Source organism: Vigna unguiculata, chromosome 2, assembly GCF_037176805.1.
Source record: "Vigna unguiculata cultivar grain cowpea cultivar isolate G323 ecotype 2 chromosome 2, ASM3717680v1, whole genome shotgun sequence".
Lineage (NCBI taxonomy): Eukaryota > Viridiplantae > Streptophyta > Magnoliopsida > Fabales > Fabaceae > Vigna > Vigna unguiculata.
This window is the reverse complement of record NC_140793.1, coordinates 35,852,407-35,911,029: the sequence shown is the minus strand read 5'-3', so window position 1 is coordinate 35,911,029 and position 58,623 is coordinate 35,852,407. Positions and strand designations below refer to the sequence as shown.

General features: G+C 32.3%; 6 protein-coding genes and 1 pseudogene across 6 annotated transcripts; 3 read left to right on the top strand and 4 right to left on the bottom strand.

The window, feature by feature from the left end:
- Positions 1–1,833: 1,833 nt before the first annotated feature.
- LOC114174232 (scarecrow-like protein 3 pseudogene) lies at positions 1,834–4,490 on the top strand (annotated as a pseudogene).
- Positions 4,491–7,432: 2,942 nt separating this feature from the next.
- On the top strand, positions 7,433–18,870 carry ALB1 (ALBINA 1). Its single transcript, XM_028058546.2, has 15 exons — positions 7,433–7,738; positions 8,277–8,455; positions 9,010–9,094; positions 9,218–9,534; positions 10,005–10,128; positions 11,980–12,072; positions 13,018–13,113; positions 14,376–14,513; positions 15,167–15,367; positions 15,631–15,786; positions 16,256–16,363; positions 16,820–16,954; positions 17,365–17,526; positions 18,418–18,538; positions 18,614–18,870. Exons 1-15 carry the CDS (start codon positions 7,490–7,492, stop codon positions 18,697–18,699), a joined length of 2,250 nt encoding a protein of 749 aa, XP_027914347.1. The 5' UTR covers positions 7,433–7,489; the 3' UTR covers positions 18,700–18,870.
- Positions 18,871–19,840: 970 nt separating this feature from the next.
- LOC114169000 (THUMP domain-containing protein) lies at positions 19,841–24,322 on the bottom strand. Its single transcript, XM_028054009.2, has 7 exons — positions 24,167–24,322; positions 23,955–24,071; positions 23,084–23,530; positions 22,275–22,414; positions 22,068–22,188; positions 20,647–20,787; positions 19,841–20,147 (listed from the first exon to the last, which is right to left on the bottom strand). The coding sequence occupies exons 1-7, from the start codon at positions 24,242–24,244 to the stop codon at positions 20,073–20,075; spliced, it is 1,119 nt and encodes a 372-aa protein (XP_027909810.1). The 5' UTR covers positions 24,245–24,322; the 3' UTR covers positions 19,841–20,072.
- A 1,879-nt stretch (positions 24,323–26,201) lies between these two features.
- Positions 26,202–30,391, bottom strand: LOC114174675 (hexokinase-3-like). Its single transcript, XM_028059502.2, has 9 exons — positions 29,870–30,391; positions 28,929–29,079; positions 28,657–28,836; positions 28,178–28,252; positions 27,664–27,819; positions 27,487–27,585; positions 27,288–27,415; positions 26,856–26,937; positions 26,202–26,781 (listed from the first exon to the last, which is right to left on the bottom strand). Exons 1-9 carry the CDS (start codon positions 30,139–30,141, stop codon positions 26,428–26,430), a joined length of 1,497 nt encoding a protein of 498 aa, XP_027915303.1. The 5' UTR covers positions 30,142–30,391; the 3' UTR covers positions 26,202–26,427.
- Positions 30,392–37,574: 7,183 nt separating this feature from the next.
- On the top strand, positions 37,575–45,029 carry LOC114173345 (beta-adaptin-like protein C). The gene is made up of 15 exons (XM_028057666.2): positions 37,575–37,876; positions 38,996–39,193; positions 39,506–39,619; positions 39,797–40,047; positions 40,233–40,368; positions 40,460–40,639; positions 40,763–40,855; positions 41,222–41,433; positions 41,553–41,616; positions 41,701–41,880; positions 42,647–42,739; positions 42,963–43,360; positions 43,618–43,807; positions 43,883–44,086; positions 44,293–45,029. The coding sequence occupies exons 1-15, from the start codon at positions 37,790–37,792 to the stop codon at positions 44,590–44,592; spliced, it is 2,700 nt and encodes an 899-aa protein (XP_027913467.1). The 5' UTR covers positions 37,575–37,789; the 3' UTR covers positions 44,593–45,029.
- A 414-nt stretch (positions 45,030–45,443) lies between these two features.
- LOC114168774 (dynamin-related protein 5A-like) lies at positions 45,444–51,250 on the bottom strand. Its single transcript, XM_028053715.2, has 16 exons — positions 51,008–51,250; positions 50,839–50,902; positions 50,630–50,737; positions 50,403–50,504; positions 50,252–50,302; positions 50,053–50,114; positions 49,464–49,554; positions 49,195–49,259; positions 48,756–48,950; positions 48,485–48,604; positions 48,262–48,332; positions 47,904–48,129; positions 47,281–47,331; positions 45,970–46,198; positions 45,764–45,903; positions 45,444–45,655 (listed from the first exon to the last, which is right to left on the bottom strand). Exons 1-16 carry the CDS (start codon positions 51,134–51,136, stop codon positions 45,527–45,529), a joined length of 1,833 nt encoding a protein of 610 aa, XP_027909516.1. The 5' UTR covers positions 51,137–51,250; the 3' UTR covers positions 45,444–45,526.
- Positions 51,251–53,073: 1,823 nt separating this feature from the next.
- LOC114173779 (UDP-glucose 4-epimerase GEPI48) lies at positions 53,074–57,153 on the bottom strand. The gene is made up of 9 exons (XM_028058372.2): positions 56,723–57,153; positions 56,142–56,191; positions 55,827–55,962; positions 55,139–55,240; positions 54,706–54,933; positions 54,297–54,375; positions 54,085–54,167; positions 53,537–53,628; positions 53,074–53,429 (listed from the first exon to the last, which is right to left on the bottom strand). Exons 1-9 carry the CDS (start codon positions 57,047–57,049, stop codon positions 53,333–53,335), a joined length of 1,194 nt encoding a protein of 397 aa, XP_027914173.1. The 5' UTR covers positions 57,050–57,153; the 3' UTR covers positions 53,074–53,332.
- Between the last annotated feature and the right edge of the window lie 1,470 nt (positions 57,154–58,623).

The window sequence follows — 58,623 nt, the reverse complement described above, 5'->3', positions numbered from 1 at the left end:
AGAAATAATATGTAAAATAATTTAATAACAATAAATACAACATAACTTCCTTAATTATTATTATTATTTATAAAGTAATATTCCTTGTCTAGAACAAATATGTAATATAATTTAATTACAATATATACAACATAACTTTATTAAATATTAATATTTATAAAGTAATATTCTTTATCTAGAACAAATATGTACATGTAATTATTTATTAAAAAAACTACAATTTAGTTATAAAATATTATATTTTTTGGTTAAATATATTTTTATCTTTTATCTTATACTGAAAATTGACTCATAATATAAATTGAAAATAATAAATATAATATAACATAAAACAATAAATGTAATTTATTTAATTTAATAATAATAATAAATACAACATAACTTCATTAATTATTACCATTTAAATAGTAATATTTTTCATCTAGAACAAATATGTACATATAACTATTTATAAAAAATATGAAATTAAGTTATAAAGTATTGTTATTTTTTGTTAAATATATTTATATCTCTTATTTTATTGTAAAAATTGATCATTTCACATCTAAAGAAAATATGTACATGTAACTATTTATATAAAAACTAAAATTAGGTTATATAGTATTATAATTTTTTTTAAATATGTTTTTGTTTCTTATGTAAAAATGACATCATTCAACACGATATAAATCGAGAATAATAAATATAATATAACATAAGACAAGAAACATAATTTATTTAATTTAATAACAATAAATGCAACATAACTTCATTATTTATTACTATTTATAAAGTAATATTAAGAACTGAATTTAAGGTATAAGTATTATATTGTTTGTTGCATACGTTTTTTTATCCCTTAGTTTCTAACAAGGAATCAGTCTTCATCAAAATTTTTGGTCTAATTTATTTTCACAACCTTAGAGATATGTAAATTTATTTTTTAAAATAATTTTTTATTAAGTTTATTTAACGTTTCAAACAAGTTTCACACTAATATATTTCACTGTTTGACACTTACACTTCAATGTTAGTTTATAAACACTTGAAACTTAAAGTAAACTTAATAAATTTTGGTTAAAATAATTAAATCGACACATTTTTATAGACAATAGACTAAATTAGTTAAAAAGTTTCGAAAAATAAGTAATTTTAATTTTCACTTAAAGTTAAGGGATTAAAATCATATTTAATCTTACTTTTGTTGTATAACAAATAATTGGTCCTCAAACTTTAAAAAATATTAATCTAACAATGTCATTTTCTTTATCTATTAAACAACTCAAATGGTCTAAACCGTTCAAATAATCTAAACAACTCATATATCGTTCTGAAACGATACTTGTCACATTTAACTAATTTAACACAATTAACTTAAAAAAATTTATATTCATTCATTTTAAAGTTTAAGAATCAAATTATATCAAAATTTAAAATAAAAATAAATTATAATTTTACTTAAAAATTAAAAATTAGAAAGTAAAAATATATTTAACTCGTTTATTTTCAAATAAACAATAATAAAATTATCTTTGGAAAAATTCCCCCACACCAGCAAAATATTAAAGAAGTTCCTTACAATAAACATTACTTGCATAAAGAAAAAAAAAAGTTTTGTAACTAGAAAAGAATAGAGTTATTATGCAGTAGTGATTTGATTAGACGGCACCTAAGGAGAAAGTAAGGTGGCGTTTGGTAATTTGCAAGAAAAAAAAAAAGGGTTTGGAAGTGCCACCTAAGAATCCACAAATAGAGATAAATGAACAATCTACTTTTGGAGTCTTCCTTAACATCCTTGTCTGTTTGTCTTCGATAGAATAAGATATTAGCCATTGTAATTCCATGGCAAAATAAAACAAAACCCATTTCTTGGAACCATTTTAACACTTTTCTTGCCCTTCTCACTCACCCCACTAGGAGACAAATCTGAGCCCAATGTTTGTCTTTGCTAAGGCATGTTTGGATTCTTGCAACCTTAGGGAATATTTTAAACCCTCGATTCCCCATCCACCCAACGTCAAGACAAACACACCACTCTAAACACAACACACAAACCTTAACCTTTGAACTCTGTTCTTGCGTTTGTTTACTTGAGTGATCAAACAAACACACACCTTCTAGAGTTTCCACACACACAAACGACAGTTTTCGGAACATAAAGACAGAAACAACCGAACCAAGACTCTCACCAATTCCTCACTCCATCCACTAACCACTCAACGACAACAAAACAATAAAGACAAGAGAACCCCTTCACGCATTCTCTTCTCTTCTTCTTCCCATGAACCACTCCTTCAATCTGCTTCTTCTGCTGCATCGCTCCAAACTTTCAATTTCACTCTCAAACAAACTCATTCGGAATGTTCACACCACCAAGCTTCGCCATTTTCAAGGGGCTTCTTTTCCTCTCTTCTTCAATTGCAAAACCCATCAGCGGTTTCGGTTTTCCTTCATCAATTCTCAAAATGCGGTTTTTGTAGGATTTTTCTATCGGTTTCGTTTCTCATCACCGCTTCCTTACTTTGCTCCGTAAATATTTCCTGAAATTCGTCGGAAAAGTCCCTTTAATGCATTCATGACATCGTGATTTTTTCGCTTGCATTGTTAGTTCTATAACTCAGGTTTTTGTTCATACCTTGGGGAGGTTTGGTTTCATCAAACCTGTGTGCCTCTTGATAATTATTACCATTCTACCATCTCTTCCTGGGCTATATAAGATTGTTGTGGTTGGGTTCATGGAATCCGTGTTCCAAGAAGAAGGTTCATCTTCTGTAACTTCTTCGCCCCTTCAGTTCTTTTCCATGATGTCTCTTTCACCTGGCATAGGATCCCCCTATCCCTGGCTTAGAGAACTGAAATCTGAGGAAAGGGGTTTGTGTTTGATCCATTTGTTGATCAGTTGTGCCAATCATGTGGCTAATGGTAGTCTCGAGAACGCAAACATGTTGCTTGACCAGATTTCCCAGCTTGCTTCCCCTGATGGGGATACTATTCAGCGTGTTGCTGCATATTTCACCCAAGCACTCGCTGATCGGATACTGAAATCATGGCCTGGCCTCCACAGGGCACTCAATTCCACCAGAATAGCCATGGTGTCTGATGAAATTCTTGTTCATAAGCTCTTTTTCGACCTTTTCCCGTTCCTGAAGATGTCCTATATTCTGACAAATCAGGCCATTGTTGAGGCCATGCTGGGGGAGAAAATGGTGCATGTGATTGATCTCAATGCTAATGGACCAGACCAGTGGATTGCGCTCCTCCGTGTTCTGAGTGCACGCCCTGGAGGCCCTCCTCATTTGAGAATCACCGGTGTGCATCACCAGAAAGAGATTCTGGATCAGATGGCTCATAAACTCACTCAAGAAGCAGAAAAATTGGATATTCCATTCCAGTTCAACCCTGTTGTCAGCAAGATAGAAAATCTTGATTTTGACAAACTTCGTGTGAAAACTGGGGAGGCACTGGCAATTAGTTGCATTCTGCAGTTGCATTCCCTCTTGGCCTTGGATGATGATGCCTCGAGGAGAAGATCTCCTCTTTTTTGGTCGAACAATTCAAATGCAAATGCAAATGCAATTCAACTGCAGAGAATCCTGCAGATGAACCAAAACACACATTTGGTTGAAAAGGATATGGTTCACGGCTATAGCCCAAGTCCAGATTCAGCCTCAGCCTCGGCCTCGGCCTCATCCTCGCCCGGTTCTTCATCTGCATCGATGAAATCTGAGAGCTTTCTGAATGCCTTGTGGGGGTTATCACCAAAGATCATGGTTGTGACGGAGCAAGACTTCAACCACAACAGTTCAAACCTGATGGAGAGGCTGCTAGAATCTCTGAATTCATATGCTGCATTGTTTGATTGTTTGGAATGCACTGTGTCCAGGGCATCCTTGGACAGAATGAAGATCGAGAAGATGCTTCTGGGTGAGGAAATCAAGAACATCGTAGCTTGTGAGGGAGCTGAAAGAAGGGAAAGGCATGAAAAGATGGATAAGTGGATCCAGAGGCTTGATTCATCTGGTTTTGCAAGCGTGCCTTTAAGCCGTCAAGGTTTGACTCTGGCAATGAGGTTCATGGAGAACTATGGTTGTAATGGGTACAGAATGAGAGAGGAAAATGGCTGTGTGATCATTTACTGGCAGGACCGTACCTTGTTTTCTGTGACAGCATGGAGATCAAGAAGGTGAGGTAAGAAGATTCTTGAAGCATCATAAAGAAGAACAAGAATAGTGATGTAGTGATGAATAAGTTTTTCTTTTCTTTGTTTCTAATTGTATGAAAGAGTTTTACCAATATATATGGTTTCGTCTAGTGATGAAGATCAATTCAGAGATACTAAACTCTCAGAAGAGGGAAATGGAAAAGTGTGAGAGAGAGAGAGTGAAACAATTATCTCTAGTTGTGTCCACCATTCCATTGTTTAGTTCTGTGTTCATTTTGTTCTTCACTAATCCCTATACTGTAACCTCTCTGTTGTGTAAGACCTAATATAAGTTTCTTTTTAGCTCAAATTTTGTGTTGAAATTTTTTTCCCTTCTCAATTTGCATGTTTAGCATAAGTTGGTTTTCTCAAAATTCAGACTTTGGTCGATTCTCATTCCCCCATTTAGCAAATCCCATAGCCCCAGACACACGCGTCTCTTTCGACAATTTCTGCATAATCTTATCAGATTGTAACGGTTCACTGGAACAGAAAAAAAGAACGAGATAGGGAAAAAACAGAAACATGGCCCTCGTGTTTGTCATTTTTTGAGGCATTGGGAGGTTTATTCTGAAAAATATTTTAAATCATCTGATAGCATCTTCTTAGAAATTCTCTTAATAGCTTAACTAAGAAAGGTTAAATAACTTTATGAACTACTTGCTGGGGTTTCAAAATAAAAGATCATGATTTAGGAAATTATAATTAAGTTAATGAACTTGTATGTCAGTTTTAACTCAAACTTGGACTACTTTTATGTTGGTATTTAAAAACTCTTAAATATATCAGTTTTAACTCGAATTGGATTATTTTTATGTTGATATTTAAAAAGTCTTAAATAAATTAGGAATTTACGGTTTATTTTAAACAAGAAAAAAAAATAGTAACCTGTGAATTTTTTAACATATTTAATTTACTTGTATAATTGGGAAAAAGTTGTTCAACATCATTTGACAATTTTGTAAGTGTAAAATAATTTTAGAAAAAATTAACTTTTATATTTTTAAAAGGAAAAAAAAGTAAATAATAGTGAGAGACAATATCAAATAATCAAAATATCGATGTTCTTTATAATTTTGAACTGTTTAAAATTGAATTGTCTTTATTTGTTATTTTACCATCACCAACACTAAATAAATAGACATCCTTTTAATCATTCAACTTTTTAAACAAGAGCATAAAACATCACCAAACATAACCTATATAATTCTTGAAAAATAATATTTAACGATCAAATTTTGATAATAACTTTTACAATTTGATGTCTTATTTTTCATATGATTACGGTAGTGGTTAAAATATTATTATTCTTGATTTCATATTTTTTAGGTTTTTGAACATCTCAAGTTTCAAGTTAGTTTCTTAAATTCCATAAATTTCATTAAAACACACGAAAAAAAAAAGAGTAAGGTTTCAATCGCACATCAACGACATCATGTTTCAATCATGCTAAAAAATGCATATTTCCATCCATTTTAAATTTTCTTTTCTTTAGTTTTTTTTTTTCAAGATTTAGAAATACATTTATTTTAACTTTCTTTCCCACCATGAGTATATAATATTCCATCATTGCTCCTAGATTTGCATGATTCATTGGATTTCATTACTCACACTTCAATGAATAGGAATTGCATGTAATAAAACATGTTAAATAAACTAATTGGTTAACTCTGAATCTTTGGTGACGAAATAAATAGATTGAAAATGGAAGTTTATTGGAGACAATTTCAATGTAAGGATCATGAACTTAGAGACAACATGGTTGCAAAAGTCATAGAAGAAACAAAATAGTTATCTCAAAAAACAAGTCTACACATTGAAAACATCAACATGGTTGATTATGAAACCAAACCAAAATACCAATCAATGAAGATTATGATTTGTCATTAGTGTTAGAGAAAGAAGGCTCCCCACAACATATGTTTTTACAACATATTTATATTTATAATAAATTGATTGAGTTTAGGTGGAGACATAATCATTATAGCACTTTAAATTGTGTCTCCTAGATATTATTCATAAAATATTTAGATAAAGATTTTTTTTATCATGGTGTATTTTTTTTATCAATAGTATCTAACTAGCATTGCACACATAATACTTGGTCAAAATTCTTTCCTCATAGTGAGTACGATTACAGTAAATTTGATTTTAATATATATATATATATATATATATATATATATATTTATTGCCTTTTTAGATAGCTATCAAGTTATAAAGATGATTTTATCTCTCCATACTCATTTGTGTTATATATTAAATGCCTTCTTTTTCACCTTTTAAACTTGTAGGTTGAAAACAAACATTGAAAGTCTATAAGTAATTTATCCAATATCTTACTCTGTTTTATTTATTATGGTCATACATCAAGTTTATGCTTTAACCTCGTCAATATTTGAAAACATTTATAGAAATTAACAAACATCTATTTTAAGAAAGTGAAGATATGAAAACTCAGTTGTCTACAAGCTAAAATCTTAAGCTAAATACAACTTCGGAAATTCAATCATCACAATTGATTAGTGAAATATAAATTAATTGATACACAAATATAAACTTTTTTATAAGCCATTCATTTGATATTCACGTGCTAAACAATTTTTAATTGTTATCTCCAAAGATATAGGAGTCCCATTTAGCAAGGAAGTGTGGCCTGTGACTCACTAATTAGAAATGTGGTTCATGCAAAAATACCATTCTCCATCAACCAAACTTTCACTTATAACAACATCTAACATTGTCAAACTGGGTCAAAATTCGTAAACCAATTCAATCCACTACAGATTTGGATAAGATCAGGTTGAAATTTGTTTATAAATGTCAGTATGAATTAATTTTTTATCCAATTCACCAAGAACTCAACTCATTTAGATTAAATCCGTGGTGAGCCGGATTAACCCACCAATCCGTATGATCAATAATAAACAACAATAATATTTACAAATATTAATAAAATAAAATTTATGTAATTTTTTGTTGTATGTAATAACTATGGCAACCTTTCTAACTAATTTCCGTGAATTAGTTTTTCAATTTTTTTATTTACAAGAGATTATTTATAGTAAGTATACTGTGATGGCGAAAGATCGAAGAGTCTTTGTTATACAATGGTAACCACGGACAAAAAATATTAATTTTCATAATATTTGCTTCCTATTTTATTTTTATAATTGATATTATAATTATTTTGTTGTCCTTTTTTAACATGATTATTTATTTTCTATTAAATTAAAATAACAGAAGAAGAGGAAGGGATAAGATTGAATAAGAACGTTGGAAGAGATGTGATGAGGGAGAGTCTCTGAAATGGGTTTCGCTTTGGCATACACAGCTTCAACCACCGCTAATCTTCCGAACCTTCAATCTCACTCTCTTTTTGCTGCATTCAGATCCAAAACCTCTCTCTCTCTCTGCAACACGTTTCCAACGAAACGCATTCGAAAACGTTTGCCACATGTTCGTGCTGAATCTGAAAATGGAGCTCTGGTTACTTCTGAGAAGCCACTTCAAAATTACGGAAGGCAATATTTCCCCCTCGCTGCTGTTGTAGGCCAAGTAATTTATGATCTCTGCTTCTTTCGTTCATATATTTTGCTTTCGATGTTCATTTCTCGTTGGAAATTGTAGTTAGATATTTCATTTCTTTGTTTGCTCTCGTGTGTTTACTTAAGTGTTTTCTTATCTTATTCAATGCGGCATTGCCTTCTAAGTATAGTGCGATTTATATATTTTCCTTCTGAATGTTATTTTGTTACGAAAGCATACGAGGATTAAACTTATTGTTAGTTCGTGGAAGGTGAAAAGGTATACTCTGATGTTTTACGTAGATAGGAAAATGTAGCGTACGTACGATGGATTATTCAAAAAGGATTACAGGTAGTTTGGCTAGATAGTTCATGGAATTTTGTTTTTTATTTCAAGAAATGATCGAAGCGGAGAGAAAATTGTCAGATAGGTAGCTCTAAATTGTGCCGTCTTTATCCTTAGAGTATTTTACTACTCAATTTAACAATTCATTGCTAAATATGCAAATGCAAATCAAATTTGCTCTTCTATTGAAGGATGAATCTTACAAGTTCCACTTGCTCTTCAGGATGCTATAAAAACTGCTCTTTTACTTGGGGCAACTGACCCTGGGATTGGAGGAATTGCCATATCTGGAAAGCGAGGAACTGCCAAAACTGTAATGGCACGTGGATTGCATGCAGTACTGCCTCCTATTGAAGTAGTAGTAGGCTCAATAGCCAATGCAGATCCATCGTGCCCAGAAGAGTAAGGTCACTTGTTTCTTCCATTTATAAGAAAAAGTTTACAAGTTTTGAGAAGATAAAAGATTTGACTATTCTAACGCACAAAGACAAAACCAATATGAAAAATGTGACATTGTTTTTTATGTCATACAAGTAGATATGATCTTAAAGGAGGAACGCATCAGCATTCTAATCTTATGGCGTGATTTTGTTTGTACTGTTTCAGTGGAGCATGATTTGGTCATTCGTAATTGATAATGTTGTATTGCTGTTATGGTTCTTATTGTATGTCGACTTGCTAAATTTTCACTTGTCATCTTTGAGATATGCCAATTAACCCTATTGATAGAACTAGCTATAGTAAATTCACAGGAAACGTTGCTTTGCACTCTTTTGTGGTGAAGAGTTATTAAATCGATCCTAGGTAATCCTGATTGACATAACATCTTTCTGATCAGGATGAGGCAATCCCTTTTTTTCTTTTATCCTTGAGTTTTTGACTTAATATATCTTGGATTCCTCTCTTTCCTTTCTTCCACTATTTTAAATTTAAATCAGGAGGCTTAATTTTTGTAGGTGGGAAGACGGTCTTGCCGAGCGCCTGGAATATGATTCTGCTGGAAATATTAAAACTCGTATTGTCAAGTCTCCCTTTGTTCAGGTACTGTTCAGCAAGTTTGCTTTGCGCATATTTTATTTTGTTCAGCTACCCAAGGTTCATTTTCTTTTTACGCAGAAATTCCTTTTCTATTGAAAAAAAATCACGTGTTCATTTGTACATCAGATTCCTCTTGGAGTAACGGAGGACCGACTGATTGGATCGGTTGATGTTGAGGAGTCTGTGAAAACAGGCACAACTGTTTTCCAGCCAGGCTTACTTGCAGAAGCTCATAGAGGCGTTTTATATGTTGATGAAATTAATCTTTTGGATGAGGGTATCAGTAATTTGCTCCTCAATGTTTTGACTGAAGGAATAAATACTGTTGAAAGAGAGGGGATCAGCTTCAAGCACCCTTGCAGGCCCCTTCTCATTGCCACCTATAACCCAGATGAGGGTGCTGTTCGTGAACATCTGCTGGATCGCATTGCAGTTAATTTAAGGTACTGCTGTAATAAACTTTTTGAGGTTTACGCTGGTTCTCAAAGGATGTTGGCTGTGGAGATAGGGAGAATTGGATAAAGCATTTAAAATAGGAAAATTTTCACCTAGTTAAACACCAAATAAACAACTTTTAGAGTTTGATTGAAAATATCACGAAACCATCATCTGTTACCATCTGTACATACTGAAGCCATCCTCAAATGATGAAATTCTTTTACATGTTTTCTGCCTCTATTTCCTGCCCCTTCCTTGCTCCTTGATCTTTCTTTCTTTTTTTCTTTTTTTTTTTGTTTCTCTCTATTTCTGGCATCTGACACCGTAAAGAAGACCCATTGAAAAGGTTTTTAAATTATCATGACTAGAAAAGACTACATGGGCAATAAAACCCTGACCCAAATACATATTCAATGGAATGAATTGTCAAAATTTTGATCACCTCTCTTATTTCTAACTATGCACCCTTCTGCAGTGCAGATCTTCCAATGAGTTTTGAAAACCGTGTTGCAGCTGTTGGAATTGCTACAGAGTTTCAGGAGAACAGTAGCCAAGTATTTGAGATGGTTGAAGAGGAAACCGACAATGCAAAAACTCAAGTATGTTTAACAGGGAAATAATAAAAACTTGATCAGAAAGGGGAAGAACAAATAGAGAAGATTAGAAATTTGTCTGAATATTTATCTCCTTGAATCAGAATCAAGTTGATTAAAGCATTAAGAGAGAAATGGAAACACATAAGTTACAAATAGGCATCTCTCACAACCCGAGGAAATCTGAGTTCTTTCTCTCCTGCCAACATCTACTCCAAATCCAAACCCATTTCTATTATTTCCATCCAACTATTTGTTCCTTGTCATTTCTCCCACTCCTAGTATTTCTAACTAACTAACTAACTAACTAACTTACTGTAATTTAAGTTGTCGAGGACTTGAACTGGGCCTAGTTTTCTCCTAGCAGAAACTGACCCTCCCAATTTCTCTTCCCCTGTAATCACTCTTATTCATACTAATATATAGCTTTTTAATTTTGGTCTGCTAACTTAAAAATAAACAGCAAAGAAAGTATTTGTTAAGATCTCTCATATAGGCTATTAATGTTGCGGTAATACTCCTTATAAGGCTTGATGGGCAATTCTCCTCCATTTTGCTAGCTTATCAAGTCTTGATGTTTGCCCACTTGTAGATATCTAATCTTACAATTTTCACGCTCTGAATGTTCACTCCTGCAAACTTCAGGATCTTCTTATCCTAGTTGGGTAATATGGTCAATACTTCTTATAAGGCTTGTGTAATTCTCTTTTCTTTTGAACTAGAAATTGAGTTAGGTCTGATCTATTTCTATTACAATACTAGAGCCTTTCCAATTTTTATGTTGTGTCATCCACATATGTCCATGTGCATGGGTTGTAATGTACTGACTTACGAAGCAAATTTCTGTCAAGTTTTTTTGTTATACAAGCTACTGTATTATGTATAGAAGGAACTTATCGTATAAGATTGTAAACAAGGCAAATAGGTTCATTACATGATTTGCATAAAATGAATGGGGCTCATGATAGACAGCTACTACCTTTGGGCAACAAAGTCAAAATCACGATTATGGTTGGGATGGTCAAGGACTCAAAATCATAAATTGTGAGATCGTAATACAAATTGTTCCTAGTACTCCTACATAATTATGAGATATATACTCATACAAGTAATAATTAAAAAAAATTGGTTACAATGTCACACTTTAAAATACTTGATCAAACTTAAGTTCATCAAAAACCATAAGAAAGAAAGCATGTCAACCACGTCATAACTCCTGAGTGCAAACAAAACAATTGAAATACCTAATTACTTAAGTCTAAGTAGCCTAAACAAAGTACCAAACTATAAAATAGCTAGTCCAAGACAAAGAAAAATAATTTGAGTTAGTGTCCAGTTTCAGTTCATTCTAAAAGGTGTAATCCAAAGATGAAATTTCAATTTGAAGATTATTTCCTCTTTTTGTCATCATTAAAGTCTTTTTGTATCTTCTCCTTAACCGGATCCATTCCCTTGTAGATGAAACCAATGGCTGGTTTCGCATAAGAATCTACCATTCTAGATACTTGCTATAAGAAAAGCACCCGTCAAACATTCTTTGTATAAAACCACATCTTCAATTGAACTTCCATCCCTTGTATTTGCAAAATGAGAATTCTTCCATTCGTCACTAGTAAACATTCTAAAAGGGCTCCTATGCTCCAAAAGACACTCTAATGTTAAGTAAGAGGTAGCAAAGTGAGTAAATCTTGGCCTCATGTGGGAATGAATAATAAATCTGTGGTTATACATTGAGTCTCACATGAGATATTGTACGTCAATGAACATTGTTGTATGTTGGTCTAGTCTCCACTCCCTTTGCTGTTATAATTTATATATTCTTTGTTTAATTAACTGCTTAATATTTTCCTAGTGCAGATCATATTGGCCAGAGAGTATCTAAAAGATGTTACTATTAGCAGTGAACAATTAAAATACCTGGTCATTGAAGCTTTACGAGGTGGTTGCCAGGTAAATTCTCTGCAATTCTTTCTATACTTACGCAAAACCTTTTGTATGGTACATTTGGTGTACGTGAGAGATATTCTGAAGTTACAAACCATCAAAGTGAATGCGACAAACGTTATGAGAGAATGATATAGTTAATCTGGACTGTACAATACAACCATATATGACTGGTTAGGACTAAAAGTTAATGATCGCCCCTTAGCTCTTAAAAAGTCACATGGCTTTATCTTTTAATCTTTAATGATTTAACTGAATAGCCACGATTCGCTCTACTCACTCATAATAAAAGTTCTCTCTTGATATGCTCCCTATTATAGCTTGCACCATATATTTTGTTAACAATCATCTCATATACTAATTTTGAAGGTTTTACTAGTTGTTTTTATATTGATTCATACAGTTTAAATTATGGGAGCATAAGAAATTTTTTGTATGCCTGGGGTCAATTAAGGATTTTAAATTTTGTGTGTTTTTTCTGTTACCCTTCACTATACTGAATACTGATTACTGAATTGAGGTTATTAAATAACACGTCTTTATTATCCCATAATAAAGTCCCCCCTTCCCTTAAACTGATTTATTGTTTTGGCGTTAATTCATGAGTATATTTGATGTCGTATATTTGTGATAATGGTGGGCATGTAAATTATACTTGCCAGAGGTAAGAGCAAGAGCGTAAGAACTAGGCTTTTGTATAAAAGACCTAGGTCAATGTATAATTCCAAAATTTTGAATTGGTGATACCAGGCGAGAGTTAAGCTTTTTTTGAAACGTTGTGACATGACACTGTCCCATCATTCTACAAATAGTCTATTCAAGATAAAAGAAATGAACAATTAATTTGTTATGTGTAGTGTTTCAGTCATTGCAGTAGTTTGGAGATGAAAAGCCAATTTGCAAATTGTTGTCATGTTGATTGATATTTTGAATACTTGTGATGAAGAACAGGGACATAGAGCTGAGCTATTTGCTGCCCGTGTTGCGAAGTGCTTAGCTGCTCTGGAGGGACGTGAAAAGGTTTATGTGGATGACCTAAAAAAAGCTGTAAGCTTCCGTTGAAAATTGAATACAAGATTTTTGTACATCAGTTACTCCTTGGTCTGTTGGCTTTACAGTTCTTTCAGCCTTCTCTAGGAACATAACCAATTAAGTTGTTAGTTTAAATTTGAATTATGGAGTTTTCTCCACCACCTTTCCTTTTTTGTGAGGATACCTATACCCCTTATCAATTAGGGTCAATATCTAGCCTTGCTTTGCACTTAAAATATAAAATTCAGCCACTTATTCACTTAAGAAAAATATGTCATGCACTAACAGTGTTGATGAGACTGTCATCAAATCACAAATTGTCATGAATAGAATTTTGGACTTTAGCATAACTGCTTTCGAAGTCATATTTACCATGATTTCTTATTGCTTGACCATACTTTTTTCTTACATTGATAGAACACAAATTAAATTTCACTCCTGTATTAATTTGTTTCAATAAAATATGATTTGTCGCTAGATATTTCCTGCTAATTGTTGAGGACATACATGCCCCTATGATAAGAAACGTTTACAAAAGAATTTCCTTGATTCACACTTTCCAAAAGGATTCGTTCATGTTTATTTTCTTACCATGGTCTTTATGTTGTCAAGTTTAATTTTGTGTTTCTATGAATTGGAACCATGATGGAGAAGTTTTGAAAGAATTAAATGCTACTCTAAAATTATCAACTACATGAATCAGACCATCTTTGGCTGATATTGCTAATAGGTCTTTGGCACCTGGTAGCATCCTTCTTGGTAGTCGTCATAATTCATTTTTTCTGTATTGAAAACAGGGGAAAGTGGGATTTGAGTATTGATTTAAGTGTGTGTAATGGTATAAATAGAGTGAAACTAGACAATAATGTTGACTGAAAACAGATTGGTTGTTCCCCAGATTGTGTGATTTCAAAGTAATCTAACAATTTGATCTGCAAATCCTCATGAAAAGGACTAAGGAAAGTTATTCAATATTCTGTGGCATAATTTCAGTATTTTTTCATTATTTTGGAAGGAGATGTTGGGGGTTAGTATTTTTATCCTAGCTTTATAATTTAGCTTTAATGCTTTGTGTGTGAGAGAGAAGTTTTATGAAAACTGATTGTTATACCCTGACTTGATCATCTTCATTCTTTATGTATACATTTATACCAGTTATGAGTTATTCTTAGGTAGGTACATCTTGTAAAATAATCGGTAGAAATTGTTATTTTACTTTTTTTAAAATAATAAAGAACCTATACAGTAAATTGTTTATCATACATTTTCTGATACAGGTAGAATTGGTCATTCTGCCCCGGTCAATTGTTACTGAGAGCCCACCAGATCAACAAAATCAGCCTCCTCCTCCTCCGCCTCCTCCGCAAAATCAAGAATCTGGCGAAGAACAAAATGAAGAGGAAGAAGATCAAGAGGTTGAGTTAAACCATCGTTCAAGTTAATTAACTCTTTTAAAGACAAATCCTTTTTGAAAGTAATAGATTTTGGACCATTTACTGGAGAATATTATTCTAGTCATGTTGTGACCTTATGATTTCCTTTATTTTAAAATGAATGTTTGTATATGGACTTATTTGCATAAGATTTTATAAACAAAAAATTATAGATCCTATATCGATTGAAGTTGTCTTGTGGCCCAAATAGAGGCCATAAAGGCTTGGGAAATCTCCCCTTAATGACTAAACTTTTGGGGTTAAATTAAGCTCAACCTGAATCAAGATGGTGTCATAACCTATCATAGATTTGATATTGGGTTACTATCAAATGTCCAGAAAATGTACTTAGCACAGTTTTCCTTTACCAATCCTAGCCACAACTTTCTCAGTGCAATGTAAAAAAATTAAGTCCCACTGTCTCTATGATCCAGATGTCCATTCTGAGTGTGAGGAGAGCCTTGAGATCTAACATCCACTATATACCAAGCTGGAGTAAATATTATTATTGAATTGACAATTCGCACCTTATGAGCTAGCAAGTGGGGTTCAGTTAGGTGCAACCTAAATTCAAGAGCAATGTTCTTGATGTTATTAAGTTTTAACGTCCACCTTCGTGTACTTGTAAAATTCAGGATGACAAGGATGAAGAGAATGAACAGCAGCAAGAACAATTACCTGAAGAGTTTATCTTTGATGCGGAAGGGGGCTTGGTAGATGAAAAACTCCTTTTCTTTGCCCAACAAGCACAGAGGCGCCGAGGGAGGGCTGGCAGGGCCAAAAATGTTATATTTTCAGAGGATAGAGGTCGATACATCAAACCAATGCTTCCAAAGGTTGGTACTTCTAACTCCATTTGTTTGTCCTAGAATCAAAATACATAGCATCAAATATACTTGTTTACTGTTGAAAGTTTTTCAATGGAATTTTGATAAACACTGTTCATTTATCTACTTGAATGTTTTTATCTGTGTATGCATTTGCATTTTTGTCATGGCTTTCAAATTTAACTATCGTGATGCTCATTGACTAGTAAACTTTAATTGCCATCAGTATTGGATATGCTTTTTCCCTCAACAAATGCTCTCACTGTTTGCAGGGGCCTGTAAAGAGGTTAGCTGTTGATGCAACCCTCAGAGCTGCTGCACCTTATCAAAAATTGCGAAGGGCAAAAGACTCTGGAAACAGTAGAAAAGTATTTGTGGAGAAAACTGACATGAGGGCAAAGAGAATGGCACGGAAAGCAGGAGCATTGGTACATGTCTTCTCATTCAGGATTTCTATTCACAATAATTAATTTGAAATCTAAATATAAAGAAGGATAAAAATGGTTTTGGTTTCTTCAAAATGTTGGTTTTTGTGCTATAAGAATTTAATTCATTTCTAGTCCTTACAGTTACTTAAAAAAGGTGCGGTTTTAGTCCTTCATCAGGAACTAAAATCATGCTAATTAAAGTTCTTACTGTCAATATGATTAGTAACTAAGTCATTCTGATTTTCTTTTTTGTAGGATTTAAACGTCAATATTTTTTATCTGTATTCAACCAGAGGAATTGATTTCATAACAAAAGCTTGTCTGACTAGGCTAGTATGGAATCTAATTTAAATCACTAAGGTAGTCTGATGTGATATTTGCTATGAAAGCGGTTATTAAAGAATTATTGAACTTGTTTGTGGTAAGCTTTTATGCATTTTCTTTTAAAGCATCTTAATAATCGCCGCAGGTAATATTTGTGGTTGATGCAAGTGGAAGCATGGCATTGAACAGAATGCAGAATGCAAAAGGTGCAGCACTGAAGCTTTTGGCTGAGAGTTATACAAGCAGGGATCAGGTGCTTAGGTCATGTAAAGTTTTAACATCTATGAATTTATTTATAATTGAAAAGGAATCAAAATTATTTTCAGAAATTACATATGCCAATCCACCATGTAGTTTTTAACGAATGAATTCTCATATTGAAGACAGAACTAGTAGTTGGAGAGAGAAGGCATACTCAATGAAAGAACTAGTGCGTGCGTTTGTACTTGTTCAGTGTTAACCTGTGCGTGGCTCTGTTTACAAATAACACCATGATTTGCATATTGGTTCCGTTGCAAATCCTTGAACCAGAATCACTGTTAGAATGAAACAATAAATTTGATTTTCTCAGGTCATTTATCGCATGCTGCTAAATCCAAACATACAAAAGTTTAATTGATGATATGCTGGAGTAAACAGAAAGCACGGCTCATTCTATGATGCTGTCTAAATAATCTTTTTTAAAATAATTACTGCTCTTGTTAAATAGGTGTCTATAATTCCATTCCGTGGAGATGCAGCTGAAGTTCTCCTGCCACCTTCTAGATCAATTGCAATGGCAAGGAAACGTCTTGAGAGGCTTCCATGCGGTGGAGGGTCCCCACTTGCCCATGGTCTAACAACAGTATGCAGATTTTTTTCATGTCAATTTTATTTTATTCAAAGTTTTGAACGAACAGAAGTTTTACCACTGTCAAAATTATAGAACCCTGTACTTCTATTTAAATTACTCAAACTGTTCTCAATGGTTTAAATGATTTCCAACTATTGACATTTTTAAGCTAAAAGGGGTTTCCAGTTATATGAAAATGACAATGTCCATAGACTCTAAGAAGAAGAGAGATGGATAATGTCAGTTTTGATCGTTGGTGGTGCAGTATTTTCTGATTTAGAATTCTTTTTATAATTTCATATAAAATTCCTCTTGATGCTAGTTTCATCTTGCTTGTGTCAGGACTTTCTTCTATAACATTTTAATTGGATTTAATTAAGTTTTTTTTTAGTTTATTAATTCGTATTTATGAAAATATTTAGGCTGTTAGGGTTGGATTAAATGCGGAGAAAAGTGGCGACGTTGGACGTGTAATGATTGTTGCAATCACTGATGGAAGAGCCAATATATCGTTGAAAAGGTCAACTGACCCTGAAGCAGCAGCTGCTGCTGAGGCTCCAAAACCTTCAGCTCAAGAATTGAAGGTATGATTAAGCTTTGTAATTGGACTCGTAATTACTTTCAAGTGACACAAACCTAAACTGTCATATTCTGTTTTGTCATTTTTGTGTGTGGTGGCATGGGCGGATGCACATTATGCTTCTTATTCTTACCACAACGTTTTTTTATATGAAAAAAAAAAAAAATCCCCGTTAAAATTTATATTTTGCCCCCATATTGCAATTTTGGTAAAGCTCAAACATAATATGATATGCAAACTAAATTATTTTATATTTCTTTTTCATGAGATATGCACTTTGTAACACCTTGTGATTTTTACTTTTGTGAAATTATTATAAATTATTTTTTGGTCCCACTGAGAAAGTTTTCTGGACTCCCCATTGGTGGGGTTGGTGAGGAGTTGGATCCATGAGGGTTAAGCAGTTGGGCTCAAGGAAAATGGGTAGCAGGGGGAGGGGTCGATAGAATGAACATGCATCCCCATTAAGGATCAGTCAGGCATGTGGGTACCATCATGACAAATCCCAATGGCACATGGAAGCCATTTCCTGACACCAAAAATTTAGAACATGTTATCCATTGCAGTGAAGAAGCCAATTATATGTAGTTCAAGTAATGCTCTTTCCAATAATACTATATTTAGTTTACATCGTTCTCTGAGCTTTCATTATATATTTTCACCATTTTTGCAATGCGGAGGCTTATTAATCTTAATGTGAGATTTCTTTATCTCCTTTATTTTAAGGCAAAACATTATTTGTTATTTCACTAAGCTTTTACTCCCATGATCTTTTGAATCCTGTTATGTGTGCATTGGCAAGATTTACTTACATACATACATATATATACATCACAGGTTCAGTTCCTTGTACTTGTCCAAGTCTGAACTAACCGTTAAGTTTGTTTTAATAAAGGATGAAATTCTTGAGGTCGCTGGGAAGATATATAAGGCAGGAATGTCTCTGCTTGTCATCGACACTGAGAATAAGTTTGTGTCAACGGGTTTCGCCAAGGAGATTGCTAGAGTTGCCCAAGGTTTGTGTACTACAATTTTACTGAATCGAACTGTTAGTTTGTGCAATATATTCATAAAATAACTTCATACTGCAGGGAAGTATTATTATCTTCCAAATGCTTCAGACGCTGTTATCTCATCGGCAACAAAGGAAGCTTTGACAGCCTTAAAAAGTTCATGAAACCTTTTAAGAATTAAGCAGACAAACTGGGTTCCTTCCCCCTTTTGTCATAAATGTTAATGAAAATAATGCAACTATCTATTATGATGGGAAGGAAGCATAAAGCATATTGTAATAGCTAGTTCCATTATTTTTTTTCATGAGTAAATTTCTCGTGGCCATTTTCATATACACGGGAGTCTAGCTGTATCTAGTGTCTGGTTGAGAAATGCATTTGGATTAGGTTATATTTAAGTATGTATCTTAGGAAAATGAAAAATAAAATCAATCAAAAATAGCATCTGCTTATTAAATTATTTCTTTTAATACTCTAACTGAATTAAGGTGTACAATAAGTCATTTAAAAATGATGAAAATTCTTTAAAAATCTAAAATTCGAATTCTCTTTTATGGGGAAATGGTCAAGTATTTTTTTTATATATATACCTGATTTTCCTTTAGGAAGGTCGTCTATATTTAAATTTTCCTAGATGGATAAGTTTTGAAAAAACGCCATAGCCGGGTAAGTAGTTTATTTAATGTGATCAGAATTTCTTGTATAATTTTTTTTTTTAATTGAAAAGTTTGCAAAATTCATGTGCAGTGATTTTTATCATATCATAGTATGTCAAAACAATCCAAGTCTTACTGTGCATGAAGATAACTCTAAATAGATTCTAAAATATTTATTATGCAAATAATAGCTAATCTACCCATTATCTATCAACAGATTATTCTATACTAGTATTCATAGATATCTATTTGTAATTTTTTTTAAATAAAAGCATTTACAAATTATTCTTTAAAACATAATTTTAAATAAAAAAATTGAAACTTAATATATAATACATACATTTTTTTATAAAATATTAAAACAAATACAATAAATTTCCCCACACTATAAGTTTAAACAAAATCAATTATAATTCCATATTTCTGAATAAAAATCCAATACAAAATTAAATTCTAAAAAATATTTTAAAATAAAAATGGTTATAAACGAGTAACAAATATTTGCAGGCATGACTACTATAATACCGTATTTACCACGTCAATAAGTAGATAATTAAAGTACAAGTTTCCATTACCTATAAATATTCATTAAAAGTATTTGCTTTATATTATCCATTGGAAATTTTATACCCGCGCAAGAGAGCCTATATTACTCCAAACTGCTGCATAACAATTTTTCGTTTCGTTAGTGAGAACTTTCAACAGTAAGTAGTCAAAAGGACTAGCGGCAAGATTCATCTAACACCCAGCAAAATGACAAGAGTAACAAAGACAAGAAGAGTGAACCAGAAAACATAAGTTAAAAGGGTAAGTCAAGATATGATAAACTATTATAATGCTGCAATAGGAACAAGAACACAAGGTACTAGAAGACTCATTCTTTATGATGTTAACTGCCTCAGATTGTACTTGGAAAACTCCTTGTATTTCTCAATCACCCCGATCAAGCACACAGTCTGCCAAGTGAAAGAGGATGATGCATTAGTTCTATGCCAAACTGAGAAAAAAATTACTTACTATGACCGACAACTACAGCACTTCAGAACAAAATTCAGCATTCAAATAAGAAATGCACTTGTAACTTTTTGAGGTGACAACACAAAACAAGGCAAAATCAGAAAAAACCGCGAGAGAAGCCAGAAATTGGTGGTTTAGAGCACTGGTGAAAGTACAGGTAGAGATTTTTATCAAATTAGCTTTATTTTCCAAATAGTCAAATTTAAACAGTTTTTCAAGGAAGTCAATAAATAATGGTTCAACAGCAACGTTAAGCGGAAATTTTGATGGGGGCAGTTAAGCAACTAAATAAAATAGCAGTCAATTTGAAAGAAAAAAAAATGTAGGACCATAATGTGGCGCGTCATGACAAGTACTTCACAAGATTGCTGAAGCTAATGGAGAGAAAAATGAGGTGACGAGTACACAAGATAAGCTGACTGACCATGGCTTTCTTACCTTAGCAATTTCAACTACTATAGTTTTATCAGGATTTTTTAGATCAACTTTATGGGGTCCAGGAACTGACTTTGCCACAGCATCAATGATTTCCATCCTGTCAACACCCGTATTTGCCCGAGCCTCGTACAGTACAGCAAACTACATACAAAAAGGCATGTCAAGTATTTAAAAGTACAGCAGACAAAAGGACCCAGCCATAGAAAGAATTGCGCATACTTAGTTAACATTTGTATCTTGCAGACAACATATATATAGTACACAAATGTGTATATCTCTACACTACACTAATGAAATTAGTTTTCCAGAGTGCTTGAAAGCAAACTCCTCTTATGCATCCCACTGTTGTAAACATAATGCCCGTGCCAAATTTCATCTTGGATAAATTCTATACAGAGATAAGAATTGGAATCAAGTTTAAAATATTCTTTGGAAAGTTGGATGCATGCTATTTGGAAATTGTAAAGCGTGATTCATTAGTGTCAAATTTATTGATAAAAAATTTATTCGACAGTACTATCAGATTTATGCATGCATCTGTATAAGCATACCATCTATTAAAATAATTTCAAATCCAATTCTGACAGTCACCACTGTTATTTTTGATAATAATATATCTCCATTGCTTCTGTAAAAAACAAGTATCATAATTGCTATGATTGAACTTTTAGTAGATACAAATAAAATGGTTTCAATATAGTAATGGCAGCAAGGAATAATGGTGGTAAGAAGCATTAATTAATATTGGAGACCACGAATGGAAACAATGATGCAAAGGTAGCTTTTGCTACAGTGCCAAAACAAAAGGAGAGAACATAGACAGTGCTGATGGAGACAACAATGAGCACAGGTGATATCACGGGGTTATATCAATGATAGGAATGAAAACAGTGGTAACAGCATTGAACTTAACCAGCCATGTGAAGGATTTTATTTTGTTGTTTTCAAATCAAAAGGAATTGGATCCCAATAGTAAAAACCACAACAAACATGAAAAATTACAATCTGATAGCTCAACATCTAACTTCAAATTAAGATCCCTAGGCACCCAAATGTAGCTCCAGTTATTTCATTCACAAGATATCGAAACGAAATAACCTTCGCCCCTGCCCCCCTTCAACAAAAAAGAAAAAATAAAGAAGGTTGGCTTTATGGTGTTTCAGAAAATAAGTTCTTGAAAGCCAGATACGTATAGAGTTTCAATTAATTTTGAAGGCAGTAAAGCTAGCTTTGCAAGCTTGCAAGAATAAACATAACTGAGTGTAGAAGTTGGAGCATTAGGTAAAAGAGGAATTGTAAAATGGACTACAAAATACCAAGTACCTACTCAGCTATATTAATTTCAAAATATTTACAATAAAAACATTTGTGTAGTTTGGAATGCAAGTTCAAAAGAAAATGTAATACAAGAACAGTATTACCTTGTGTGGATTTTGAGTTTCCTCAGGGAAGTACTGTTCCACAAGAGGCTGCATTGCTTTTGAAATTTCCTCCTTTGAAGCGTAACATGAGACTTCAATTGGCAAAATTCTCAAAATAAACCTAAAAGTAGTCAACACTGCATCGGTTTTTTTCTGTGCTTATGTTATATACACACACACACATAAAGAGAGAGACTACAAATATACCTAGACATATGTTTCCTTGTTGATGCAGCTGATGTCACTATCTGATGAACGATATCCTTGGGGCTTCTATCTCCATCTTTCTTCCTCATTTGAATAAATACCACACCATTACAACCAGAATCAAGCTTGACAAACCGTCTCTGTTCGGAAAAAAAAAAAATCACCTTAGCAAAACACAAATTCACAATTGAAAGTTGAAACAAATCCTAGGGTCAGATGTCTGCCACAGTACCCTCAAATCATACTCCAACACACAATGAACTGAAGAATTGAGCACAGTGCTTTCTACAATTTTAATTTACTCTTCTCTTCACCCAAAAAATAAACTCTACCAAGGAAAAATGATAAATATAAAAGCTGATCCTAATACTACTTGATAAAAAGTCATAAGCAGTAATTATTTTAGATATCCAGATAATATAATACTACTCTTGAAGTCAGTTTTTGCCCCAAAGCATCTTATGTTTTTACATTTTTAATTACAAAAAATGTCACTTTTTAATTTTCAAAAGTTAATACAAAAAGTAGCAAAAGCAATAGAAGTTATTTTCTTTCGAACAGTAACTGGTACTTATATAAGGTGGTTTTTCTTCATTAAAAGTAATATAAGAATGAAAGTAGAAATTTTATAAAAATAAACATGCCCCAGATAGAGACCTCAGCATTAGTTGCACGAGTACGTGCATATGCTCATAGACAACAAAAAATGATTGGGTGAACCCGTAAATATAAGAAACATAAGTTCTGTGAGCCAAGTTTTTCAGTGACAGAATAAAATAGTATACAGAACATTAGTCTTATGAAGTCACCTTATTCTTGTCTCCCAATTCTTTCAATTCTTCATCAATTAACTTATCAATAGACTTCTCTACCACGTTTGTTTTGCTGCACTCTTTCACAGCTGGTAGTTCATCCACTACCGCTTCTGCAGTCTTAATATTATCTATGTCTCCTTTACCCTCACTAAGTTTATCTAATGCCTGAGTGTGTGGTTCATCAACTTTACAAGGATCTGATTCCCCGCCAGTTCCACCATCAAGACCAACATTTTCATCCTTTAAAGTATCCAATTTGGGCTTTTTGTCCGCCTTTGCCTCATCCTCCTCCTGCCGCTCCTCCTCCTCAGCATTATCATCATCATCATCGTCCTCACTACCAGAAGAGTCAGAATCTGCAAACGTGATTTTTTTATTTAAGGGTTTGCTGGGTAATTCCTTTACACTTGAACGTTCCCCACCAACTAGCTCTTCATAAAACTGCATGACAAACAACCGAAAGCATGATATAGTTTCACAAAGCAAAAGAAACCAAAAAAATAGTGCCCACTTCAAAACAAAATATAATTCAACTCAGATTTTAGTAAGGTCACGTGTTTGAATGTTGTGAATGTTGTGCTCGGAATAAACAAACATTCAGATAGCACCTAAAACAACTCAGATTGACCAACCAGGGCCAAAGTGATGGGAACAACCATACAGTGTCTAGGTTCGATAAATGATAAAATAAACTAACAACAGAAATAAAACCCTTGCTCTAGTGGAAATTTGCATTTGAACAAATGGCAAAACTAAAAGTTAAGCGGTATCGGTATCTCCTTAAAATTGAAGGTGAAAACTCATATTCAGAAAACTCTACCCATAAATATCGTGTTTAATTCTTAAATATAAATGTATATCATACGGAATCAAGAATATTGAGAGCTTCCCGAGAGGCTTGGTGTTCCCTTCCGCCGTCGCAAGTGATGAAAAAGCCTTGCACGCCAGGCCGCAGAGGATACGAACCCTTCTTCACTGTTTTCTGGAAAAACTCACGAAAACAAAAACTCAGCCACAAAATAAGAGAAACTTGGAAATGCAAAAACTACGTAAGAGAAGAGACACGAGAAAACAAACGTTATGAGGAAGATAGCGTCTTCTTTTTCGGCCGTTGGCAGCGGCGGCGCCTGCATCGGATTTACCTTGGGACGCCATTGCATACAAAAATACAAGTTCGTAACGCTGAGTAGCGGTTTTGAGTCACTTTATTTTACGATAACTGTTATTTTCTCCTTTTTCTTTTCTGTTCAAGAAGATAATAAATGGATTAAAAATATATTTGATATATTTATTTATATTAAAAATAATATTTGTTCTGGGCATATCAGTTACTATATTATTCTTGAAATATTGGAAAATAGTACTGATTTTAATAATTACCAGCGAACAAACGCTGCTATTCGTATTTTTTAATTTTTAAAAATATTAATATCAATAATAAATATATAATTAAATATAAAATTAAAAAAATAAAATATATAAAATAATAATTTAAATAATAATTTAAAATAAAAGAGATTTGTAAAAAAATATTAAAAATAAATTATTTATAAAATAATTAATTTTTAAAATAATTAAGGATACGTGAAAAAAAAAGAAATCATCTTTATTATTATAAATAATGTATATTTTAATTATTAATATATTTTTCACAGAATACATATTTTTTACTCGATACCATTTATTGATATTCTATTATCACACACTTTTATCTACTTAAGTTTTTAAAGATGCTTTCATTTGTGTGAGTAATTATCATGAATAATTATTTAAATTTTAAAAAATAATTATTAAAAAGATAAAATTAAAAAGAAAATCCTTAAATTTAGAAAAATAATTTTTAAAAATTAAAATTAAAAAAAAATTATATATATATATATATATATATATATATATATATATATATATCAAGAGTGAATCTCTTTATTATTAATTTATAAAATATTTTAAAAATAATTTGAATTGAAAATAAAATATACTACACTATAATAATTTAAGTTGACTTAAAACATCTACCTAAATAAATAAATAAATAAAAAGTGTTTTAGAATTATTTTTTTGGAAATAAAATAACTAGAAAATTTAAGAATAAAATCAAGGAAAAAACTGTATCTTTACTATAGTATTTATTTTTCAGTGCTATTTTGATTGTACCAGATGAATGATTTTTCTGCATACGAATACAGCTAATAAAATTGTATCTACCTTATGAATAAAAATGGGATAGAAAACTTGAGAGGACCACGTGATAACGTGGCCTGCTTCACTCATGTATAAAAACATTATGCTCAAAATGTTAAATAATTGTATTTAACTAAAAGGATAAGCTGTATGGTTTATTTTAACATATATATAATATAAAATATATCAGTATTTTTACAAACTTTTATCAATAAAAGTGAAATTGCGATTAGTGGTACTAAATGACATTGATAACTCTCTTTTCATAGTAGATTTTTACCACCTTTTAAACAGGCCACTCACAATTTTTAGTTGTTTCAATAAATATTCATAATTTTTATGTTTTCAATAATAAGCCACGCCATCCCTTAAATTTTAATAAATGAGATTTTCTTTCATTGTTTTATTTTAAAATACAAAAAGTAAGTACCTTTTATAGTAAAAATTGAATGATTTAATTATTACATACCAAAAATATCATGAAAAGCATATACCCATACAACATAATAAATAAATTAAAGCTTAAAATGATTTAAATGTTTATTAATGTAAACTATTTCTTCATACGTGAAAAATAAATACAAAAGACAGTTGAGAATAAAGTCACTAAACTAAGAAAGGATTATGAGAGACAAAGAAAAGGGAAGAAGAAATTCAGAAAGACTGCGACCTAAATTATTTATTTAAATAAACCTGAAAAAAGTGGACGTTCGAATAAACATTTTAATATGGTAAACTCATCACAACAACGTTAATTGTTGGGCTTGTCATCGACAAAATCATTGTAGGCTAGTTAATAGGTAACTGAAAAAGCATTCAGATATAATAATTTGTTAACAAGAAAACAAGACATAATAAGCAAACTTCAATCACAAAAGATATCACTCCTTCCTAGTCACAGGCGAGACATCAATGCCATAAACACACTGCGTTAAAAAAATAATAATCATATAAATGAAGATAACTTGGTCAAAGAATAGACGAAACCTTCCTTTATACAGAGATATTTAAAATATGGAGAACAAATTCTGATTTACATGGCTATACGTGTGTGTGTGCCTATATATATATATATATATATATATATATATATATATATATAAATATATTAAACAAATTATATATATATTTATGGCAGTGTACCCTTTATGGACAGTTTAGGATGAATAGGAGGCAGCAAGCAGTGCAGACCCAATGCCAGATCCATCTTCGGTGACCTTTAGAATAACGTGCTTGGCAATATCTTCTCCCAATATTTCATTTAGAGCTTCACGCAAGTACTCCCTAAACAATGCATATTTAGAATACAACCCCCCTTCAATTGCCACCACTGTTCTTTTCATTTTCATATCACTTCTACTCCGTCCACCTGTGATGCCACCACTACCGTCCCTACCAATCTTTTTCAAGATTCCAACAATACCAGCAGCTGCCAATCGAGCAGCTCTACGAGTCACCACATCACACACCTTCACCACTATTTTTCTTGCCTTCAAAGGAACATCAGGGATCTGAGACACACACCCAAATACAGCAAAATATTAGTATTACACTACAGCACCCAAGGCCAAAACATATTTTTTACCTCAAATATATCATTAAGGATTCTTGCTACTTCTCTCAAGTCAGGCGAGTTATCCTCATGCATGGCAGCCATCAAAGGAGTCCTGAATTTCCATCAAGAGACAAGAATGGGTAAGTCACACCATTTCAGAAATTAAGAAAAAACCATCATACCCTCACCATCAGTATAACTTCTAATACTAAGCAAAAAGTTTGCATCAGGCGATCAAGTCAGGATCAAATAAATCATTCTAAGTTCACTTAATAAATATATAGCAAATTTACTCTCCAGAAGTAATGGACAAAAATAAATGATCAACCATCTTTAAGACATTGAAATTGATCGATGGCAATCAAAATCTAAAATGGAATTGAACCGTTACAATAAAAAGCAGACTTTAAAAACAAATGAATGGATAATACATTCAACAAACAGCAAGAACTCAGTACTAACCTCAGTATGAAAGGCATTGAAAGCTTTGGAGAGATAGGTCCAAACATATCGGACTCTAATGTCATCCTGAGAATGACTCTCCTCACTAAATCACCAAGATACATTCCAGATATCATTTTCTCAAAACCCTGTATCCAAATATCCAATATTTTAGTCACGACAAATCAAACAACAGAAGTCATCTGATGCAGAACCCCACCTGATCATTTGGATTAGGGCTAGCAGCATCCAAATCAATGTCATACGATGTTCTTGGCAAGTGAGATGACCAAAAGTTCCCCCATTCCATATTGACAACCTAAAAACCAGAAGAGTTAAACTTGCTGAAATTTCATAAGCAACAAAAGACAGAAGTGAAAACAAGAAAAAGCAATACCATGCGCCCAGATGACATAAGAAGACCTTGGCACTTGATAATAGCATCAACTCGTTCCAAATAACAGGCATTTGTACCAGTACCAATTATAATTGCAGCAACAGTATCAGGATCGTGATAATGTCCGACTGCTAATGTTCCAACAGTGTCATTAACCTGTTGAACATGAACATGAAATCATGTTTCCCATAATAATAATAATAATAATCATAAATAAAACATAATGCACAATACCAAGGCAGCACAGTTCTCCACATAATTAGAGTGCATTAAAAAAATAATTTCACTGCAATGAAAAAATGCAACACAATTTCTCAACAAAAATAAATCTACCACCATTTATCCTTCATTCAAAAAAACGTAGAAATAACTGATAAAAATGACTTTGGAAACGTAGCAATTCATTAAACAGGCATAATACCAAGTTGTGTAATTATCAGACATTGTTCTGGGCAACATTCTGGAGTTGGAGGATACAAATATAACTGGGGGTTAAAAGAAAGTACTTCCTTACCAAGGCAGCTACCCGAACATCTAGGCCATTCCGGATCAAGGCTTCTTGCAAACATGCTGCAACATCTCTTCCTACCTGACAACCGACAGCTGTTCTTAATATAACATGGTCATGATATTTACACATTGTTATTATTAGAGCTTCTGCAAATTGAGAAGGTTCTTTACTTCCATTTTGTAACTCTTAAAGGGGGAAGCACAAAAAGCCATTAAAAAAAACTAATTTGGCCTATACAGTTAAAAGGCTGCAATGAGATCTATATGAAAGATAACCGAACAAGAATTATATTAGCGACACAACTAACTAAATGCACTGGGCTTATAGATAACTTTTTATATAAAGTATAAAATATAAAACTAAACAAACTATTACCCTATTCAAAATCATGATACAAGAATTTTCCACATAGCATAATATTCCCTAAGAGTATAAGCTTTTCCAATTCCCAAAAAAAAACTCTTTAAAGTCACGTGACTAACCATGTCTACAATGGAAAAACCTTTCGTCCATTTGATTAAAATGCCAGAGGAAACAGACATTTGCTTCACGGGAAAGGAGAATGTAAATCCAAGTTCTCTTCTTCCCTGTGAAATATTGGAACCGTCTCCTTCTTTGACAATGAAATCCTTCAACGAAGATGCAATAAAATCAAAGAGATCCTGCAGGCAACAAAATCAGTCAACCTCTACCATGTTAAAAGACCAAGCAAAAACCACGTAAGTCCAAAATTTTAGTGTTTTGGTCAAGTCACCTCGCTTGTGCTGGTCATTACATTTTGGGGAATGGGTTGTCGTTCTACTTCATGTTCCAAGTCTGAAGTTGGTTGACCACTTAATTGAACACGCAAAACCCTAAAATTTGTACCGCCGAGATGAAGTGCATAATATGTTCCTCTCTCTGTCCTGATAATAGAAGTAGAAAAATATATAAATATATCACATTCATATTGAACTGAACATATCAAAGCGGAGACAAAGTTATAGAATCAAATTAATTTAACAAATACCACTCTGCATTCCAAAAAAAAATATGCTCAGGCATCGTGTGCGATCGTGAGCAACGCTCAAAACAGATATAGATACGATGGCAGTCCAACATTTAGATTCTGTAACTCAAATCATGTGTCATAGTAAGGAATTCTCAAAATGGTACACTATAAACGGGCAATGCAGTGGATGTTGCAAAAGTTGTAGTTCAGCAGAAACCCCAGTTCAAAGAGGAATTTAATTAAAATACGATGACAGTACTGTTTAACCAGTCATGAATCACGAATTGTAATATCATTGATTTCTACTAAAAATATTCTAAAAATCATTCGAAATGTTATTTAAAAAAACTTAAAAGTTCCATCATATCAAATCAAGAACATAAAAAAGAACGCGATTGACATATTTGAAAACAATATATACTGCAACAGATATAAATGCACGTGGGTAGAAAATATGCACAAATCATAAGAGTGAAATAGAAATAAACAGTATCTTGATGTAATTAGACCACAACTACACACAAGAATGACGACGTAAAAAGACAAAAATGAGAAAATGCTGAAAAAAAAGAAAACAAAGATCAAAGAAGGGGAACGACACATTGACTTCCCAGGCAAAGAAGACTCTCAATGGCACAGTTAAGGACAGCATAGGGGCAATGCAATCGGAACCTAACGAAGGAAAAGAAGAAAAAGATTATTACCCATTTGGGAGATTATCGACGAATGTGAGAAGCATTTTGAGCTTGGAGCCACCTTCAGATGCCAACCCGGCGTGCATCTCCACGGCCATGGCATCCACCACTTGCCTCAACCTACCAACCCTAGTGTCGCACCCTTCCTCCAGTTCCCTCACCACATTCGCCACTTTCTTCCACTTCCTCCTGCTTTTCACTCTCCGCCCCACCACCACCGCCGCAACCGCACACGTCGCCACAGCCACCGTCACCGCCACCCCCACGACCACTCTCCCCATCTCCCCCGATCAACCAAACTACATCCTACCCCACTCTCTCCCGATTGCTCACCACCACCACCAAACGCCGCCGTTTCAACATGCACGAAACCAAACTCTTACGAACCACCGTCCGTAGATACGATTGCTCCCCGGCGAAGCCCTCCAAGTCACCGGCGATTGCAGCCGTGGTTGTTCTCCGGCGAAATACGCCGGAAAAAGCCGTTGAGAGAAAGTGAGATAGTGAGAGAGAGACGGCGGCTGTGTACGCAGTGGTTTGGAAATTAGGATGTGCTGGAATGGAAGAAGAACCGATATCGAAACTTTTATAAGCTCTGCGTAAAGACAGATTTGCCCTCCAACTCCTTCCGATATTTCGGATTTGTCACGGTATCTCTTCGCGATCTTTTTACCGTTTATGACAGATTTTGAGGTTAATGACAACTTTGACTTCTGCTCTTCTTTTCCTCTTGCTTTTTTTTTTTTTCACCTATTTAAATAAATACTCTTTATTTTCCATTCTATTCTTTTGTCATTATGTATTACACCCTTAAATATATTCTAAAAAATATGAAGGAAAATAAAATAAATTAAATAATTTGAGCAAACTGCCCAAAATATTTTCTGGCTTTTTCATTCACTAAAACTTGCATGACAATACTAATTCTTTTGTATTCTGTATTTTATAATTTTAGTAAGGAATGATCACATTCACGTCCATCACAAATTTTAGTTTGAAATTTTAATCAAAATAAATACTTAAATGATACAGACTAAAATTATACAGATTAGTTAAAGATATTATCTTGTGTTTAGTTTTACCGATTTATTCATCACATTATTCACTTTATTAATATTCTTAGTAGTTTAAATATATAATTATATTTAAATTTAAATGTTATTTTATTTTTCAGTATTTATGTATGTTTATCCAGATTAATTTTATTAGAAATTCACGGAAAATAGAGTTGAACATATATACTTAAAGGCGTTTTTGTTTTCATTCTTTCTAAACATGTTTTCTAAGTAAAGTAATTTAAATAAACTTTTTTTATTTTGTCTTGAAAATAGTTGTTCATAGTTACTGTAAAGTACTATTTTTGAAATTAAAAATCAAAGCACTAATATAACTATAAAATTTTCAACATACAACTTTTAGCTGGTCTTTGGATTAATACATGGAACTAAGAGATTAAAAAAATGAATGAAATTCTTTATTTTCTTGTTCACTCTCTCCCTCTAAACAAAGCAGAGAAAAGAATAGGGAAAGTTTCTCCATGATTTAATTAATATTAAAGATTAAAAAAACTATAAAGTGATATTTATAAAATTAACTTTTATCCATATAAACTAGTTTTGATTAAATATTTAATTTTAATTTATTTAAATAATTAATGGTATTATTTATTACCTATGATTAATAATAAATAATGACATTATTGTTATTAATATTTAATTTTCATTATTATTATGCCTCTTGTGTCTATATATTGGCATTTTTATTTAAAAAATATAATTTAAAAAAATCATTTAAAAATAAAAATAAAATGTATATTAATTTTATTTTAAATAGAAAAATAACATAATTATATAATGGATTACTCTTTGTCATCCCAATAAATACTTCTCAAACTATAAGAGTGGAATAAGAGGAATTTAGATTATTTATGTTATTGTATCTTCAAAATACATAAATAAATATTAATTTTAATATATAAAATTTTAATATATTAATATCAATTTCTTTAATGTATTTTTTAACCTCATAGAGAATATAAAATAATCATCAACAACAAAAATTAGACTAAAATATGACTCATTTTTGTCTTTATTACTCACTATGTGTTAAGTTAAAAATATAACCAACTTCTTTTTAGTTCATTTTATTTTCGATATTTTTATTAATTAACACCTTGAATCAAATCTAAAATATTTTAACAATGTTCATACATTGATAAATATCTACTTATATGAATTTAAAGTTTTGGAATAATATAATATTATTCATATCTATCTTTATTTGTAAGGACATTGACACTTATACCAATTTTTTATTCAAATATAATATTACATATTTATAGATTATACTTATCCTATATTATAATTCTATATTTATCTAAATAAATTAAATATATTTTTAAAATAAATAATAATTATAATATAAGTTATTGGTGTGTTACCACGAACAAAAATAACTAGTTCTTAATATTTAAAATTCAGAGAGTTATATAAAATGATGAGGTAAAGAGACACTTGTCAAACAAACATTAAAGCCCAAAAGTGAAAAGACAAAGGATATCTTGGTAATCTCGCACATTTTACTGGTTGCAAATCCAACACACGCAAATCAAGAAAATGATCGTGGTTGAACGTTCAAAAGGGCAAGACTGTAATTTTCCAATTTTTATTGCGGGTCCTACTCTTCGTTTGGCACTGCACCAGTTTCACCACTTCAACTAACTCATTTTATTTATTTTTAATTTTTTTAAGAAAATATAAATACCAAATCATTGCATCATATATTTTTTAATTCTTACAATAACTATTTAAATAAAGTTTTTTCATATATGGAGAGTAACTAACCAATCTTTCAAAAATATATATGGAACCATTTTATTTATAATTAATGCATAATAGGAATAATAGGAAGTATCAGGATGGAGGTACACTTTTTTAATATTAAAAATATTATGAAAAAATAAATAAAGAAAAGACAGAAACGGCGACGGTAGCTGCGTATTTGATCCGTACAGTACCAGCTGGAATCCGCTAAGTCCAGCTGTGTTTGCTCACAGAGGCACAAAGCAAAACCAACCAACTCATTATTCACATTTCTCACGAAATAAATAAATAAATATTATTTTTATTTTGTTATTTTTTGTATATCTTAAATAGTAAATTTATCATTTAAATAGTTTTTATATATTTCTGATACAATAAAATATTTTACAGTGCATAATTCAAATTACTTGAATGATGAGAAAATTTTTGTTTTTTCGGAATGGGTGCAGTAATTGAAGAGGGAGGTTGGTAAAAGGAATGATCGTGACCGTACATTTATGAACTGTGTTCATGGGACAACCAAATTGAAACCGGTTGACTTCAATATTCACTAAATAAATATATAAAATTTTAAGTTATTTTTTTTTCTTCTACCAATGTGTTCTCGATATAAGAATCTTATTAAGTTTTCAATTAATATTACACGTGCTGAAAATTAAGTGTGTCCTACATCTAAAAAACAAAACTGATTAGACCATGGGTGACCTGTGCCCCATGTGACAGTGACACATTTTTTTCTTTTATCATCACTTCACACACTTATTATTATTATATTATTATAATGTAATATATATATATATATATATATATATAATATAATTAAAATTTATTTATGTTTTAAATTTTAATATACTTTAATCTTCTAATTTTTATATGAATTAATATAGTCTTTTAACTTAATAATATTAAATAATGTTATAAACTAATATTTGAGTTAAAAAATCACTATAAACATTTTAAATGTCAATCTCAAAAATTATTTAAAATATAAACATGATTATATTTATATTTTTTAAATTTTAAAAAATATAAAGACAAATTTAAATTTTATCTTAAAATTTATGAATTAAAATATATATATAAATGGAAATAGGTTAAATATGTTTTTAGTCCCTTAAGTTTCAGTGAATTTTGAAATTAGTCATTCTTTCACATTTTATACTAATTTAGTCCTTCATCTTTATAAATGTGTGAATTTAGTATTTCTTACCAAATTTTATTAAGCTTATTTAATATTTTAAACGTATTTTATTATAATATTTGAATTAACGTTGAAGCAAAAATGTATCAAACGGTATAAATAATTCTAACACTATCATAAAATGCGCTCAAAATAGTAAGATAAAATTAACAAAATTTAATTAAAATAATTAAATTTACGAGATTTTATGAAGGACAAATTGATCAAAAAATTAAAAAATTAAATTTTACTGAAACTCAAAACATATTTAATCTTGTATAAATTCTTTAATATAACCACCACCACGGGTTAATTAATAATAATCAAACCCATAATATTCATGTTAACTTTTATTTCTTTCTCTGCATCTCCACTAGCTATGTATGTAAATTTTTAAATGCCAAAAGCATTGTTGTGATTTGACTAGTTTTTAGGTAAGCAAGCTTTGTTTTGTTTTATGAAAATAAATTGCTTATTTATTGGTTGGTTGTTAATGCAGTTGATTATTTTTTTATAGATGGAAATATGATTATGTTTTTAGAGTTTGGGTTTGTAATGAATAATTGTGTTTAGGAATTTAAAACTAACACTTTTCAGCTTGTGGGCCACAACATACAGCTTGGTTGAAATGCATAAATGTTATTTCTTTCTCACACCATGGTATCGTGGGTCCATCTTTGTGGGATATTTTAAAAGTTTAAATAATTTAGGAATTACGCTTTGGAACACATAATGTTAAGACAATATTATGTTACTAAAATATAAATATATTGTTTGATTTTAATTTTTTTTAAATTGTATAATTTAGAATATACTTGTATGTTTAAAATTAATATTTTGAATCATACAATTTAAAATATATTTGTGAATCTAAAAATGTATTTTAAATTATACGAACGAGGCCTAAAATAATAATGACATTCTATTTTTTCTATCTAAAGTTTAATTAAGATTGTTATTTTTGACGCATAGGTTATCACTTAAAGTTGTATGTTTATGGAAGTACAACCAGATTTCAAGAAATATAAAAAAAAAGTATCCTTAATAAGCACATTATTTATGGGTAAACAGCATTTACTTAATATAATATTGTTTATAGTGATTCAATTGAGATGTAAGCTAAGTGATATTGTAAAATCGGTTATAACTTGTCGGAAAATGAACCTAATCCATTAAGAACCCGGCTTATTTGGGTTGAACACGTGATGAGCCGGATTGGCTCACCAACCTGCCAATAAATTTTAAATATTAAATTAATATATATATATATATATATATATATATTAATATATATATATATATATATGTATATATATGTATGATTTTGAATTAACATGTAACATTATTGTTAGTATTGTAAAATTAATTTAATTATTTAATACTTAATATTTTAATATTATTAGTTAACATTATTTTTTTCTTGTTTTATTGTAGATGAGGATAAAGAAGATGCTTCAAGAGATGAAAATGTTGGGGATTTATCCATTCAAGACTCTAATACTATAGTTTGACAAGTGATAAGAATGATTTGCTGTTAGATAGTAATTTATATTTTTGTGATTTTAGTTTGTATTTGGAGTTTAACATAATTTGAGATTTTATTGAAGTTTATTTAGATTTTAATCGAAATTATAATTTAGTTTTCTTGAGATTGAAGAAAAAAAATTGTGTTTTTTTTTCTAATTGAGCCAGTGAGCCAACCCGTTTAACCCGTCAACCCGTGATGGGTCAGGTCGGATTCTAATTTTGTTGACTCGCTAATAAGTGAGTCAGGTTGGATTAACCCACTAAGTGACCAACCCATCACGAACCGAGCTGGGTTGGATCGGTTGGTCCGTTTTGACAACTCTAAACATATAAATAATTATATAATTTCGAAGTATCTCCAGCCTTGTTATTTCATAAATTTAATTAAGAATGTATTAAATAACAACTAATACATTATAATTTAAGAGTTTGAGTATGTTTGTGTGAAGTGCAGGTAAGTTACAGTGGACTTTAAGAAGTAAAATCCTTTAAAAATTGTGATTGATTTTGTACCTTGGGACCTTTTGTTCTTTTGCACTTACATAATCTATAACTACACCTCATAAAATTTTAAATTACCACTTTAACTTTTGTTAAAGTGACTTATAGATTACTTTTTACCTTTTTACCGAGTTTTTAAAAATTTCCGGTGATTTTTAGAACGTGTTTTCAAGAAAACATGAAATGTATTTCAAAATAAACTTTGAAGAACATAAATTGTGAAATGAACTTTTTGAAAACTTTCTAAAACACAAACGTATACATAGATATCATAGCGTCTGTGTTATGATAGTATGTTAGTAGATAATAATATTGTAATGTTATTAAGTTAATATATAAAATAAATTTATATTTATTAAAAATAAAATAAAATTAATAGAAAAATTAATTGTTGATGAATAAAAAAAACAATTTTATAAAAATAAGTAAAACCGTTAATTTATAAAAATTTAATAAATAATTATACTGTAAAGAATATAATTGACACTATAAATTGTGAACACAAAAAAGAAAATCCTCTTTATATATTGTTATAGATGTATGATAAATTATAGAACCAACCTTTTAGAAGAAACTTTCCTAAACATATGAGTTCCAAAATGGTTTTCTAAAACAAAATTTTTTGATCGAGTTTCTCAAAATTTATAATAATATATAAAGAAAATTTATCTTTTGTATTCACATCTCATAATACCAATTATACCATTTACAATATGATTATTTATTAATTTTTTTAAAATTAACAGTTACTTCTACCTATTTTCTATAAAACTATTTATCTTCTTTTTTTATTCACCAGCAATTACTCTCTATATTCATTTCATTTATTTTATATATTAACTTAATAACATTACATTATTATCACTTATTAATATAATATCATTTATATTTAAAAAATACATAACCACATGCACTACAATGTATATAATAATTTTCAGAACAACTTTTTTTTTTCCTCCTCTCAAATAATGCTACTACAATGAAACCGAAGGTGCAATTTAGAAGTAACGACAACAATAGAGGTGACATGATGCAACAAGCACAATGTTTTTATTTTCTGAAATGAATGGTAGGTGCAAAAAGAAAAAAACATATTGAACATAAGTAAGAATATAGGCAAGCCTGTTAAAATTTTGCTTTACGCACATCCCTATTTATTTCTTGCATTCCCCTTTTTTTAAAATTGAAATTTGTTTTCTACTTCTCACAATAAAAAATGAAAACTTAATTTTATCTACTTTAAAATTTTATCTTATTATATTTTTAATTTATATGTTCTATTTTAAAAGTATGCTTACATAAATTTATATTTTTTATCAATTAAATATTCCTAGTTCTTAAATTTTGAAATGAATTAAAATTAATTCATATCTTAAATTTTAGTACATTTTTATCATAAACTTTACGATAGAATGAATATAACTTTTTAAATTCAGTCATGTTAACACTTTAAACACGACTTGTTTGACAAAAAAAAAAAGTAACCCAACTAATTAAAAGGACAATATCTATTTTATTTTTGAGACCAAATCGTTGAAAGAAGAAAATTTCCACTTTTATATCAAATCGGCACTAAAATCATATTTAATATTTTTTTAATTAATTAAATTAAGACTAAAATAATTTTTAACATTTTTGAATTAATTAAATTAAGAATACTCGTAATATAGGAAAAACAGTTGTTAGTTTACGATCATTAGAAGGAGTATGTTACTTGTCTTCCCCCGTTACAGGGAAACGAGTTGCTACGACGCCGTTCTGTGTTTTCTCCCTCCCCGGTCAAGCCAAGCGTAGCGGTGTTGTTTTCTTGGTTCAGAATCGGAAATCAGAAATCAGAAATCAGAAATTGGAAGCGGAAGAAGAGAAGAATAGTATTGGTGACGCAAAAGATAAGGGAAGATGAGTAGGAACGATTCCAAGTACTTCTCCACCACCAAGAAGGGTGAAATCCCTGAGCTCAAAGAAGAGCTCAATTCTCAGTACAAGGTTCCTTTCGATTTCATCGTTCCCCTTTCCGTTTCTACTTCCATTTCATTGTCGTTTCTGGATCTGATTTCAATCTTCGCCGCGCAATTTCACGCGTCTCGATTATGACTTGACAATTTATACAAATATTGATAGGCTAATCACTCTCTCGATTTCTCTTTTGAACATTCACTCGATGATCTATGGCAACGAAGCATCAATTCATTGGAAGTTGAAGTTTAGGACTGCAGTATACATATAGGGATTGAAAAAAATTAGACAATTTTTTTTTTTTGGGAATTCGCTTGTTAGCACATGTGATGACATCAACAATAACCAAGCCTTATTTTTCTAGGTGGGATTTCTGTTGGCTACATGGGTTAAAGGATGTCGCAAAGTTCTATCATGAATCTTGTTTATCGAAAACTTGTTGACCATTTAATCCTTCACCGTGGCTTTGCTTTTGAATATACTTTTCTCGGCCTTCCTCTACCTCTTGCCATAGGACCATTCTTTATTTGATATGCTCTTCTTACTAGGACTTCTACTTGTCTTCTTCTCGCATGCCCAACCACCTAAGGCCAAGTTGTACCAATTGTATGTGATTGGTGCTACCTCAACCTTTTTTCTACAGCATTAATTCCTAAATCCTATCTTGTTTAGTGTGTTTGGAACAGTCTTTACGACACGCTAATATCCACATTTTCATGTTGAATCAGATGTCGGAGTTATACCGAATGGCCTGTAGACGCCAAAATTTGTTTCATGATGAGTTAGTACTACTAGACACGCACTTAATATTAACACTTGTTTAATGCATCATTTTTATCTTTGCTGCATTCTCCTGTCATATTTTACTTTTCCCTTTTGTTTATGCAGCTCAATATTTGACCACCTATGAGGCAATTTAGATATATTGTTACACGCGTGTCTCTTCTGTAATTTTTTATTTTCTTCAATTTAAGCAGTGATCGCGTGTGGTGATCAGTTATCAGCATTTCAAATTCTCACGCATATTTTCTTGGACTCTTTGTCTTACCTCTTTACTAAGACCTCTTGTATTGATGTGCCAGACATAATAAATGTGAAAAGTATGTGGAATGTGAAGCTTTTGTTTTTTTTTTTTTTCGTGTTTTGCAGGACAAAAGAAAAGATGCTGTCAAAAAAGTTATTGCAGCAATGACTGTTGGGAAGGATGTCTCATCATTGTTCACTGATGTAGTGAATTGCATGCAAACAGAAAATTTGGAGCTCAAAAAGTTAGTGTACTTATATCTGATAAATTATGCAAAGAGCCAGCCTGACCTAGCAATACTTGCTGTGAATACATTTGTTAAGGTAAAAACTGAAATAACTGCAATTTCCTCATGCTTTGTTGTTTATTACTTATTTTGTTACCCTTCGCTATTGTTTATTTCTTGGCATTTTGGGGTTTCTTGACTATATGTTCCTGCTCGCCCCACCATTGTTATACCAATTTTTTATTATCCCACTTTTTGAAATTCTTCCCAAATCCATATACAATGCTGTTGAGGGTGTTGGTTTACCCAGGAAATGAGTATCTGAAAGGATAGCTTACTATTATATTGTAATATTTGTAGTCTTGAATCTGATTCATTTTTCTCTCCTGTCATTTATAAATACTGGCAGGATTCACAAGATCCAAATCCTTTGATACGTGCCTTAGCTGTACGTACAATGGGCTGCATTCGTGTTGATAAAATTACTGAATATCTGTGTGATCCCCTTCAAAGATGCCTGAAGGTAGGTACACAGCACAGTTACAACTTATATATATATATATATATATATATATATATATATATATATATATATTGTTAAATTTTAAAATTCCTCTGGTTCACAACATTGCCAAAGTTTGTTTTTATTTTTCTTTTTTGGTCGTTTTTGTAACTGATATTTTGTATGATATTTTGACAGGATGACGATCCATATGTTCGTAAGACAGCAGCTATTTGTGTTGCCAAACTTTATGACATAAATGCAGAGTTAGTTGAGGACAGGGGTTTTTTGGAGTCTCTGAAGGATTTGATATCTGATAATAATCCAATGGTTGTTGCTAATGCTGTGGCAGCACTTGCTGAAATTCAGGAAAACAATAGTAGACCTATTTTTGAGATTTCCAGTCACACTCTGTCAAAGCTCCTCACAGCTTTAAATGAATGTACTGAGTAAGTTTGTTGTATATTTGCTAACACAAATAAAACTGGAAACAATACTGAATCCTGTTTTAACAAAATTCCCTTCCTTTATGATTGTTCATGTGGTAATTATTTTATTTGTCATCTTGGTATTTTGTCGTTGATCTATGATCACATATTGGTTAACATGACGTTACTTTTTCTTAACGCGCCAGATGGGGTCAAGTTTTCATATTGGATGCTCTTTCTAGATACAAGGCAGCTGATGCTCGTGAGGCTGAGAATATAGTAGAAAGAGTTACTCCTCGTCTACAACATGCCAATTGTGCAGTTGTTCTGTCCGCTGTTAAGGTGATTTTTTCCTTTTATACCTTTTTACTTTACCTCACGACTTTGTTGATAATGTTGTATTGGTTTACTAACTACTAATATTGACCATTAGATGATCCTTCTGCAAATGGAGCTCATCACCAGCACTGATGTGGTTCGGAATCTGTGCAAAAAAATGGCCCCTCCTCTTGTGACATTACTCTCTGCAGAACCTGAGATACAATATGTAGCATTGCGGAATATCAATCTTATAGTACAAAGAAGACCGACAATTCTTGCTCATGAAATTAAGGTAGTGATTTGAATATTGTATTATGAACTTGTTGGTGCCATAAAACCCTTGGGCGTTCTTGAAGAACTTTTCTATTACTTTTGGGAAGATGGGTTGCTTATGGAGTTTATATTCTATCCGCAGGTGTTTTTCTGCAAGTACAATGATCCCATCTATGTAAAAATGGAAAAGTTAGAAATTATGATCAAACTTGCTTCAGACCGAAATATAGACCAGGTATTGCTTGCATGTATTGTTAGTTCCTATTTTCCTCCCCATTCCAAATTTATTTCATGGTTGGAGTTAATTTCTGTTGTAGTGAGCATTTTGTATTTTTGTAACCAGTTGTCCTTTCATATGGATGAGACTCACACTATGAGCCATTGAACAATTTTATACTTTATATCTTTAGATGATATGTTATGTTGGTAGTTTATTCATGTGAACAGAATATCTTCTTTTATTGAAAAAGCAATTTGACCTGTAATCTTTCACATGTATGAGATTCACTTATGTGCATTTGGTGCATTGCTTCATTACCACTTAGTTGAGCCAATCTAGCTGAATATGTTAAGTTATGTTTGTTTGTCATACTGTTTGCAGGTTTTGTTAGAATTTAAGGAGTATGCTACTGAAGTTGATGTGGATTTTGTAAGAAAAGCTGTTCGAGCAATTGGTCGCTGTGCCATCAAATTGGAGAGAGCAGCTGAAAGATGTATTAGTGTTTTGCTTGAGTTGATCAAGATAAAAGTAAATTACGTGGTTCAAGAGGCAATCATTGTTATCAAAGATATATTTAGAAGATATCCCAACACGTAATGTTATGATATATATTTATTATATGCATTTAGTTTTTGGGTAGGAGATAATACATTCAGAGATTACATCTCATCTCACTCTAAAACTTCGATTGAATATTTGTACTGCTTTGTAGTTATGAGTCCATAATTGCAACACTTTGCGAGAGCTTAGACACCTTGGATGAGCCAGAAGCAAAGGTACATTTTTTCAAGGTCCTTTGTTACTGTCATTATGCACTAGCATGTCTGCTTATCCATTCAAACCTTTTCCTGAGCCGATAGGCATCAATGATCTGGATAATTGGTGAATATGCGGAAAGAATTGACAACGCAGATGAACTTCTTGAAAGTTTCTTGGAAAGTTTCCCGGAAGAACCTGCACAAGTCCAACTACAGTTGCTGACTGCTACTGTCAAACTTTTCCTAAAGAAGCCTACTGAGGGCCCCCAGCAGATGATTCAGGTCGTACCTCAAGATGCTTGTTTTATTCATATAGATATGATTAACATGCCATGCTACTATACAAAATGGTTTGATATTTCATGTTGGACTAATGTATGCAAATATATTCTTCTCCTTGTATTGAGTGACATCATAAGCAATGTCTAATTTTAATATCAATTGTCAGATATAATAAATAATTGTGTGTATTCCTTGCCTTTAGCACCGTTTTATTTTTCTACTACAATGTTCAAGCACGAATCTGTGTTATAGTATTATTTTGTAAATGTTTACTGATGGATAACTTCTCTTTAATTTCTACATTATTTTTAATTCCTTGATCAGATCCCACATTAGCTTAGTATTTTTGGCAAATTAACCCACATTATATGACTTGTGCTAGCCTTGTTAGTTAGCTTTTGGGTTTGAGATATGGCTAATTAATTCTCAATTCTAACAAGACATTAACGGGCCCACTACCCCTTATAATGGACTTGGAGCAACCTTCCCCTTGCATTTGGGGTTTAGGTCCACTCTATTCTCAATTAAAAAAATCCGTGAAAAGAGAATTCCTTGTGTTATTAAAGAATGCAGATTTGAGATTATTTTTGGAATATTTCAAAATTTATTGCTTTTAGAAGATATATCTGAAAATCTATCTTTAGCTGTCTTCTTAAGACTAAAAAACCCTCCCTCTTGTATTGTTTCATCTTTCCCAGCGCAACAGTTTTTAATCAAGTACTTCAGACTTGTATGCTAAGTTTCATTCAATTCTGTATCTCTACAGGTTGTTTTGAACAATGCCACTGTGGAGACAGATAATCCTGATTTGCGAGATCGTGCATACATATATTGGCGTCTCCTTTCTACTGATCCTGAGGTTTCATTTCTTGCACTTGAATCCGAACTTGTTTGTTTGCAGTGATGTATAATGATTTAGCTGCATATTCAGTATAGTCACCTGAATCATTAACTATTTATGGCGGACTGCTACGTTTGTGCTATCTCTAACCAAATTGAAATAGTGTTTTTTACACCTTTTCTTAATTTCTTTGGACTATTATGGAGCTGTACGTTTGATGCATCTAATATGTTTTCTTCAGGCTGCTAAGGATGTTGTGTTAGCTGAGAAGCCTGTGATAACTGATGATTCAAACCAACTAGAACCTTCTCTACTTGATGAGCTTCTTGCTAACATTGCTACACTATCCTCTGTTTACCACAAGCCTCCAGATGTTTTTGTAACTCGTGTACTCTCTTCAGCTCAGAGAACAGAAGACGAAGACTATGTCGAGGGAGGTGAAACAGGGTTTGCTGAGTCACATGCAAATCCTGCTAATGGTCCTGCATCACCACCTACTGGCAGGCAATTAGCACCTGCATCTGCAACAGGTGCACCAACCACACCTCCATCTGTTGCACCTCTTCCAGATTTACTTGGCGATTTGATTGGCATGGATAATTCTATTGTTCCCGTTGATCAGCCAGCTACTCCTTCTGGGTGAGTGCATCTGGTCTGATCAATTCTGTATTTTACACGCATTGCATATAATTTGTTTTATGATTAACAGAATGGCACTTTTCGTATAGAAATTGTGATTAATGATAAACTATGTTTTTCTGATATAATAAACATTACAAATTTCTTATATTGCAACGTGTGTTCAACCAGTCATCAAGATCCTGAAAAGTTTATGACACCTTCATTAGCTCTGCTTGTGGAATCTTACCTAATTCGATATCATGCCTTGGGTGCAGGCCTCCACTACCTATTTTACTGCCTGCTTCAACTGGTCAGGGGTTACAAATTAGTGCCCAGCTGACTAGACAAGATGGTCAAATATTTTATAGTTTGTTGTTTGAGAACAACAGTCAGGTTGCTCTTGATGGCTTCATGATTCAATTTAACAAGAACACATTTGGTCTTGCAGCCGCTGGACCCCTGCAGGTTTGTTATTTTCATATTTGGCTTTTATTTCAACATCTGTCGAGCTATGTTTTAATAGATTACCCTTTTGTTCAGGTTCCACAGCTGCAACCTGGAATGTCAGCTAGGACACACCTCCCTATGGTTACATTCCAGAACATGTCGCAAGGTCCTCCTAGCTCACTTTTACAGGTTGCTGTAAAAAACAATCAACAACCTGTGTGGTATTTCAATGATAAATTCTCGTTACATGTATTCTTTACCGAGGATGGTAGAATGGAACGTTCAAGTTTTCTAGAGGTATGTCTTTCTCCCATTTGTTTGATCCTGTGACATAACTGCAATAGATTTGCAATTCATAAATTTTCAATTTGTATTGCATAGTTTCATGGACTCGGTCAGTTTAGTCATCTATGTTACACAGAATTTGTGAAACCTTAATTAACTTTGTCAGTTTTGTTATTAATGCATAAAAATGGAGGATCTGATTGTTTACTCTGCTGCAGACATGGAGGTCCCTTCCTGATTCAAACGAGGTTTCCAAGGACTTCCCAGCCATTGTGATTGGCAGTGCAGAGGCAACTCTGGAACGACTGGCTGCGTCAAACATGTTCTTTATTGCAAAGCGCAAGAATGCTAACCAGGACGTGTTTTACTTCTCAGCTAAACTCCCTAGAGGGGTACCATTCTTAATTGAACTTACCACAGTGATTGGAAACCCTGGCGTCAAATGTGCAATCAAATCTCCAAGCCCTGAAATGTCACCACTTTTCTTTGAAGCCCTTGAGACTCTTCTCATGGGTTAATGGGTTTTAAATTTTGCCTTTTCTTTTAGTTTTTGTTTATATATTGTTTTTTGTTAGCATATTTGATATACAGGTGTGGTATATCTCTTATCTGGAAAGAAAAATTCCACTGACTCTTTTTGTCGTCCTGGCTGTATTTCACTACTGCCATTTTTGCCCTAATTAGCACCATGGATGCAGTTGTGCTCTTTTGGACCCTTTTATTCTTCAACGGCTTGTAGTATTGCGTTCTTTGTAAAGTGATTAACTTTCTCATGCTTTTAGCCTTTTTCTAGGGATTTCCATTTTTTACATTTTCATTGGAGATACGAGCATTAAACAGGGAGGGGCAGTGGTGGATGTGAAAATCAAACCAATGCCATCACACCTTAATGTTGAAAGTAGACTTCTGGCAATTAAGCCATATTTATTCTAGAGATTGATTGATTCGGGTTTTACTTAACAGTTGTACTAGTAATAATCTCTACCATTGTGTGCATTCTATGTATGAATTACTAAGGATTATGTTATTCAACTACATATTATAATTTCATACTATTTTAATTAATTACATTAAAATTGTATTAAAATTTAATGACCAAATGATTCATATTTTAGTATATTTTAAAAATATTAACTGTTTGTTTGTATTTATTTTGTATATGGATTCATCTAAAAGAAAGTCTCAATTAAATTGAGTGAAATATCTACAAAGGGCGTGAGAAGACATTATTTATTGAAGGAATTATTAGCATTATTTGTTTTGATCTGCTAAGTAATTTTGTTTCATATTTGGAAGATTTATTTTAAAAGCAAGAATGAGTTAAATAGAATTACAGAAATGAAATATGTACAAAGGGCGTGAGAAGACATTGATTGAAATCATCTCATTTTAATTAAAGATGGCAATGAAAATAATATCTATCGCTAATAGATGCAGCATGCACATCTACTTCTACTTAGACCATGCAACTGCATCGATCTCAGCTTGTGCACTCCGATATAACTCAAGCCTCTTTGCAAGAGCACTTCGTCTTTCCATTATTGCAGGATCCTCATTCAGCAATGAGGACAAACGCTTGGGCTGCAAACAGAATTAATTTAATTTATTAGGAAAAGAAAATCAGCCAAATATAAAAAAAAAAAATGTTGATAAAATGCCTAAAAACATACAACACAGATTAATTCTCACCTCAAATTTGCCTAGTTCAGTGAAGAAGTGATCGAGAAGGCCCCGTTTGGCTTCCCGCACTTGACAATAGACAATTGACTTGGGAATTGAATGCCGAAGACTTGCACAGACCATATTGACATAAGACAGAACATTGGTTCCTGATAAATTATGATTGTTAGTAATTCAATTATTGACAGTACGAAAATGCATTTTGTAAAACTTACCAATTCGCCTAAGATATGAATCGTTATATCTATCAAAAATTGAATGTGTGGGATTGCCACCCTTGTCAACATCTTGAGGAATCTTTCGGAAGAAATCAACCGTCAAATAGCCACACTCCATATCAACTAGCTGTAGCGCTGCTTTTTTGCTTTCCTCCCTAGTTTTTTCTAATGAATCGATGGCTGCATTCCCAACTTCAACACGTAGACCAGGATATTGCTTTAAGTCCTGTGAGTTAATAAGTTTAGCTAGGGCAGTGATCATAACGCCGGAAAACATAGGATTAAAAGCAGAGAAGAACGATATTAATGCCCTAAGTGTATTAGAACACAAATTCAAAAAATAAATTCCAAGTTGTCAATATGAAATTATAAATTACATAAATTTAGCCATCAACCTAGACCATTATCATACATATTGTTTTCCGATTCTGCACAAATAAATCCAAATATGAATCTATGTCCCACGTTGAATAGAAACGAAAAAGCGGAGCATCATATATAAAAATGAAGATCCATAAACTCATTGTCTTAAAGGTTTTGGATTGAGAGGGATGTCAATCTTTTATGTGGTTGGACTTAGGTATCATTGGTGTTGTATCTCCCCAATGAACCTCTCCCCTCCTTAGAAAGTAAAATGACGGTACGAGAAGAGGTACTCAAGGGGAGATTGTTGAAAATCCAAGTGTGGGTCTAAGTTCCATTGGAGAAATGAAAAAGTGGAACATCATATAAGAATGAAGACTCATAAACTCATTGCCTTAAAATTTTTTGGTTGAGAGTGGTGTCAATGTCTTATGTGGACGAACACAGGTCTCATTAGTGTTGTATCTCCCCAATGAACCTCCTCCCTCCTTAGACCTAGCAGAAAGGAACCAGATCATTGACACCAAAGTGCCCAATTGTTGCCTTTTACTTTGAAATTTTCAATACTATCAATCAAAGTCACAACCCATACAAAATCTTCAGAACCAAAGATGACATGTTACTTCTCATAGTAAAACTAGAATAGGATTATATTCTTAGAAAAAAATCAGACAATGTACTTACAAGCATTTCCTATTACATTGACAAGTGGAGCTAATAATTAGTCTTTGATGGAAGTGTTAGTCTTTCGGCTATACACCTCTTTAGTTTCCAGCAGCTTTACGTAGTTCAAATATAAAGGTTAAAGTTTAATCTATTGACAGAAACTAGGTAAGGCATATATGAACATTTTATTTCCTTAACCGCGACGAGGATCAAAGCAATTGAACTTAAACACAACAGCAGAAGAGAAAGCGCAAAATTTCTGTGTGACCAGGAACGTACCAGAGTCTCGCTAATAGCTTTGTGAACTAAATCTTTTAATAGGGAGTGAACCTAGAAACACAAATCCGAATGACATTAATAAATATGAAAATTGAGACCAGTAAAATAAAATCACCGGATTAAATTTCAGTATGCTCATGACATGAGACCATACAAAATAAATTACCAAATTTGTGAATAAATTAACTATGACAAAAGTACATGACGAATAAAAATACCAAATTTGTAAATTTCCCTGTTTTAAAAGGCTACTTCTGATAAGGTCTTAATTGAGGCTAAGGTCTTTAAATCAGTAAGGAGGCCAATTTATCAGCTTGAACAATTTTCACCGTGTCCTTTCTACCACACAAGATGTCAAAAAAATGCTTTTGGGAACAACTAATAGAGAGGAGTGATAACCAAGTGACAAATTATTATTATTTGAAAACCATTTCCTGACGCTTCTGAAACATTTCTAGCTGGAGACCAAAACTGAACTCATAATTGTGAATAATATTAAGTAGCAATACTAAAGTAGTTCTTAAGTAATTTTGCTGTGTCATTTGCAAAACGAAAAAGACTAATTGCAACAGGATCACTGAAATGAGCTTTCTAACAATAATTTTCATATCATTTATGCATACCGCATCAACAGCTGCCTCAGCTGGACCCCTGATAGTAATTAGAGAAGATTCAATGAGATGGCGGTATCCTTGTTCTGGAGCTATCAGATGAGGTTGATACCCATCAGCCTCTGTAATACGTTTTCTTATATTTTCCATTGAAAGTTGTTTATCAAACTGCAGCCTTTTTAAAGCAGCAGGCAGCTGATTGTCAAAGACATTATAAATTCTATCACCTCCAGGTCGCCTGTAATGGATTAACAAATTATTGTTGTTAGTTGGAGAAAAGGAATGAAACGCAAGGATAATTAAGAAACAAAAGGGTTAAAGGCCGTGAATTATTTTAAAATAAATAAGAGTGCAAAAAGGTAATACGTACACGCCATCAAGATGTTCTTTGAATATTTGATCAAATGAGCGGCATATTTCCATGATAGAATACAGCTTTCCCTACATGTGATTTGCAATCAATCATTTGAAAATTCAGATATAGAATGTTACATTAGGATGAAAATATAAGGCCTTTTTCAACAGGGGACCATATAAAATAATCTTCAGAAATTTTAACTTAAAATTGGTTGTGATATGAAGAGTACAATTACCCCTTCATCAGCTGCAATAGGCTTTCCCAGACGACTCAGTTCAGCTTCAAGTTCAGCAATTGTTTTACTAATAAGAGACTGAATAGCAGGAATTTTGGACTTGATTACTGCCTCCAATTGCTGATATAAAAAAATTATGATTTAGTCATTGAAGCAAGTAAAATAAAATATTCCAAGTAGTATTAGTAATAATACCAATGTAAAATAAAAAGAAATAATATATATTTCATCCAATTAATGCTCTGTAAGGATATATTGTTATATCGGTTACCTTTGAAAGCATCTTTGCTAGATGCTCAGAACCCATTCTGTGAGCAAGGTGCTTATATTCAGGGGTATTAGAAAAATATTCACGTTCTCTACGTCTAGCAGCAATCATGTCAACGTTCTTATTAATATCAGCTTGCGATCTATTGACAACACCAACCCAGGGATATTTTAATCTATAAGCTCTCCCTTCCAACATCTGAAGAAGAAATATCCATAATAAAGATCAGTACAAAGTCAAGTGGCCAAGTGTTGCACTTGTGGAAGTGAAATAGGTGCCTGTTTTTCATGTCTATGTCATTAATTAGAAATAAGATAATTGAAGTAAGCTTAACTCTCGAGAAGAAAAAATGTCTTAAAACACAAAAAATCTTTCGCGGTGCCTTCCTTATCAATAATTAATAAGATCCTTGAAGTTTTATAACTAAAAATGATTGACTTACATCCACAGCATCAGTACCCTTGTCCATAAGATCAATCTTTGTCAAGACTCCAAATGTTCTTTCTCCTTAAAATTAAATCAACAACCATGTAATCAGAACATCTATAGACTATTTGCTTCAAGCTGTTCAAAACAATTGAATTGGTCATCCGTAAGAATCTGGATCGTATGTCCATTTTCTAACTCATTGAGTCTGGTGAACCAATGAACAACACTAAATTGCAAAACAAATAGTAATCAAGATTACAGAAAATAAAATGACTGAATTACCGGTGGGATCCACTTCACGGGATATTTTAATTGCATCGGATGTTGCAAGATCTTGATTGGCTGGTGTAATTGCCAAAATTATACAGTTTGGCTGCAGATTAACGTCAAATTCAGTATACCACATTTTGAAAAATGTAGAAACTTTTTTAAGTATGTTCCTCAAATTGAGAAATCTTTTTAACTAAATTGTGGCTAGCTGTTGGACAAACGACAAACTAAACAACATCAATATCATACAAGTTTGTTGGGAATAATCTAAGTGTGAATCAAAGTCTCACATTTGATAAAATAGACAAAGTTAAACACTATACAAGATGAAAGACCAATAACCCCATTGTCTTAAGGTTTTGAGAGTAAAAATGGTGTCAAATGTCTCATTATGTAAAACCAATGTCATATATATACATATATATATATATATATATATATATATATATATATATATATATATATATATATATAGAACCACAATCTATCAATGACTACAATCTCCATGTGATGAAATATAAACTCAATAGTGATATCAGAGTCACATTCGCTATCTTGCAAATTTGGTTCCAGCAGGGTCCTATTTCAGAAAGGACACTACCTTCTCAATGTAGGATCGAACCATATTCTCAATATCTTGGACTATGCTATCTGGTTGACCCTCTGTATTTTGAAAAAAAAAAAACATTTGTTAGCATGTCACTTTTCAATCTCCATAATAAAAATCTGACCATTCCCTAATTTCCACAGGGTTGTCACAAAACAATAAGGACAAAAAAGGCACGTCTAATATTGCTTACCTACAGCTACCTTTGTAAGGCCAGGAAGATCAATGAGTGTCAAGTTAACAACTGCACGTCCAAGGGATCACAGTAAGTTAAAAATTTAGATGAAAGAAAGCACGTGGAGTGCAACAAGAAGACAATTAAGAAAACAGAAATTCAAACATACCATTGGGAGAATATATACTAAGATGAATGGGGACACTTGAAATCTGTTTTGTTCGTCCAGTCTCCCTATCGGTTTCATCTTGAATTTCCTTTCTCACAGCAGCTGCAAAAGAACATAATCATCGAGAAATAAAAAAAGAAAAAAGAAAAAAAAGACACCAACTCACCAACGATAGCAAGTAATGAGCAATGACAAAGAAATAACAATTAGGACATAGTTAATAGTACCGAAATCGGTGAACCTCTTCCTTGGAAGGTGAAGAAATTCAGCATACTCTCTGCCACCCTCCTCAATCTTGTGAAGCTGCAAAACAAGGGGTCGCCGGGTAACAATTCCTGCACGTGTGTTGCATGCACCACATCACATGAATTTGCCAACACAAGATTTAACTAGAGTTTAATTAATTGGCGAATGTAGTTTGTTTTGGCATAGTTACCCGATCCACGAGGTAAGAAGTCCTTGCCAACGACACTTTCAAGCACTGAAGACTTTCCAGAGCTCTGAAAGAAACAACGGGTGAAAAAAAGAAAGAAAAAGAACTCAGATTAAAAGACATTATTAGCCAAAAATTATAATGAATTGAATTGAATTTGACATTTGAAAACCTGGCCACCGACGACGGCTATGGCGGGGAGAGAGTCCCAGAGAGTGGGCAACGCACTTGCTTCGCCATGATCGCCTAAAGCCGTGCAAGCCCTCTGGATTTTGTTCACCAAAGAAATTAGGTTATCCATTCACCGATTATTTGTGAATTTGTGATTATTGCACGTTCAGCGTTTTTCTTTCAGTTTCAGAGAGAGAGAGTTTGTCTTGTAAGAAGGAGTTTCTGTCTCGTTCAGTCGTATTCTTATAGCTTACTTCACTCAAGTCTTAAACTCGTGAGTTCTTCGTTTCTTTGCCGTTGGATATTGTTTACCGTTGGAACATTCTTTTGATAAATTGTGATTAACTAATTAATTAATAGATATTTAGATTTTTTTTTTTCTAACTTAATGTGCAAGTAATGTCAAATAAGTATTTATTAGTGAGTATGAGACCTTATTTATTATATTGACTGTAATATTTTTATATCTAATAAATGTTGGTGCGATGGTTTAAATTTGAATTCCCACTTTAAACTGTAGTGACGTGTGGTGTGGGTTCGTTTGGTTGATGGAAAGTGTACCGTTGGAGCTGCGAGAGTGTGGTCAGTTGCAGTTTTGTCTTACATTAATATTTTATAACGGATTAATCACTTTTTTTTTCAATTTTTTTTTTCAAACCTGGACGAAATATTATTCTTCACTATTTTGTTTTGAAAATTAATTTTGAGGAGAAAATTAAATATATATTTGTTTATGCTATTTTTTTAATTTTACTTGTTTTTCTAATTAATATGTCCATCTTTTAATTCAAGATGTTGGAATATTGTTGTCGGAACGTCACCCCTTTCTTCTCTTCTTTTCTCTGTTCTGAAGTTTTAACTCGAAGTTGTTCTGAAATAACCAAGTCCAAGAATTTCTCCAATTTAAGAGAATAGTCAAAAAGATTTAAACAAAACAAAATCTAATTCTAGACAGATAATAGATGTTTTAGTAAATATAAAAAGTACAAACAAAAGCATTTATTATATGCCTTTAAATTCATAGAATTAAAAGAATTCTAAACTATCCAAAAATAGAATCACATCTTAAAATACTTTGACAATATTAAAGAGAGAGAATGCTGACACTAACAAAAATTATATCGGGTGTTATTCAATTATAAATATTTCTAAATATTGATTTCTGCCAGCAAACTACAACTTCTATAACTTCTATAATTCAGAACGTACTTTTACGATCCACAGGATTTTATTTTTCATTTTATTTATCTGAGATAATTCTATAAGAGAGAAAAAAATGATAAATGATTGGTCGAGAGAGTTCATGCTAACATTATGCCAAGAGAATAGATCGTTGTAGAATGCATGTGTTCCAAATTTTGGAGTTAAGATTCCAAAACTATATTTGGTTGGTTGTATTAGAACTGTAATATTGATGTCTGCAAATTCATAGTTTCTGGAATCTCAATAATACGTTCATAAATTTCTCCTCACACAGTTTTTCTCGTTTTCTTTGGTTACTTTTGCAACCCAGCATCAACCAGATCCAGGAGATACAAGTTTTCTTTTTCACTGGAAAGGTATTTTTTATGATATGTTCTTTTGTTGTTTTGTAGGCAAATACAAGTTTTCTATATTATTTGTAAGAAAAGAAATACATGAATTATGGTTGGCATAAAATATTGATATAGACAAAGTAGATATAGATACATACAAACCATCCTAAAAAACGATGAATTTAATAATAGGAGAACTGTGAAGGATGTTTAAGAGATTAGTCAAAAAGTGATGTGTTCAGAAATATAGATCTCTCTGTCATGCACATTTTTATATTTTCATCAATTGAAGACTTCACTACGTGTAACTTTTTCTTTTTTATTCATATTTTAGATATGCTGTCTTGTTTTTATTTTATATATCCCTGTTATGATGCACTAAATAATCTTATGTTACTTATAATTGAGGACAGAGTCTAAACCATGACAGATTGATGATTTGAGGTTGAAACAATTTTATTATCCAATGATTAGTAAATTTGTCTGAATGCACAAAATCATGTGTTAGAGGTAAGCAACAAAAGAACTAAAATTTTGATATAATGCTATTTTATTGGTAAAAGTAGTAAATAATGAGGTAAGAATACATTGTTAGTCACACTTTAAAGAAACATGAGATATTAGATTTACAGAACAGGAGGCATCATCTCATGTGGAAATGAGTGAACCTGAATCTAATAATCAATAACCTAAAGAACTTTTAAATTACAGTATAGTAAACCACTACTTATTTACCATGTAACTATGAATCATAATAATGCAATACCTACTCAGAAAACTATGTAGTTAATTTAATCAGTGGAGTCCTCCTGATCTTCATAGCCGTAAGGGTTTTTGCTAGCCCAGTTCCATTGATCACGGCACATCTCATCAATACCATATTTTGCCCTGTCATATAAGACAAATAATTGAGGACAAAAACAATATTAGAAAGCAGAACCTAAAAGATCAGTTAAATGTTATCAACATTCATTAGAAAGCCAATGAAAACTTACTTCCATTTAAGCTCTCTTTCCGCTTTTTTAGTGGATGCATAAACAATTTCAGCATCACCAGGTCTACGGCCAGCCATCACAAGAGGAATTTTCTGAACAAGTGAATGAATCTTAAGGATTAGTTATATACATGCACTGGAGAATGGAAACTAAATATGAAATGGAAACAAACAATCTTAGAGGAGAAGTATTTGAATTTTATGATATTTGTTGTCTATATCCATATAGACACTGAGATAAACCGATTGAAATTCCAGAAGCTAGTTATCCACAACTTAAGATAGAGTAATAATTTTAGATCACTTTCAAGTCAAAAAGTTTATCCCACTGCAAAACGAATAGATTTCTGAGCACACAGCACAAAAAATACATTCAGAATGTGCATGAAGCACCATATTGAGTGCACTCTCAGAAAAATTCATAGTGTCCCCTCCCACAAAAGGAGAAAAACTACAAATTTTAAGGTATGACACTAAAATTAACAGCAGAGATTGTATAGACAGACAGATACAGATACAGGACCAGAAAAATAAACACGATTCTATTACCTTTCCAGATGCAGCTTCAAAAGCCCTAACCATCTCCAGAACCGATGTTCCCTTTCCTGTTCCCAGGTTATAAACCTCACAACCTGTAAAAACACCATGAAAATTAAGCTAAAATTTAACCACCATAAATTTTCGACAATGTCACTGCTTGAGAATTAACCGGAGCTGACAGAGTTAGATATTGGAAGATAAATAAAATGTTGGAGTAATACCTATATTAGGTTCGTCTAGTTTAAGTAATGCAGCAATGTGCCCATCAGCTAAATCAACAACGTGAATATAATCCCGAACCTGGGAGAAATGAAAAGAACCATCCCATAAGATCCTTTGTGAAATTAAAAGTAGATCTCTAAAAATGGGAAATAAATGTAAGCACCCAACAGAAACTATTCAGCGAGGAAAAGTTGTTTCCTTCAGCATAAATTTTATCATGGGAATTCAAAAGAGAAGATGGGGAGAAGATGTACATGTAGAATTATGTATATCACACATGAAGTGTGACCATATAAGGAACAAAAAAATAAATAATCAGAGGAAACAGAGGACAGGATAAGATTGAATGATACTTCATGCAATTTTCTCTTTCCAAGGAAAATTTTCAGAGGAAAAGTTAGAGCTTACCCCAGTGCCATCAACTGTATTATAATCATTTCCAAAAACTGTCAGAGCAGGTCGTCTGCCAACTGCTACTTGTTGAACAAATGGCATGAGATTGTTTGGAATTCCACGAGGATCCTCTCCAATATAACCACTAGCGTGTGCACCAACTGGGTTGAAATACCTTAACAATATTATTTTCCAATCTGGCTCCGCTTGGTGGACATCACGACAAATTTCTTCAATGATAAGCTGAAAGACAAACATCTTATCAGATATCAATGGAAGACACCTGGAAAAGCTTGTCTATAGAATTCAAGTTTTTTCTTTTCTAATAAAGGGAGAAATTTGTTAAAGACAAGCGGATTAAAGGGGATTTGGGGGATAGGGAATTGTTCTTAAATGAAAATAATAGGGGAAAGTAACAAATTATATTTTGTAGAAGTCCTAGCCATACCTTAGTTCGGCCGTATGGGTTCATCGCTGACAGAGGGAACTCTTCTGTACAGGGAACCTCCTTTGGCCAACCATATACAGTTGCTGAAGACGAGAACACAAGCTGAAACCATTTGAAGAGATAGAAAATGAGTGAGCAAGCAGAACACAACGCAATAAAATGCAAATTTATTGCAAAATGAACTTCGCACGACACTTCAAATGTGTAGAGGCTTAATTCTTCCCCATTAACCCAACTAAATGAACAACATGACAACAAAATTATAATGAGAAGTTTAAACATTCTAGAAAAAGAATATAAACTAAAGCAGCAAAAGCAATAACAGCTAGAATAGACATTCTCCTTAACAATCATTAATTATCTTGTTTTACTTCTGTGGTCATTTACTTTGAACATTTCCATTCCACCCCAAAGACTCTTTGTCTATTAGTCTAAAAAATCTTCTGATTCACCCGTAACTATTTAACCTTCCCAACCTTCTTGGACATCTCATCCCAAGTGAGGCTAGAAATACCTTGAATCAATTTAAATTTAAATAATATGCAAATAGTTTTGCGCCACTCTATTCAAAAAAGCAAATAATATGACCGGGATTCATAGAAGAAACTTGAGAATATTAAGGATACTCTTTTACTACAGTTAAAGTCTATTATGGATGCATGACTAAAAAACAAGAAGAATTTTTTACCTTTTTGCATCCATGGGCAGCCATGACTTCCAATAGAGTGATTGTCCCAGTCAAGTTGTTGTTGTAGTATAGTAAAGGCTTTTGCACACTTTCTCCCACTGCTTTCAGTCCAGCAAAATGTATGACAGCATCAAACCTGCGAAAAAAAATAATAATTAGAAAAGGGTCCTAGATTAAGGATTAAAGATGTCCCAAAGAGAGCATGAAGCACCGACATATGAATCTTTTTATTATTATTATTAAAGAAACTTCTGTCATACTCTACCTAGAGTAAAAAAAAAAAAAAAACAAAAACGCTTCGTCCATAATACTTACTGTGTGGAAACAAAAATTTGCTCTAGAGCCGCTCTGTCCCTTAGGTCCACCTGTAGCAGCGAAAATACAACAAAAAGCGTCGGTCATCAATTATCGCCATAATAAACTAAATATTCAACAAGCTGTAAAATTAAGCAATTAAAGTGCTAGGTCCCTCTGGTTTCCTTTGCCATAATATTTGTGAAAAAACACAGATTTTGTAAAACTGAATAGACATCGTCACCGAAACCACCACAACAGTCTAGAACAACAACATCCCTCAGGGCCCAACAACAGAAACAAACCATTAGTTCCCAAAAATCACATCATAAAAAAAAAAGCACATCACGAACTCCTCAGCTGCTTTCGAAACCGACATAGCGCCAAATCCAATTCCGCTTAAACAAGAAAAAACTCAATCAACCAGACACCGTCTAGGCCCAAAACAGGCCCACCGCAATCCCAAAAATTTCACAAATCTAAACCTAAATCGACGAAATTCTGAATCCCAAAAACCCAAGCCACGAAGCAAAACGGTCTCGGATTACGACAGAGCGAAGGAAGCAATCGAAAGCGAATGAAAGAGGCAATAGAATGCACACCTTGTGGAAGAATAGGTTATTCCCAAACTCGCCGGCGAGCTTCCGGACTCTTTGGAGGGCAACCTCGGAGGAATTGTCGAGGTTGTCGACGACGACGGTCGTGAAACCGCCGAGAAGTAGTTGAAGAACGGTGTGGCTTCCGATGTATCCGGCTCCACCGGTTACAAGAACGTTTCTTTGGAGCATGATGTTGTTGTTGTTGTGTTGCGCAGCGTTTTGGTGAGAAGGAGCGTTAGAAGATTTATGCGGTGAACAAAAACGAGGTGAGTTAATAACATACGGTGGTTTGGTGGATGTGAGGTTGCCAATGCTGACGCGCGATGCCATGTTCGGAGAAAGCGAGAATTGTGTGACAAGTTCTGAAAGCTACGTGCTGTTTTGTGTTGTGTTGGGTTTGGTTTGGTTTGCAACTTCTATGAAATGGGAATGTGAATGGTTTATTATGCGAATATTTATGGAGGGAACAACAGATCAGCCACGTGGATTTCCAGTGTGGCCGTTTCCAATAATCATTGCTTTCTTTTTTCTTTCACAACTATTTCCGTTTTAATCATTGCTTTCTCAAAACTAATACCGGCATGCCTTAATTAAATCTTATTTAAACAAATCACAATTACTTTTTTTTATCCTAACTTTACCCTAATTGTTTATTTCGTTTGGTTAACATTTCTTAATTCATCGCGATTTAACCATTACACGTGTCATTCGCACACGCTATACCGACTTATCATGTGAACTGTTCGTAGAAAATTAGCTTTTCCGTTTCTTTCCATATTGAAAAATTATAATTCGCAGAATAAACATTAATCGCTGAAAAAATATTTCATTCCATTATAAAGTTTTAATGTTTCCAATTAATATATATATATATAAACACATTTAAATAAAAATTGATTTTTCCAAAATAATTATAAATAGAGTAACATTATAGTGACAAAGTTTACAAAGTTATTCATATTTTAAATATTAAAACAATACACTCCGCGTATGAAATAATCGAACATAACATAAAGTTGTTAACATAGAATTGTTGTAAATTATGATAATGACCTCTTTCGACAATAAAGCAATGTATATTATCGATCTTTAATGAGATCAATGAATAAAGTTAACTTGGTCGATAATTACGACAAATTTTCAATTATTTAGTTAGATCTTGTATGAGAGAATTTGTAATATTATGTGATGACAAACGTTTATGTTTTGCCTCGTCATTTGAATGGGTAACAAAATTTTATTTCTTAAAACCCAAATACTAAAAAAGCACATTTTCTTATCAACATTAGAGGTCCAAGGTGGTCAAAAAAGCACGTAAATTATAATTGTTAACTGTAATCAATAACTATAAACTATAGGAAGTAGCTATATGCTGTAGTAAATATGATGCGCCATAAAAACAATTGAAGGACATGAAAAATGTAATTAATCACATTAGAAACCTAAGAATAATTGCTTTGATAATGTATTTTACACCCAAGTATTCTATACGTAACATGTATTACCTAATACACGACTTATCTTTAATTATATGCAGAGATTCTGTGTGCACCCGTCAGCATCTATAATTATAAATTCAATTGTAATAAATTTAACACTTTTTAAGAAATGTATTAAATCATTTATTTTGTAAAATAAGATACGATATATTCATGGACCGACCTAATTATATATATGTGTATATTATAAATAAAAAAATTCGTTATTATCCAACTGCAAGTTATGTGTGTTTCCAGAAAGAAAAGGATAAAAATTGTTTCAAAATATTATTTTTTTTTTTTGTGAAAATATCCTATGGAATTGATAAGGATAAGAATCCTAACTCCAACCTAACTAGTCAAAGTCTAGAACTTATAAGAGTGCGTGTATAAATATTTATTAATTTTATTTTATGTTACTATTTT

Excerpts from the sequence above, each read along its gene's own strand:
- ALB1 (XM_028058546.2), top strand. The coding sequence starts at position 7,490 with ATGGGTTTCGCTTTGGCATACACAGCTTCAACCACCGCTAATCTTCCG. Across the intron at positions 9,535-10,004 it reads CGCATTGCAGTTAATTTAAG|TGCAGATCTTCCAATGAGTT; the intron begins GTACTGCTGTAA and ends ACCCTTCTGCAG. Across the intron at positions 13,114-14,375 it reads TGGATGACCTAAAAAAAGCT|GTAGAATTGGTCATTCTGCC; the intron begins GTAAGCTTCCGT and ends TTTCTGATACAG.
- LOC114169000 (XM_028054009.2), bottom strand. The coding sequence starts at position 24,244 with ATGGCGTCCCAAGGTAAATCCGATGCAGGCGCCGCCGCTGCCAACGGC. Across the intron at positions 24,072-24,166 it reads GACGCTATCTTCCTCATAAC|AAAACAGTGAAGAAGGGTTC; the intron begins GTTTGTTTTCTC and ends GAGTTTTTCCAG. Across the intron at positions 20,148-20,646 it reads TAGTAGTTGAAATTGCTAAG|ACTGTGTGCTTGATCGGGGT; the intron begins GTAAGAAAGCCA and ends TTCACTTGGCAG.
- LOC114174675 (XM_028059502.2), bottom strand. The coding sequence starts at position 30,141 with ATGGGGAGAGTGGTCGTGGGGGTGGCGGTGACGGTGGCTGTGGCGACG. Across the intron at positions 28,837-28,928 it reads TAATGACCAGCACAAGCGAG|GATCTCTTTGATTTTATTGC; the intron begins GTGACTTGACCA and ends TGTTGCCTGCAG. Across the intron at positions 28,253-28,656 it reads GTTTTTCCATTGTAGACATG|GTAGGAAGAGATGTTGCAGC; the intron begins GTTAGTCACGTG and ends GTCGGTTGTCAG.
- LOC114173345 (XM_028057666.2), top strand. The coding sequence starts at position 37,790 with ATGAGTAGGAACGATTCCAAGTACTTCTCCACCACCAAGAAGGGTGAA. Across the intron at positions 40,369-40,459 it reads TTGTTCTGTCCGCTGTTAAG|ATGATCCTTCTGCAAATGGA; the intron begins GTGATTTTTTCC and ends ATTGACCATTAG. Across the intron at positions 40,640-40,762 it reads TTCTTGCTCATGAAATTAAG|GTGTTTTTCTGCAAGTACAA; the intron begins GTAGTGATTTGA and ends TTCTATCCGCAG.
- LOC114168774 (XM_028053715.2), bottom strand. The coding sequence starts at position 51,136 with ATGGATAACCTAATTTCTTTGGTGAACAAAATCCAGAGGGCTTGCACG. Across the intron at positions 49,555-50,052 it reads TTCGATCCTACATTGAGAAG|CCAAACTGTATAATTTTGGC; the intron begins GTAGTGTCCTTT and ends GTTAATCTGCAG. Across the intron at positions 48,951-49,194 it reads AGGGTACTGATGCTGTGGAT|ATGTTGGAAGGGAGAGCTTA; the intron begins GTAAGTCAATCA and ends TTTCTTCTTCAG.
- LOC114173779 (XM_028058372.2), bottom strand. The coding sequence starts at position 57,049 with ATGGCATCGCGCGTCAGCATTGGCAACCTCACATCCACCAAACCACCG. Across the intron at positions 56,192-56,722 it reads ATAACCTATTCTTCCACAAG|GTGGACCTAAGGGACAGAGC; the intron begins GTGTGCATTCTA and ends TCGCTGCTACAG. Across the intron at positions 53,629-54,084 it reads TTGAAGCTGCATCTGGAAAG|AAAATTCCTCTTGTGATGGC; the intron begins GTAATAGAATCG and ends TCACTTGTTCAG.